We start from the raw sequence: 72,089 nt of genomic DNA, 5'->3' as shown, positions 1-72,089 counted from the left end.
TAAAGTTCACGAAACAGACATTGCATCAGACGATAAAATAATTTCATTGTAGAAACTCCAAGCAATACACCAAAATGACTTCTCTAGTGCCTCAACTATTCAGCCTTTATAGAGTATGACCCTTCTCTTCACTCACCCTTAAATACTACAATTGAAAGCAATTAATCAATTAAACATATTACCCTCATTTTTGTATTAAAGGAAACATTTCCAATGACATTCCCTATTCAACCCTTTTGGAATTAAAGTATTAAATTTTAAAATTAAAATGGACTCCATTTTCCATAATTTCTTTTTTACATCTGTGTCATGAATTTGTTGCACTTGCCCTAAAACTGTGGCTTTTAAGCCTTGTATATTCCCATTTGGACACTCTTTAAAATATAATGTCACAGGATTTTCTTCCCTGCCTTTCCTTATATCTCTTACATGTTCTTTTAATCTCTCCCTAAAATTTCTCTTACTTTCTCCTATATATACTTTGCCGCAGGGACATCTCAAACCATATACTATTCCTGCACTATCACAGGAATATCTCAATATTTAGCTCGTATCCCCTTGGTAAAACCTTGGGATGAACTTTAAGCCTCTAAGTAACACTGCAATGTCTGTCCTAGACAAAGTTAAACTAGACGAATTTACAATATAATCATTCTGACTTACACAATTTATTTTAATGCCACTTGCCTTTTTTAAATGTCCGTACATTGGGGATAAATTCCCCATAACTGTCATATCCATACTCCTGGTTTCTTGACCTCTTCCTGTTATTTCTACCTAGTTCACAAAAAGTTCTTGACAAATAACCAGGATTTGCTGCCTCTGGTAGTCCTGGAAAATGATTTTCCTCTTCACTATCTCCATTTACAAATGAGGACTCACTCCTTGCTGAAGAAACCTAACTGTTGGTATTCCTGCTTCCTGCTGGAACCTTACTCATTGAAGTCATCTTGTTTGGAAGAGATTATGAACGCCTGACTTTTTTCATAATCTCTAATGTCTCTCTGCAATTTATCTTTTTTTCTTTCAATCAACTCTTTCTCATATCCTATCAATTTGTCATTTACCCCCGCTATGAAATTCTCAAGGGTGGCATTGTTAGATTTTTGTACAATGCTCTGACAAATTTCTTTCATCTCCATTACCAGTCTCCATCTCTTAAGGTCGTCTCTCTCTATAAGTATATTCATCCACTCAAGACTACATTTGTGAGCAGTCGCAACCCATCTCACATAAAATGTTTTGTCTTCTTCTTCCTCTAAACTGAAGGAAGAAGACGGACTCTTTACTGCAGGTGTTATATTAAGCTCTACACACTTTTGCAAGCTTAATGAATTGAAGAAAACTGAGGTCTCTTTGTAAATAAGTTTCTCCACCTTATCGTAAAACTTCTGCAATTCAGGGGTAGCTGACGCTTCTCTATACCTCCGCGCTATAGAAAACAGATTGCTGTTATGTTGACTCCTGCCTTCTCCCCATAAGAGTAAGGAAGATGATGCCACCTCATTGGGATTTGAAACTGTAGCACCATGGGATTCCTGATTTTTATTCTGGCTCCCTGGCATCACATTGTCTGGATCTGATACCAAAAAGCTGTCCATTGTCTTCTGTGATAACTCTCGCAAAGTTTCTCTAAAAATTCTTGGCAGAGACTTAAAGGAATCACTGGCCATATCAATAACTTCACCACCACAACTAGAATGCAAGTTTACCACAGAAAAAAGTACACCAGTGATTTAATAAAATATAATAGTCCAATAAGATTACAGTCACCACTCCAAAGCAAGTACTTTGAAATTTGTAATACATAGAATAAAATGTCCTCTTAAAATTCACAAAACAGACATTGCATCAGACGATAAAAGAATTATTTCATTGTAAAAAAACTCCAAGCAACACACCAAAATGACTTCTCTAGCACCTCGGCTATTCAGCCTTTACAGAGTATGACCCTTCTATTCACTCTCACTCTTAAATACTACAATTGAAAGCAATTAATCAATTAAACATATTGCCCTATTTTTTTGTATTAAAGGAAATATTTCCAATGACACCCCCTATTCAACCCTTGTGGAATTAAAGAATTAAATTTTAAAATTAAAATGGACCTTATTTTCCATAATTTCATTTTTACATCTAATTCATGAATTTGTTGCACTTGCCCTAAAACTGTGGCTTTTAAGCCTTGTATATTCCCATTCTGGCACTCTTTAAAATATAATGCCACAGGATTTTCTTCCATGCTTTTCCTTATATCTCTTACACGTTTTTTTAATCTCTCCCTAAAACTTCTCTTACTTTCTCCTATATACACTTTGCCGCAGGGACATCTCAACCCATATACTATTCCTGCACTATCATAGGAAAATGTGCTATTACAAAAAAACTTTTTTTCATTTATTCTCTCAAAACTTCGTGTGATATATTAGCAACAACTGTACTTTCCAAAAGGGAAAGTGCCTTGTATTTGTACTTCTGTACTCATATTATTCATGGGTAACTGAAACCTTCCATGCACTACAAAATCTTTAATGCTTTTGCCTGTCAAATAAGAAAACACAGGAAACTCATTTGCTTTTAAGATATTTACTCATTTCCAAAATACCCCAATGATATCTGACTAGATTTACCAAAGTTTCTGAAAAAACAGTTTATTTTGTCACAAAAAATAATTTCCCTCTTTCTTGATCTTGTGTACTACATATTATTTATAACTTTTTTACTCCTATTTTCCCCCTTCACCTTTACCTTACTTTCTTTTACCACTATTTCACCATATCCCCTTATTTGTGGACTTTAAGAGGACATTTTATTGTATGTAATAGGAATTTCAAAGTACATGCTTTGGAGTGGAGACTGTAATTTTATTGGACTATTATATTTTATTAAATCTTGAAAAGGTAATCACTTGTGTACTTTTTTGTGGTAAACACATATTCCACCATTTTTTCTTTGTGAATTGCTTATCCAAACTCTCATTCCAATCCTTTCTAACCTCCTCTGATTGACTCTTATAGTTGCCATGCAATATTTTGTATATGCTACTAATTATTTTTTTTTAACAGCAGCTTCTGTTCTAGATTCTACTAAAAACCCTACCAGTGCTGGTCTTTTAGTTATCCCCCCTTTCTTTCTGTTTGCCTATACTCTGATATCAGTCCTTGAGAGGGATAACAATCTCTAACCTGCAGTCCAAATAAATTCTTGGCATCTTCCCATTCTGTTACCTTTCCTTCTCTAGTTATTTGCTTCCAATACCTTGGTTCCTTTGCCAGTTTTATCCAATAAATTCCAACCGCCTCTTGCTTATTGTCTGTATCCCTAGTTGCAGTCACCCCTATCAGCAGAATCTCCTTTCTCCATTCCCATGTTGGCTTAGTTCTTACAATACTTTGTTACTTTATGAATATAATATTCTGTATGATTATTGCTGTTCTCCTTAAAGGTCTACATCCAAAATCTCAGTCTCTCCTTGTTTCTTGAGCTTTCCCTCTGTTTTATTATCATCCCTTTCCACTTTGAATTATAGGTTTCTGCTTGTACTATGTACAGGAGCCTTAACTGTGTAGTTCTGAAATACTCCTTCAAATCAGGCAATCCCAACCCACCTTGTTCTTTTGGAAGAATCAGCTTATCCCACTTGTCTTTTGCCACCCCATCCCAGTTATCTTTCAGCTCTTTGTTAATTGCTATCCGCAATGCCTCATCTGATTGTTAAAAAATATGCCTGATCTGTGTATAAGACTAAAGGGACTAAAAACAGTTTAGCTGTTTGAATTTTACTATCCGTATCCTTATAACAAAGTGTCAGAAAAATATGTATTAATGTGTGTGTATACTTAATGCTAATTAGAAGCTAAATGAGTTAACACGTTTTTCATTCTATTTTATATGCACTGTTTTATATATAAATTGAGTTTCATATGAGACTGAAAAGATGCTTTTTGAAACTGCAGTGTGCTTTCTGAAACTTGCAAGAAGCCCTCTGACCTAATAATTGCTAGCACAGCAATATTCATGTTTATGCCTTTTTGAAATGTACTTGAGAAGCAGGTGCTTATCTGCTAGGTCAGGAGTGGATGAATGAACAATGCTATATCCTGTAAATGTAATGATTCTAAACAATCAGCTCTGTTCAAAGTATGAGAACATGTACAGCTGCAGCAGCTTAGAGATAACGTAGACAAAGGATTATTAGAGAAATGAACTGCTAGCTTTGTGCTTGAATTAGCCATAGTACCTTGAATGGTAACATAACATGTATCTAACCGGTGGTAACCAAGGCCACGTTGTTTTCTTAGGAAGTTTCTCACAAAAATTGATAAATAAAATATGGTCAATAAGTGATGATGAAAAGACTTGTAATTTGCTACGTCAGCTTGGTAGGCAATGTCTTATTAGAAAGTGTATAAAAATGAAAGTATTTCCTGTTTCTAGTTAGACAAACTCTGTAATAGCACGTTTTTGTCTCCTTGCTGCAAGATTAAAGTGCCTTAACCTGAACCTACCGTGTTTTGATCATTTTTAAAGTATATTTTTCCTTTGACAGTTTGGTCCTTCGGACCAGAAAGTACCTCTCACTCTAGGCCTAGGTCAGAATTGGGCCTGGTGGCATGTACCTGTACGGAGAAGCGGCCAAATCGGCTCTTCTGTTTTGAAAGACCTCCGACTGAATTGTCGTTCGAAAGAGGCCAGCCACTGTTTCTGATCTAGGATTGGAGGACGAGTCAATGATCCGGTGGATCAACTCACGGAGGGTCAGGTAAGGAGGAATTTACCTTTTTCTGTTTTAGATCAGGGACTAGTTGCAGAACTGTTTTTGTCAGGAAGATTTGCATGCTTAGATCAGGGACAAAAAGGTTATTGTCTTGTCATAGATCAGGGAAGCAGAATAGGTAGACAGTTATTCTAGATAAACTGTAAAAAGGTGTAAAATCATGGTACCACGTGATAAGAAGGGTTACGTAACAATTTACAGCTTAGCTAAGGCAACATGGGGAATCAGTGCACGAAAAGTTTCTGAGACCCGCCCCTAACCGAAGACCCGAAATATATGCAATTACAGCGTGACGATAATGTTAAGTACTATACGAAATGGGTTGATATATATAAATTTGATGGTAATTTAGATAAATCTTTACTTATTAAACTCATCAGACAACTTAAAACAGATGCGAAAGGTCAGCTAAAAAAGCAACGGCAATTAGGAGTCCCTCAGGCACATAGGTGGGTTGAGGAAGCAAATCGCAGAGACCAAAAGATTAAAAATTCAAAAGCAATGTTCTTAGACAAAGAAGATAATAACTTGGTAATAGCAACAGCCCCTCCTCTGCCCCCTCTGCTTCCCTTACCAGAATATGAAGCAAGTGGATAAGTTGATCCACCTCCGCTATACCCAGCTGTTCCTGCAAAATCAAAACCGTTTGTCAGGAATCCTATCGAGACTAGGTCTCGAACACATAACTTAAGAGGGGAGATTGAATTATATGAAATGAATAAAAATTCACGAGCTATGAGTGAGGAAGAGATATGTCCACTCATAGAAGTACCAAATCCACAGGCAGGACAGGCAGGACAGGATCCGACTCTCTTAGTTTATAGACCATGGACACCAGAAGATATCCGGAAAGCCACAGAGGGAGTTCCTCATCCTAAAGTTAATTTTAGAAAATTCTTAGAAGACATACAGGGCATGAGGTTAAGTTACCATTTGAATGGAGAAGAAGTAGAAAAGGTAGTTAGACAAATTGTAGGTCCAGATTGGCACATGATCAGTGGCAACTGGAATCCCCATGACACAGAGCTCAGACCACTCCCCCATAGTAATGCTGAACTGGACAACAGAGTGAAAGGTCTGACAGACCGAATCTCTGAAAAATGGAAGCCCAGGGCTGATTGGACTTGCATTAATCAGTGCATACAACAAGAAGGTGAAACTGTTGATAGATATTATGCTAGACTATTAAAATGTTTTAATAACCATTGTGGAATGCAAGTACCTGAAGATCAAACATGATTCCCCATATGAACAACAGCTAAAGAATGCGTTCTTAAAAGGCAGTATTACTCCTATTAGCAGCTTTATTACAAAGCACATGGTAGATCATCGTACAAGTAGATTACAGTCATTAATTGAATATGCAAGACATGCCGAAAGGCATTTTAATAGCAAAAAGAAAAAGAAAGCTCAAGTATTTGCAGTAGAAGATGGATCAGAAGTCTTTGTAGTACAGACTGGGAAGAAGGGTAAGAAAAATGCCCAGGGAAATAAACAATCTGATAAACAATCAGAAGATTTTGAAGAAAGAAAGAAAGAAAAGGGGTGAATGTTTAAAATGCGGGAAAAGAGACATTTGGCAAGGGATTGCAGGCTAAATAAAAAGGTAACTACGGAAGATAAGGAGGGTGAGGAATGACTATATGATAGTCAGGAATCATTGGATGAGAATAGACAGGGAAAGACAAATGCAAATGTGATAGCAAGGGTAGAGGATGTGACAGAAGGGAGAGAGGATGTACATGAATTCATAGCTGATGAAGAAAATGAAATTCTGGACTTAGCATTATTGAGCCTAGAGCTCTACTTAGCAGACACAAAACCGGAAGTTACGCTTCTGGTAGAGGGGAGGGAAGTAAAATTTTTGTGCGACTTGGGGGCTTCACGGACCCTGATACATCCTTCCAAACGTCCAGAAGATTCAGAATCACCAGATTACATATTAGTGAAAGCAGCTAATGGACAGCTGTATCGGGAGCCACTCTCCCATGACATAGCAATAACTGACCCCGTATCAGGAATGACCCAGAAAAGCAAAATTGTTGTTTCTGCGAAATGTCCAGTAAATCTTTTGGGCAGAGACTTAATGCAGATATCTGGCATAGCCGTAGTTCCAACTATGCAGGGTATAGTTGGATACTTTTGTGGTGCGACCAGAGGGTGAAATATATTATTGGTACAGCCAGGACTTAGTTACGACTGGTCCAGGGGCAGTAACCGAAGAACTGATGAACGTAGCCATTAGTAAATCCCTCTCCCTTGACAGTGATAAACAGCATTTGTTGCATTGTACTCTGTATTACTGTAACAGACCAGGACCTGATAAAGAATATGAGCAAGAGTTGTTTAAAACCATGGTAATAGGTTATGAAACTTGTACTGGGACACAGAAGGAAATAGTGTAATAAACTGTTCATTGCCCCAGGAATTTTTAGCACTTTACAAATCTAATTGATTGTCACATGTGAGTTTAACTGAAAATAGAAATTTGAAGTGGGCAGACTTAGGAGAAAAAGTCACGAGGTGGGAAAAACAGACAGAGTTGGAACTCTCTGAACAAGGAGTACAGAAGCAGAAATTGAATTGGATAACACAGACACACCCAGCTGTGCACTCACAGGCAAATGAGGACAGCTGAGTATTACTCTTACTGGAGGAAGAGGAAAAAGCCTTACAAGACATACCAGAGACTCTCTGGTCAACAGGGAAATCAGATGTTGGACTTATTCGTACAGCAGGACCAGTTACTATTACGCCAAAATCAGCATTTAGACCTCAGAAAAGACAGTATCCCTTGAGAAAGGATGCAGAGATAGGGATCAAACCTATAATAGCAGCCTTACTTAAGGAAGGAGTCTTAATAGAATCTCCTGATTCACCATGTAATACACCCTTATTTCTTGTTAGGAAAGCAAACGGGGAATGGCGTATGGTCCAAGATCTACAGGCTGTAAATGATGCAGTTATACCCATGGCACCAACGGTGCCAGATCCACACACCTTACTGAATGATTTGAAACCTCAGCAGAAGTATTTTTCTGTGGTAGATATTAGCAATGCATTTTTCTCAATACCGATACACCCAGACAGCCAACATTGGTTTGCCTTTACATTTCAGGGGAAACGGTATACATATACGAGATTACCACAGGGATATTGTGAAAGCCCAACGATATTTGCACAAGAAATGGCAAGTAACCTGGCGGGATTTATCCCACCGAAAGGTAGTCAGATTTTACTTTATGTAGACGACATTCTGCTGGCAGCCCCCACCCAGCAAGAATGTAGAGAAGATACCATAGCATTATTACAATTTTTAGCTACTCAAGGACACAAGGTGAAAAAAAACAAACTGCAACTTTGGAGAAGACAGGTTAAATACCTGGGATATGTAATATCCAAAGAAGGCAGAATATTAGACGAAGACAGGAAAACAGCAATATTACAAGCACCTAGACCAACTACCAAGAAGGAAATGATGCCCTTCCTGGGAACTACTAACTTCTGTCGGAGTTGGATACCAAATTATGCTTTGGAATCTGCTCCGCTGACTAATTTGATATTCAAAAAGCCGATGGCAGCACAGGATTCATTACAGTGGACACCAGAAGCAGAAGCAGCTTTCTGCAAACTGAAACAACTGATAGCATCTTCCTTAGTTTTAGGATTACCAAACTATCATAAGCGATTTTTCCAAACTGTAGACTGTAAGCAAGGTTATATGACATCAGTGTTAACACAATAGCATGGGGACAAACAGCGCCCCATAACTTACTATTCATCGCAGTTAGACCCAGTGGCGCGATCCTTGCCCCACTGTGTACAAGCAGTAGTTGCAGCTGCAATGGCAGTGCAGGCTTCAGCCTCAGTAGTGTTGTTCCACCCTCTCACATTGAGAGTGCCTCATGCAGTCGCAATTATTTTACTGCAAGAAAAAGTAGCATATCTTTCTCCTGCTAGACATCTTTCCTGTATGACTATACTGTTGAGCCAACCTCATATGACAATTGAACGATGCACAACTTTGAACCCGTCAACCTTGCTCCCAACCCCTGCAGATGGCAAACCACACTGCTGCCTGCAGGAGATTGAGCAAAAGATACTACCTAGAAAAGATCTTATGGATGTTCCCTTGGATGTTGCCGAGGTGACATACTATGTGGACGGCTCATGCAGGAAGAGCCCCACAGGACAGAATCTAGTAGGGTATGCAGTAGTTTCTGATACCAAGATTTTAGAAGCAAAGTCTTTACCACACAACTTATCTGCACAAGCAGCAGAATTGCTTGCCTTGATGAGGGCATGCACCTTAGCCAAAGATAAGAGAGTAAATATTTTTACTGACAGTCAGTATGCTCTTTCTACTGTACATGTTTTTGCGCAGCAGTGGAAAAATAGAGGAATGATAACATCAACCGGTAAACCATTTAACCATGCGCAATTTATTTTAGACTTACTAGACTCTATTCAGTTACCTCAGAAAGTAGCTATTTGTAAATGTGTAGCTCATACCAAACAACAGGATAGAATTTCAAAAGGTAATGTGAGGGCTGATACAGCTGCAAAACAGGCAGCTTCAGCTTCAGAAGTTTTTCTTTTGAGCGAGGAATTACAACCTTCTGAGATTTTAGATTTAGAAATGTTAAAAACAATGCAGACAGTTACTACAAATATAGAGAAGCAAAAGTGGATAAAACAAGGAGCAATCCTTGAGAAGGGACTGTACATCTCCAAAGAGAAGAAACCAATATTACCATCTAACTTGTTTAGATATGTTAGCTTTGTTGAGCCATGGGCAGAGCCATGTCTCAACAGGGGGGAAGGTACAGTTAGTGAATCGAGTGTTTACGACGTATGGATTTACTAATTACACAAAACATTTTTGTGCAGCATGCCATGTTTGTAACAAGCATCATGCACAAGAGGCATTGAAACCTAAGCAAGGGAGTTTCCCTACACCACCGTATCTGTTTCATACTATTTGTATGGATTTTATAAAACTGAACAAATGTGAAAATAAGAAGTATTGCCTTGTCATTATAGATATGTTTTCAAAATAGGTGGAAGCTTTTCCAACTAAAAATCCAGATGCAGCTACTGTTGCAAAGGTCCTTGTTAAAGAAATTATACCTAGATTTGGCATACCAGAAAAGATTTATAGTGACAATGGTACACATTTTGTAAACCAAACAATACAACAACTTAGTCGCTATTTCGGGATATCGTTGAAAAACCACTGTGCATACCACCCCCAATCTGCAGGATTAGTAGAGAGGTATAATGGGGTGTTGAAGAGTAAGCTTAGGAAATTGATTAGTGAGACACAGAAGAATTGGGTGCACTGTTTACCTCTGGCACTGTTGAGCATGAGAACTGTTCCAAATGCAAAAGGATTAACTCCTTTTGAAGTTTTGTTTGGGAGGGCATATTATACACCTCAATGGAAACCTCTCATGTCTGCAGAGCAAGAGGCTGACAGTTCACTTGCAGGGTATATGAGGCGATTTTTGAATAACAAACTTGCAGTTAAATTCTGTTTCAGATAAAGAGCAACCGAAATCAGAAGCAGCAGTAGCCCCAGGCACCTGGGTCTGGGTGAAGAATGTGAAGAAGAAGAATTGGAGCTCTCCGAAGTGGGAAGGGCCATACCAGGTACTACTGTCGACACCCACTGCAGTGAAGATCGCGGAGCGAGCATCCTGGATTCATCTGACACACTGTAAACTGGTTAAGAACTTTGAGCTGGACAAAAACCTTGTTACTGTTGTACAACGAGATCAAAATGGCCAGGTATAGAGTGAATAGAGACATTGAACAACCTCAGAAAACTTGTATGATTATTTTGATAGCTATGCTAATAACATTGTTCTTTTTGTTGTGGCCTTTCCTTTTTCCTGCCACAAAAGTTGAACTGATTAAATGTGATGAACCAAATATAGACTGGCACCCGAACTTTAACACTTATCAGGCAATTACACGTGTGTATGCTGAGACTTTTAATGTTTCGAACTGCTGGATCTGCACAGCCATACCAACAGCATACGGGGGGTTATTAATGACTGCTATCCCCCTAGGGGTCAATGAGACCTGGGAAAATCTGTTTTTTGACACAGTAGCTATTAAAGCATATGATAAGGTAGCACTGTATTTGCCTGTGACACAAAAGGGAATTGTATGTTTTTATAAAAATGATACCATACAAGTGGGTTGGAGCAAGTGTAATGTGACGGTGCAATATAAGTGTTATATAAAAGCAAACAATCTGGGTGGATCTTGTAGTACAGATTATAACTCATTTCTTAAATCCATGCATAAGACTCTTGATCAAGTGCAACGTAATCCTGTACTTTTTAAACATTTATCTGTAATAGATAGGAAAATGTTTCATGCAGGGCAGTCATTTCGTAACAAAGTAACTACTAAAGTAGAGGATTGTTATTTTGTGTGTGGTAAAAAGGCATATAAATGGTTACCTGAGAATTGGTCTGGCAGTTGTTTTTTGGGGTACCTGGTCCCGGCCATACGACACACTGCAGTCTTGCCTCAGGGGAAATATTCGAAATACCCGAGATGTGTCCAAGAAGACTGTTAAAAAACCTGAGCATCCAATGGGACAGATCGAGGCGGGCTGGAAAGACCATCATAGTGTGGGTACCAAACTTACGCACATGGACTTGAGTGATGCTGTCATATCGTGGGCAGGCATATTACCTGCATATGGCGCAGTTAAATCGATTTGGGAGCTGCGAAAACTGTCTAAACTTCTCAAAGTGATGAGTAATGCAACTTTCTCTGCTCTTGAACTGATAACTGATGAACTGAATGCTATGAGAACTGTAGTGCTCCAGAACCGAATGGCTCTTGACTTCACCCTAGTGGCGAGGGGTGGGACGTGCACTTTAATCAAAGAAGAATGCTGTCCGTTTATACCAGATCATCAGCACGAAATTAATGATCACCTTGAGGTAATTCAGCAAGTGTCGGCCATGACCAAACCAGGCCCAAACCCTCTGACGGACTTTTTCCAGAATTTGTTTGGGGGGGGGGGGGTTCCATCCTTATGAACGTCCTAATTGCCATTGGTGTGGGATTACTCCTAATAGGAGTTTGTGTTTGTTGTGGAATCCCCTGCATGAAGAAATTTATCAAAGAATTTATAGAGATATCCGTTTCTGAGACTATATATCAGAGTACTGAATTTGAAGAGCTGCTAGAATGCAAAACACTTTCATAAAGTTTAAACTGAATGACTTTCTTAACTGCAAATCCTGAATGGAAGAGGTTAGGAAAAGAAGCAACCTGTTTATTCTTTTTGAAAATAGAATTAAAAAGTATTAACAGGGGGGAAATGTCAGAAAAATATGTATTAATGTGTGTATGCTTAATGCTAATTAGAAGCTAAATGAGTTAACATGTTTTTCATTTTATTTTATATGTACTGTTTTATATATAAATTGAGTTTCATATGAGACTGAAAAGATGCTTTTTGAAACTGCAGTGTGCTTTCTGAAACTTGCAAGATGCCCTCTGACCTAGTAATTGCTAGCACAGCAATATTCATGTTTATGCCTTTCTGAAATGTACTTGAGAAGCAGGTACTTATCTGCTAGGTCAGGAGTGGATGAATGAACAATGCTATATCCTGTAAATGTAATGATTCTAAACAATCATCTCTGTTCGAAGTATGAGAACATGTACAGCTGCAGCAGCTTAGAGATAATGTAGACAAAGGATTGTTAGAGAAATGAACTGCTAGCTTTGTGCTTGAATTAGCCATAGTACCTTGAATGGTAACATAACATGTATCTAACCGGTGGTAACCAAGGCCACTTTGTTTTCTTAGGAAGTTTCTCACAAAAATTGATAAATCAGCAGAAATTCATGACACTAATGGTCAATAAGTGATGATGAAAAGACTTGTAATTTGCTACGTCAGCTTGGTAGGCAATGTCTTATTAGAAAGTGTATAAAAATGAAAGTATTTCCTGTTTCTAGTTAGACAAACTCTGTAATAGCACGTTTTTGTCTCCTTGCTGCAAGATTAAAGTGCCTTAACCTGAACCTACCTTGTTTTGATCATTTTTAAAGTATATTTTTCCTTTGACACAAAGCTTACAATTTTTCATTTTTTTGTAATATCTTTTGTTCAGTCTCTTCCCACACATCCTTAGCTGTCACAATGGAATCATTTTTAATACACACTCCTAAATACTTCATTTTATCATGTCCTCATAAATATGGATATTGCTGAACCAATTCATGTGTGGGTACATAATTTACCACTATTGACTTTGTTTTAGCTTCATTCATTTTATACCCTGAAAGGATTTGAAACTGTCTCAAAATATTCCACAACACTGTAATTACCTTTTCTGGTTTTATCAGGTATAAAATAATACCATCTGCAAATAGAGCCAGCTTTTCTTGGTTACCAAACTAATCATATCCTTAAATTTCTGAGTCCCTTATTTTCCTTGCCAGTGGTTCTAAATATAATGCAAGCAACAAAGGAGAAAGGACACCCCTGCCTCATTCTTCTGCTCAAGCAGAAATCATCAGAGAGGAACCCACCCACTTTAATTTTCTTCTCTGATTCCTCATATAGCCTCCTAATCAACCTTAATAATTTTATCAGGGAATACAAATGCTTCCATTGCCCTGCTCATAAAGTCCCAGCTTACTCCGTCAAATGCTTTCCTCTGCATCAAGGCTCACCAATATCAGTGGCATTTTCTTACATCCTGCTTCTCTGTGGATCATCAATGTCCTGATAATGTTGTAAAATGTCTGCCTCTCCTCCACAAAACCACATTGATCCATATCAATCAATTTTGGCATTACCTTTGCCATTCTTGTAGCCAGTATAGACATAAACACTTTATAATCATGGTTTAGTATTGAAATGGGGCTCCATGAAGCTGGATTTGATGGATCTTTACCCTCTTTAGTTTTACAGCTGCCACCATTTTCTTCGAGGATGTTGGTACTTCTCCTCTTAAAATACTGTTAAACAAAACCTTCCATATCTTTATCAATTTTTTCCCTCCTAGCTTCCAAACTTCCACAGGAATACCAATTATTTTTGGGGACTTTCCTGTAGATTGGTTATGCATCACCATTTTTATCTCATCTCCTAATATCCTGTTAGTAATTGAGCCTCATCTAACTCTAACCCTGGCATATTTAATTCTTCCATAAACATTTCCATCTCTATCTTTTCTTGATTTTAGCAAGAAAAACTCTCCAAACAAAACAATGAACCAACCAAAGGAGAGTGCATCGGTAAAAAATACAAAGAACCAAGTAAAGCTGAGTTTCCGCACAATTCCAGTCCACAAACAATGCTGAACCAGTATATACCAAAAAACGAATATGTTTTAATGTAATAGATGAGCACACATAAACTGTAAAATAAATAAAATATTTGAAAGGAGTTTAGTGCTTTCATCCCATTAACAAGACTGGGACTTCATCAGAATGATGATGATCCATTTCTCTTTATCACATTGTCTCCTAGAGACATTAGAACCAGACACAAAACTGCCAAGCATACATTTATTTATTAGAAAAAAGCCTTATAATATTCAATATTCTTTTTCATTTTTTGTTTTCTGTTAAAGCTTGTTACTAGGTCAAGCTAAGGACCTTATTCCAGTCATTCTCGTATGCAAGAATAAGGAAAAGCACACTATTTTTTCTTTTGTCATGCTTTTTTAACCATAGTTTTCTTTCTTTTTACTTAAACATGTTTTATTTTCCTTAATTCACGTGTCCAAAAAAGTATATAATGAAGTTCAAAATTTATACACATACACAGCATGTGTTCAAAGAATTGTTGAGAACATACAATATTGCATAGTTCACTATAAGTTTTACAGATAGCATATAACATAAGCTTTAGTATAAAAGAAAACATAATAAGAGAGAAAGAAAACATAAGAAAAACACGACCAAACTACATACACTGTTTACATATAGTGCCACAGAAACAAAGGTATCAATTGCAAACATTGAATAACCCATAGAATTGAGTTTCAGCTTGCTAACGTTTACAAAAACGTAGAAGACCTATACAAATGTGGTCAGGAATTTTATTTATATGTATGTTATAAGTTAATTGGTGTGTCTTATTCTACTAAAATGTGATCAAGAAGGAGACTCCAATATTTGAGATATTGGAGGGAATTTAATAAAGCCTACACAGACTTATTTGCTGTGTAGGCATAGTGGCACAGTGCTTACATGGAAGTAAGCAGATATGCGATCCAGTGAAGGGAGCAGAGGGGCATGCACGAGCATGCAAACATGGAAGTGTGTGTGGCATGCAAATCACTTAATAAGCAGGTGGAATGCATTCAAATGAGGCAGGTAGAGTGATCCAGCAAGCAGACAGGCAGTCGTGCAGACCTTGTGTTGGTATCTGTAATGTACTCAGAAAAATTCCATGTACATACAGGAAGTAAAAATGACATCTGGGTCTGTAAAACTGTTGTTACAATGGCATAAATAGTATAGAGGGCACAGATATGTGCAAAGGTAATCACTGTGTGCCCAAAGCCATATGGAAAGTAATGTAAAATATATATTTTTTAATACTCTGGATATGTTTGTGCGGCAAGCTGCAGTATGCAAACATGCCATTATGGAAAAATAATATTGTAAAAAACAGAATTGGTGAGTATGAAACAGTAATGCATTAGAGGACCCTGTGTGCAGTATGTACAATCTAGGACTGCTGGAGTTGCTAATGAGACAGGGCTTGAATCCGTGTAGTTACTAAGTACTGCGCATGGATCTGTATGCAAATGAGCTGAGGTTACTGAATAGCACAAATGGGTATCTGTGTCCAAAGATACCATCCGTGTAGGCACAGAACTGTGTTGATGTCCACAGAAGAGGTAGCTGACATCAAAAGGGAGTGTGTCCACAAACTTTTAAGCTCATTGGAGCTTAGCAGCGCCTGTTTGTGCAGAGTGCCGCTCTGCTCAGCAGTGGGTGTATCTGGTGACTGCTAAGCTTTGTTTACCTTAGGGGAGCATGTTTCAGTGGGTCTGAGCATGTTTGTGTGGCACACAGCTGCTCACTGCTAACCTTTGTTTATCTGTGTGGCATGGATTTGTATGGCGCGCCTCAGTGCTTAGCAAGGGAGGCTGTCAAAAACAAAAAATTGTCTGAGAAAGCTAATGATATATTAATTACTGGTGAGCCCTGTTTCACTTAAACTTGGGCCATTAAACCCTTAATGATGTACTTGGCAGGTGGAATGCATCATTGCTAGCCAGTCACACATAGTAAACCTACAGTAGAGCACTATAAAGTATGCATACCCCCTACAATCTGATTTTTCTCCATACTCTGCACCATTGGCATACAGACTTGGGAATTTTAACCTACATAATGCTAGGGGCTGCTGCAGATCTGCTACATATTTATTTATTTATTTAACATTTATTTTACCAGGATAAAAATCTGACTGGACAGCAGGTATCCATTTTCAGGAGAGTGCTAGGGAGAAAAGTTCCAAGAAGTTACAGTGTGAATACACAGGTTTTTACAGTACAGTAGGTGTATGTAAGGTATTCAGGAATAAGTACATATTCACAATATTTACAAACAATGTACAATGCACATGGGTGACAGTGTACAGTGAGCATCAGAAGTAGGTAAATATTTATAATATTTACAGAGTATTCAATGAGCATAGGTGACAGTGTAAAGTGAGCATCAGAGGCAAGCTGCCTACAGTGGGGTGAGGATTCAGGTGGGGTCTTTGCAGTTGCAAAGAGGGTTAACATAAAGGTACGATTTAAGGAGGTCTTTAAATATGATTGTTCGATTTTGTAGCCTGAGGTCAGGAGGGAGGGTGTTTTATACTTTTGCGATATCGTAAGAGAATAGGGTTTCTCCAGAGTTGTTCTTACATGGATTGACTTTGATCAGAGATTTGTTACTGGATCATAGTGTCCTGCTGGAATTGTGGAAATTTAACATGCCTGCTAGGGCAGGGGTTCTGTCAGGCTGGTAAAGAATTTGATGAGCTATGATGAGTTGGTGGTAGCGTAGTAAATTTGGAATTTCTAACCAGTGTAGTTTAAGTAGGGATCGACAGTGATGGGAGTGGGATCTAGCACTGGCTAAGAACCTATCTATTTTATTGTAGCATATGGAGAGTTTGGTCAGGTCGGTTTTATTAATGTTGGTCAGAACTGGAGAGGCATAAAGTAATGATGATAGGAGATAAGTTCTGGCTATGGTAGTTCTAGACTCAGGGGTTAGGAACTGTTTACTATGATAGAGACATCTTAGCTTTTTGTGTACTTTAGAGATAGTTTGGGATATGTGTTTGTTGAATTTAAATTGTTGATCAATTGTAATGCCTAGGAGTTTGGCCTCAGTTACTGGGGTGATGAGGGTGTTATTGGCAGAGAGAATGGTGAAGGTGGGGTCATTGTGCTTGGTTAGATTAAATAGTATTAACTGTGTTTTTTTGGGGGTTAGTATCAGTTGGTTATTGTTTAGCCAGTTTTTTATTTCAGTAGAGGATTCTACGGCTTTACTTTTTAGAAGATGGATGTTGGATGCTGAGCAGATTAGGGTTGTGTTGTCTGCATAGTGAACAATATCAGCTTTAGTGGTTACTAAGTGGAGATTGTTTGTGAATATGTTAAAGAGAAGGGGACCTAGGATTGAGCCTTGGGAGACACCACATGTAATGGGGTGTGGGGGATAGGGAGTTGACCCATTTGACAGATTGTAAGTGGTTGCTTAGCTAACTATTGAACCAGTGCAAGAGTGGGATTGTCAAGGTTGAGTTCAGAGAGGCAGGTAAGGAGTTTATTGTAGGAAACTGTGTTGAATGCCTTGGATAAGTCTAGGAAGGTGGTAGAGACCAGATTCCCTTGGTTCCTGTGTGAGTTAATGGTATTGCAGAAGTTAAGTAGAGCAGTGGGGGTGCTATGGGATGGTTTAAAACCATGTTGGGTTTTAGATAGTAGGTTGTTGGTTAGTAGGTGGGTAAGGAGTTGGTGGTGGTTACACTTCAAGAATCTTAGATAGGGACAATAGGATTGCAATGGCACGGTAGTTGGAGAGGTCAGGTAAGGGGCCACTCGTGGGGGGGGGTGATATATGAGGTTTTCCACAAGGAAGGAATGGTGCATTGAGAAATAGATCTATTAATGAGTAGGGAGATGGGATAGACAATGGCCTTAGATGCGATTTGGAGATATTCGGCTGGTAGGTTGTCGGCAGCAAGAGTGGTTGGTTTGAGTTTTGCTAAGAGTTTTTGAATGGTAGATGTTTGTACTGGTTTGAGTGAGAAGGGACTGGAGTTTGTTTGGCATTTTGGGGTTTGTGGTTGGGTAGTGGGTGATAAATCATTCATGAATTTCATTATGGAAGAGGTAAAATAGTTATTGAAGTTTGTGGCTATGTCAGGGTCTGGACCTTCAATGTTTGGTGGTGGTGTAGTGTTTTTTCCAGGTTGGAGGATGTTGTTCACTGCAGCCCAGAATTTCTGTGGGTTGTTACTTTATTTTCTTTGTAAGGTAATATAGTGGTTTTGTTTGTCCATCTTGACCTGCTTTTTTGCTTTGTTTCTAAGTTCAAAGAAAATCTGTCTAGTTTTGGGTGTTTTGTATTGTCGCCAGGTTTTCCATGCTTTGTCCCTGTCCTTAAGTAAGTTCTTAGTGGTTTTCTCTAGCCAGGGGGCAGGATTATTGTGTACCCTAACTGTTTTTAGTGGGGCTAATTGGTTTAGAATTTTTAGGAATATGGAGTTAAAGTATTGTACTGCAGTATCTATGGGAAGGGTTTTTAGGGGAGCCCAGTTGCATGATTTTTATTAAGGTTTTCTCCTGGTGGTTTATAGATGCTAAGTAGGTTGAGTTGGTTGTATTGGTTTAGAATATATATATATATATATATATATATATATATATATATATATATATATATATATATATACCATAGGCCTAGACTGAGAAGGAGAAGAATGTTCAGGCCCAGTTTAACCTACCAGGAGCTACATGAGCTGGAGATTGTATAGCACTACAGGGTGGACAGGGACATACAACAACAACTCAGTGAGCTCTGCAGTCCTCAACTCAGACCCAGAGCCAACAGAGGGGAACCAATCCCAGTGGAAACAAAGGTATGTGTAGCCCTTAGTATACAAGCTACAGATACTTTCCATACACCAACTGGGGACATGATGGGGATCTCACAGGCATCTGCTTCCAGGGTACTGTACCAGTTCCTGGATGCCATGCTATCACAAGCCATTGAGCACATTTATCTTCCCCACACCACTGAGGAGAGAGCCAGTAGTATGCAACACTTCTACAGTGTAGTGCACTACCCTGAGTTTCTGGGTGCCATAGATTGCACTCATGTATACATCAAGGCACCACCTGGTAAAGAGGGTAGAATCTATGTCAACTTCAATGAGTAAGGGGTATCACTCCATCAACTGCCAGGTTATGTGCAATGCCCAGGGCATTATCATGAATGTGTGTGCTGGCAGCCCTGGCAGTTATCACAGCTCCCATATTTGGCACACATCACAGCTGTACCAGATATTTGCTTGGGGGGGCATCCCACATGGCCATTTACTTGGGGATGCTGGGTACGCACTGGAGCTGTGGATGATCACACCCATCAGAAATGCACATACACCCACCGAAGAATGTCATAATGAAGCGCGCACACACACACACACAGACACACACACACACACACACACACACACACACACACACACACACACACACACACACACACACACACACAAAAGCCAGGAACATCATAAAGTGTGTGTTTGGGCCGTTGAAGCCACAGTTCCAGTGCCTGAATATATCAGGTGGAGCCTTACAGTACTCTCCAGCCACATATGCACAGATGTTCACAGTATGTGCCATGCTACACAATATGATTCTGCAGAAAAAGCTGCAGCAGGATCAGCAAAGGGAAGGGATGCACATCCCCCAACCAGTGCCTAGGTCACCACATCTGCCCCCACAGGGGGACTTGGAAGAGGAACTCCTGAGCCTGTCCCTGTAGGTATACATAGGTGTGCCCAATATGCCCTGGCCTTGGCCAAGAGACACCACATAGCATATGCACTGAAAACCTAAGGCCCTAGGGACTGACACTGTACTCTGACTCACATACATATCAGTAAATATGATGCCAGCTAGGCCACATAACCTGACCTCACCATGTATTGGCTGTGGACTGCCTGCATCAGACAGAGTCAGCCCCAAACTACAGGTCTGTCAAATGCTGCATTCACAAGGTAAGTCACTCTCCTGTACACCACTTGTAAGGGCTACTACCGTATGGTATCATATATATGGACCTTCTGCATGTATGCAAGGGAATATAGTGGGCTATATATAGTGTGATATTGGACTACTAGCAGAGATCTATAGTCGGATACTGGGCTACTTGTACAGATCTAACAGCCACTTGGGACAGCAGGTACTCTGTTCTCTGCCCCATAATAGCCAGTAGGCCACTTGGCTGGAAACTCCACGACAGTAGTCCAGGGAGATGCCAAACATTGGGGTCACAGGACAGTTGTATGACTTCTATGCCAGTAGAGCATATTCTGGTCATTCCCCCACCCCAAATACATCCGTGTTGCCATACAACTGCTGTAACAGTAAGTCTGCAATGATATAACAGCAGACCAGAAAATTCCCCTATCTTGTTGATAGTGTGAGGGAGGAAACTTCTGTGTCTGGTGGCTGGTGTGGCTCAGTGGGCCAGGGACAGTAGCATGTGTGATGGTGCTGATGGTTCAAATCGGGCAGTATCCAATATCTTTTGCATGTGAGGTACCCATATGGAGGTAGTCCCACACACACTGTCATAACCCCTCAATCTGCAAGAAAGCTGGACAAAGCCAGAATGAGTTGGGGCACAAACGGCCATACCTACAGAAAACATTATAAATGTTCTGAGTAACCTAGCAGGTGGCTAGTTTAACAGCAGGCTGCAACAGGTCAGATTAGCTGCAGAATGTAAAGGCCTTCAGTTTAATGTGTCAGTAGGTACAACAAGTCAGCAACCGATGTAAAATATCACACCAGGAAACCACAAATGTATGTGGAACACAGCGCAGATATGGGGCGAAATGCTGGACATTCTGAAAAAACATATACAGGGAGAGGTATGCAGACTGTCACTGTGTGTCTTGTTTCACCATGTACCCCAGTCACATCATACCTCTCAAACTCTTACATCAGGAAATCTGGCCAAATAAAGTGAATAAAAGCGGGACCAAGGCCCACAACTTGGGACAGGTTTTAAATTGCTCCCACAAATGTAGAATGTGGATAGAATATCAGGTCCTGCATTTGCATGAATCTCCTGCTGTGCATGGATTCTGAAACTCAGATATCTGTCAGTATTAATTTACTTCAATCTTGACTGATTTGCCACTAATTTGCCAGAAAAGAACAAAGGTTATGTGAAACAGGCCAAACATATAGATTCATAGGTTGGTACTGGGCTATCTGCCTGAAGGCAAATATTAGTCCAGCCATGTTGTGCGGTATTCACCGCCCCTTTAGTAGTTCCCTAGACCCTTGTACTAGCAGCTAGTACCCTTGGCCCCTATCTAGTAGTGCTGTTGGTGTGATCCCCGGTGTGAACTTTCTGTTACTCATCCACTCATCAAGGTTCCTCTTGAAGAGTGATAGTGAGGGGCTCTGTCTTATGTAGATTGGGACCCGATATGCGGCAAGAGTCTGGACAGTCTGTGTACCTCTCTACAGTTCTGAAGTTTGAGTCACATATCAAGGTCAGCAAACATCTGGGAGATGCCTTGGACAATATCAGGCAACTGCAGTACTGTGGTAACAGGTGCAGCAGCCAATGGCCTGCAGCACACAATAATCCTGGGCTGGTGTAAAGGTAGCTCTGGCTTACAGTCACCTTGTAAGTACTGACAATCACACTGGGCATGCTCCTACACATAGCTAACTTGAGCCTGCTTGTTGCCTCTACCTCCCAAAGACCTGCTATGTGGAAATATGTCTGTACAGACATACAGCTACATATACATATCTGTCTCTCCCTATCCCCCTCATGCTTGATTTGTGTCTCTATCAGTATGTTGCATATATACATATATGATAAGATGTATATATAGCTATATAAAGTACAGTGATACATAGACTCCCCACATACTTCTACAGAACACATTTACATTACTGACATATACAACTACATTTAAGGAGACAACTCTGTTATGCACATTGGTATAGATATGGGAGGGGATGTATGAATGCTCCCACGTACCCCTGAATGCTGGGGTTATCTGCACATACACAACACAACAGCTGTTTGATAGTACCAGACAAGGGCTGCAACAGTACATAATCCACTCACCTACAGACCCCTGTGCCTGCAGGCTGTCACCCTGCAGACAGACATAGGTACGCAGGTGGTGTAATGTACAATGGGTGCAACGCAGTCCTTGGACAGGCCATATTGTCCCTGGCCACATGTCTGCCTATTAAACTTCAAACAGCCACATATGGCCAGACTAGTAAGTGTACACACATAACAGGGATATTACCAGGTATCCCACCCCTAGGACACTAGATACAGTAACAGTACCAAGCAGTATCACTCTGCAGGCCACACATGCTGTCTAACACAAGGCCACTTTGCATACTCCACAAGTACTGTGCCTGCATCAACATATACAGCAGACATAATCTGTGGCACGTGTAATAGGCATTATGGACTGTAGTGTGCAATACTAGTTAGGTTTAAGTTCTAATCTCACATCCTTCATCTATGTGTCTGTGTGTGTCTATCAATATATCCCCTCTCAGCACTATGGACTATTTCATATGGGCTGTGTCCATGCAATGGTGTGCATTTTATGGCCCTGTGAATGGCTGCTGGCCTGTAAATTCCCTCCTCTACAAGGCATGTGAATGTTATCCACCTTAAAACACTGGCTGACTATCTAACAACAGATAAACTCTGTGGCACATGTGATAAGTACTGCAAGCTGTAGTGTGTAATACTAAATAGGTAGGAGTACTAATCTCACTTCATCTAACTGTGTGTGTATGTGTGTATGTGTGTGTGTGTGTGTGTGTGTGTGTGTGTGTGTGTGTGTGTGTGTGTGTGTGTGTGTGTGAATATATTCCCATGCAGCACTTCAGACAAGCCCCTATGGGATATCTCTGTGCAATAGTTATACATTGTATGCCCACTGACCAGCTGCTGGCCTCAACATTGGCTTCCGTTATAAGGCCTGCTGATGTCATCCACCTTAAGAGCACTGGCTGACAGTGTATTATCAGATAAACTCTGTGGCACATGTGATAAGTACTGTGAGCACCAGTGTATAATATTAGATAGGTAGGGATTCTAATCTCACATTATCCAAGTGTGTGTGTGTGTGTGTGTGTGTGTGTGTGTGTGTGTGTGTGTGTGTGAATATATCCCCATACAGCACTTCAGACAAGCCCCTATGGGCTGTCTGAGTGCAATGGTTATGTATTTTATGCCCACTGGCTAGCTGCTGGCCTCAGCATTGGCCTCTGTTACAAGGCCTGCTGATGTCATCCACATTAAGATCACTGGCTGACAGCATAATAACAGATAAACAACATGGCACATGCAATAGGTGCTGTGAGCTATAGTATGTAATACTAGATAGGTAGGGGTTTTACTCTCAGAACATCCACCTTGTGTGTGTGCATGTGTGCATGTGTGCATGCGTGTGTGTGTGTGTGTGTGTGTGTGTGTGTGTGTGTGTGTGTGTGTGTGTGTGTGTGTGCGTGTGTGTGTTGGTAAATATGTCCCCTGGCAGCACTAGAGATATGCCCATGTGGCCTACTCTGTGCATTGGTTATGCATTTTATGGGCCTGTGACTAGCTGCTGGCCCTAAATTGCCCTCTTCTACATAAGTACAATTGACATCCACCACCATCTACAGTTGTACTTGCAAACTACCTAGGTGACATATATCAAGGGTAGTAGAGTGTATCACAGGGTACAAAAGCATGATGACACTGACTGTCTCCATTTTTCCTGGCACACGATTCTACACATATGCACCTAGGGAGCCATACACATATACTGGCATACCTTGCTGATGTCATATCTCTGCTGTGCTGCCTTGCCATCCTGTGGTGCTGTATTGCCTCCATGTGTCCATAGTTGCACCGTTCTGATTTCTAGGACAAAAACATACACATCTCCATGACACACTTGTCATTCTGTAACACTACCGCCAGTGTACCATCAGGCAACAAAGATACACTACGTTTGATGTGTAGTCCTGACACATGCCAGCATACAATACCTGTTGAGGCCCACAACTGCCATGGAATAACACTACTGCACTACACACAGACATGTAAAGTTATATAGCCACCCTGTGCATCAGACACATATGCAGGTCCCTACATCAATTGCATGGATGGCAGGGATGTAGCACCGTTATTATGACATGCAGAGGGCATGGTGTGGGGGTGCCAAAGGCCTAGGCTGTGCCAAACAGTTGACAGCATGTCTGTGAGTCAGGAAGGGGTGCTGGTTACATGGGCCATGGAGAGGTGCTGTGTGTGTCTGTAGATGACCTGCACGTGACAGTGGTGTTGGAGTGTGTGCATGTACAATGTCAAGCTCAGTGCTAGACCTACATATGTGTATGGTGGACAGCTGTCGACTGTACGTGGTAGAGTGGACATATCACCATCTCCAGTCATGAGCACAGGACCTGGCTTCACCTGGAGTAGCACGAGCAGTACCATGCCCAAGGTCAGAATTGTTGCTAGTACCAGTGCTAGTACCTGATAGTGACTGCTGTCTGCTGGGCCTGTGTCCCCCACGGGACCACCCAGGACCACATGCCCATGGCCTGCCATGTTGTGGTGTGGACAGCACACCTCCCTCTGTAGTGCTGGAGGTACTGCCACTATGGAAACATAAGTGTGCATGGCCACGTGGACTCCCAGCAGATGATGTTGCTGGCCTACATCCACTTGTCTGACACCCAACCACATGTTCCAGCACAGACAATGTGTGCTCAAAGACCGACACTGTCTCAGCCTGTCTGTCCACTACATCAGTGAAATGTTCCATGACATCACCAATGCAGTGGAGGCAGTCACATATGTCAGACTATGCTGCATCTATAACTCTATGCATCTGTCTCGTGTTGCGTTCACCTCATGCCTGTGCCTCCATGACAGCTTGAAACATGCGGTGAGTGACCTGTGATGTGACACCGGCAACAGGAGGTGGATGGGCAGCAGTTCTCCTTCGAGCAACCCTGTCAATCTGCCTGTGTAGGACCTCATCAGCTCTCTGGATATGGCAAGTGTCTACACTGACTGACACTATAGTTCTCACACTGTCCTGCATTATGTCACCACCCTCTGACTGTACAATATCTGTGGCCTCTGGTGACTGGGTATGTGTGGGCATACTGACTGTGTGTGGGGACAATGGGGGCAGAAGAGAGATGTCAACCACTGGGACAGATTCAGCCACTGACAACTCCACCTGTGCCTCACTATGGCCACCGTCATCAGAGTCCGATGAGACACTGCATCAGGTTGTGAGGGGAACAGACTCCAACCCCTAAGTTCACCTGTGAGAAGCAAGACAAAAGCAGTACATTACCACCTGCACTATTATGTATGGTAATTTGCACAGATTCATACAGATGTTGATCCACAACTGCATTACATGTCCCACATCTTCTCATCTCTGATCCCATGCACACCACACACTAACAACAACATACACAGAAAACCCAGGCCCTGAATAACATGCACATCACCTACATCTGGGAAATGTTGCCAGTTCAATACACCTGTAAGGTATGCAATATGACAGTGTATGTGACAGAACTACACATAAAACCCAGTACACCTATCTTGACAATGATATGCCAGTTGTAGTAGCAGTGCCTCAGGTATGTACCTTCTCCCTATTGTGTTTGAATGGGCACCTTGGAGTAATTGCCTCATGTATAGTAGGCTGCATAGTTGCTCATAACTATAAGTGCAAACATGTTAATGTTTGTAAAGATACACAGCTGTCATTCCCAAGGCTAAGCAATTTAGTTAACTGCTTCGCAATAGAACATACCATTATTCTACTCTGGCTAAGCACAACAGTTGTGCAAAAGGCAATATGGCAGCCCTTAACATTCATAGGGTACATCTGATCTGGAAAACAACAGCATCACAATTACCAGGTACAGGACCACGAGCTCCAGCCGCACCTGAGGTATCTGTGAAAAGGTGAGGGAGATGTATCATCAGCAACATCAATTGTTGCAGTGTTACACATGTAATATGTGGATATATCCACATGTACAGTAGTTAATGTGATACTGGCTATATTGCTGACATTCTGAGTATGTGTGCACAACTGTGGGTAAAAGCCAACCCCCCATGCATATAGACCTGACACCCACGTACTGGTCTGTGGAGCCTGACACAATGACTGCTAATGTATTATACTGGTGAACACAGTAAGCTTACCTGGCTGCTCCTGTGATGTGGATGCTGTTGCACCCACCTCCAGAATGTATGGTGTGATGGTTGGCCGGGAGCTGTGGGTTGATCCTAGGTTCGCCAGGAATTTCTCTGTGGCTGAGAATGGTTGTTCTGTTGCAGGCCCTCCACTAGTGGCAGCAAGATCCTTGGCAACAGCAGCTGCCCTTTGACATGCGTCATTGACCATATCTGTGGCCCGGTGTAGAACCTGCTCATAGGTCCTGTCTTGTTGGCCAATATCATTAACAGCCCTCTCAAGGTTGGCCACAATGCTGCCTCTCTTCATGATTGTAATGACCCCTTGAAAGTAGGATGTGATGGTTGAGTCTAAGGGCATCCAGTATAGCATCATTTTCTGCAGATGAAAATGGAGGATGTCTCTGTCGGTACATCATTCCTGCAAGACAAGAAGGGAACACATTACAGGACCAGATACATGGATGTTCACTATGTACAGACCCTACACAACTTTAATGGCCTGCACTATCCACTGCTCCCTCACATGTCATAACTCAAAGTTTGGCAACACAGTACATCTGTGGCTATCACCAAGATAGTAGCAATACTGCGTAATGTCCCTGTGTGCTGTAACAGATTCTGCTGTATGTGTCTACAGCCATCACTGCAGTGTACTGTGGTGTGTCCTCTATGGGCAAATCCCCACTAATATGTGATACGGCCACTGTCGGAGGAATAGCAGTGTGCTATTCCAACAACTATATGAGGACAGTCCAGCCATACCAGTGTGCCACAATGACAGACAGCAATGCAAAACTGCTGTCCTATATGTTCCCTGTAGGCATAATACCTCTCAACTATGCAGATGTTTGGAGAATATCACCATGTTTGCCTCATAGCTGTGGTCCTTCTTGCATGAACTTGTGCATGTCTGACAAATGGTTGTCCACTGATTGATGGTTGCTGTCAGAAAACTGACACAGAATCTGTCACCCATCAGACCCCTCAGACAACATTTATGCTACAGTAATATCCATTACTCTATTCACATTCTTACTTTGTATGGCCAATATGTATACTCTGCCACTGAGTTTGGGCCTTTGTCTACTTATTAAATATGGCTTTGTCCTGATTTCTTACTGTAGGAGGTTGTGAGGTATGTTAGGCATAGCTCTCAACCAGACAGAGTACATAAGGGACATTCAGGGACACCTTTACAATGTTAGTACTATTTATGTGTGACATTGGCAGACTGAGCGGAGATGAATTACAGTACATAGTTTGATGTTAAAGGAGTGCACACCCTTACTTACTGTCACTATGTTTTACATGTAATCCACTATCTTTACTACAACTGCCGACCATTGTAGGAGGGATGGATAGACACAGAGCAGAGATGTGATTCAAAGCAGGGACAACTGAAAGGCATGCCTGCAGGTATTGGACAGCACAGTATCACTGATATGTTATTATCATAGATGGCCTGCATCTGTCACCCCTGGGCTAAACAAGCCTACTGTTTTAATCCCTATTTCCATACCTCCATCCTTCCATCTGCATCCCTTTTTATGGGGAAAAGTAGTACATACCTGGTAGAGTGATGTATTCCTATTATTGAAGCACTCCTCTGCAAATGCTTTTCACATACACTGTCTGTATGAGTAAAACCACATACAGACCTGTTTCCCCATAAGCAGTTACTTGCCTTCTGTAGGTAATACGCATTAACAGATAATAGTCTGTGCACCAATCTGTGGCTCAGAACAGCTGAATTGCACTATCTTTAGCTAATGAAATGGCACCACAGTGCAAGATATAAGTTCTTCATGTAGGCCTTGGTCCCTTTCTTAGTTTATGAGATGGACATTACTGAGGTGTGGAGACTATAGAATCAAAGAGGGTAAGTACAAATACTTTCCACTACAGAGATGTATGAAGTTTGTCCACAGTTTTGCCTCATATGGTTGGTCAGTGTCACATAACAGTTTGGTCATCTGACAGGTCACTGGCAAACACCGTGGATTGAGGTCAGAAGGGGAGAGAGACATGTGAGTGTCACACTTCATAACTATCAGAATATGCATGGTAATGCAGTAGCTGCTATTCTAGCAACTTACTATCTTTGTAGGGGTAAAGTGTGAAACATGTCCATATCTCTGGGCCTTTGCCAGTCCCTTATGTATGGTTGTGTCTAGATCCCTTGTTATAGGTGGTTGGGAGGTGTGGTTGGTCTGTAGCAGCTACCTTAACATACAGTCATGTATGCTTCAGGCTGTAGCTGCTGCTGCTGCAGCCTAGTACACAGTGGGGGGGGGAGTGTGTACACTTTGGAGGCCTGCAAGCTGTACATGTAACTGTGGCAGCTGTGGCAGCCCTGTTGTTACAGCAGAGCCATGGTAAGGGTACCCATAACAGTCCAGTTGAGGCATGTGCTTATGGTACATCTGTTATGCAACAATGCCAATAGTAGAGTAGTAGGCGAGATATAGTTAGGCTATACTAATATGTGCAGTGTGTCCCTACCTGCAGGCCTGCGACTTGCAAAACTGGGGAGCTGATAATTCAGTAGCAGTAACCTATGGGGATTAAAATTGCATGACTTAGTCATTACTTGCTGTGTTTGCAACAATGTATTTGAAGTGCAACACACTGGATTCGAACACAGGACTGTGTGTGTGGCAGAATGTTCTGTATGCAAGGCATTTAACAGACTGAGCTACTGATTTGGTGCTGCATCAGGTGTATTTGCCAGATATATGTGCTGACATTCAGGCTGTGACACACGTTGTCGGCATCCATCAGTATGTACATGGCTTTCAAAGGCAGTTGTTCTGCAGCAGGGTCCCATTTGGACATATGTACTCTGCCACTGACACCTTAGCAGGTGTGTTTGAAGAGGTTTCAGGTAAAAGGGAACATTTACCTGCTATCCCAGGCCTCATGTACTACCATTATTATTTATTTGGGTGTTTGCTGCTGTATTTCTGCATTAGAGTCACAGGTAAACTTCCATTTGTCACATTAGGTTTGATTTCAGTCTGTCAGTGGCAATCAGTATGTATTGCTAGAAGCACCTGCTTTAATTAAGATCTGTGTGGCCTAGTGGGTTAGTGCAGTAGACTGTAGTTAACAGGGGAGATTATTTTATAAATGTACCTAACACTGTGAGAAACTCATAGGACCATTAAGGCACTTTAAAGTTCATTTAAGTGGTTTTGCGTGATGTGGTGCATCATGCTGCATCTCAGTGCTCCACTTAGCTCTGCACAAACCCGTGCTAAAAATTTAAAAAGAAAAGAAAAAGGAGGTGATAGAACAGTGGTGAAATGGGGGCAAGCAGGGGGAAAAACATAGTGAAAGGCAGGTAGGGATGTGCAGGACGGGTCTAGGGAAGGACCATAGTTTTCCATTTCTTGTACAGCAACAGCTGTGCAGTTTGACAGATGTTGTGGATGAATTTGGACTCTCAAACCCAGAGAAAGGGGTGAGAATAACATAAATGTGTTCTCAAGCCAGTTGGACCAAATTAGTTGTGTCTAGTGGACGTGTGCTAAATGGAGAGCTATGTATAGAGCGATATTTTTTTCTGGGACAGATGCCCATTGTTTTTTTTTTTAATAAGGAGAGACTGGAATGTTGGGGAAGAGATATAGGTATGTGTGGGAAGGTAATTTGGGTAGGTGAGGATGCAATTGCCAACAGAGAAGACAGACAAGACAGCAGACAGGGGTGGTGTGTGACACATGAGGGGTGTAAACACCTTGGATGGGGAGGGTGTTGTGGAATCCAAAGTGCATGTGCCTCCAGATGGCAGCAGTGTGACTGAGGTCCCCACCCATGGGCAGTCCACACTGCTCCTTCACTGCCCTGAAGGTAGCTGTGGTGGAGACTGGGCACCAGGGCCACCCAGCCACACCAGGTTGCCGAGTCCGCCTTCAGTCTGGTGCAGGTGATGTTCATAGCTCCTGTGAACAATCCTGCCCAACATGGGCAGTAGTTGATTCTGGGTGACAACTGCCCATCTGCCAGCGCTCCCAGGGTGGGGATGGGCCCATCCCTTGAGGCAGTTCTACCTGAAGGTGGTGCAGGCCAACAGAGGGGGCACCTCCAGCTTGGGTCCCAGATGTGCTGGGATCCAGTGCCACAGCCGCCTGAGGTAAGGTAGGCAGATCAGCAGGTACCAATCTACCCTGATATGCTGTGATTATGGAGGTGAAGCAATACATTTAGGTTAGTTATGAACAAAACCATTGTTAGTAATAACAGCATGCCAGAATGTTGGAAATAATCCCATTACAATTTAATGCATATTATGTGAAATACAACAATGAATAACAGAACAGTCAGTATAGTAACAGCATGCCAGTAACAGTTACAGCATATGGCCAAGAGAATAATTAATTCAACAAGATATGTTAACATACAGCCATTGTAATACATAATAATAAAACATATGCCCCAAAATAAAGTTTATGGAACAGCATATGTTAATAGTAAACCATAACCAATGCATAACAATAATAAATATTTGAAGATAAGGGGTGGGGGAGAGAGAGAGAAATACAGTCCATTAATACCATTATAGGCTATATAGTTGACAACATACGTTCATAGGTGTGTACTAGGCTAATGGCCCTGGAGCCTTTACAAGCCTAGCCCATAGGATTACCCTGGAATCATGCCACCCAACCTCAGTTCCCAGTGCCTTTGTCAAGTAGAGCCACTGGAGTGATCCCTGGGGTGATTTTTTCTATTTCTCATCCACTCATCAAGATTTTTGTTGAAGAAGACCAGTGAGACAATTCGCTTGACATGTATGGGAAGTCTATTCCATAGCATGGGTAGTCTCTGGGTTATGAACCTGTCCCTCCAGTTTGTTCTGTTGATTGTGGTAATGAGGTTGAGGTCTCTGGAGTGTGTAGTGCGGAGGGATTGGAATTTCTTTAGATGTAGCATTTTTAACAGATCTGGGTCAGACATGGCTTTGTAAGTCAAGCAGAGATCACCTCTAAGTAGGCGATATGAGACAGAGAATAGTTGGAATTTTTTTAGTATGTCCATATAGGACAAGTGTTTAAGGCCTAGGATCTTCTTTGTGAGGTACTTATGTGGCCTCTCCAGTTATTGTAGGTGTCTAGTGATGTACATGCCAAATGGGGCATTGTACTCAATGACTGGCCTAATGAGGGAAGAGTAGAGGGAGACAATGACCTCTTTCTTCCTGGATGCAAAACCCTTAGTAATGAGATGTGCCACAAAGAAGGGCTTTCTGACCACAGTGGCAATGTGGTGGTCAAAAGAGAGGTTGCTGTCAACCTGTGTTCCCAGATCTCTTATGATGTCTTCTGTGTTCAGTGGACTACCATCAGTGTGGTAATTCATGGGAACTGGGATATTCCCAAAGGGGATGGTGACACATTTTTTGGCACTGAACTTGAGGCCATGGTTCTGACACCAGTCGTTGGTCTCAGTGAGGTCTCTCTGTAGGATGTCAACATCATGTGGGGAATTAATTATGGCTCCCAACTTGCAATTGTCTGTGAACTTTGTCAGCCAGAATCCCTTTGTGGCTGGCTTGGACTTCAGAGAATTAGATACCAAACAGGAGAGGACCCAGGATCGAACCCTGAGGACTCCACTCATGACTGGTAGGCAGTCTGACTTGGAGTCAGCTACTTTCACACTGTGGGTTCTATCTGTGAACCAGTTTGCACCCTGCCTAGTGATATACGGTTGATGCCTAGCTTAGTGAGTTTTTCTATGATTCCTGAGTGTGGAATGGTATCAAAGGCTTTGGCCAGATCGAGGTAGGCTGTATGAACCATCTTGCCTTCATCCACAGCTCTGGTGACTGACTCAAAGAAATCGACCAGTTTGAGCAGGCATGATCTGCCCTTTACAAAACCAAACTGTGTGGGATCCAGAGTTTGGAGAGTCCCTATATAATTGGTTATTAGGTGCATGATGATGCGTTCCATAGCTTTGCATATCAGACTTTTCAGGCTAATGGGGCAATAGTTCTCAGGGTCTGTAGTTGCTCCTCCTTTGTGGAGATGGATGACTGTAGCAGTACACCATTCGGTAGGGACAAAGCCTGAGGTGAGGCTGTGATTGAACAGGGCACACAGGTGAGGTGCTAGTTCACTCTGTAGCTCATGTCAAACACAGCCATGGATATTGTCAGGTCCCATAGAAGCTGTATTATTGGCCTTGGACAGTGCTGCTTTAACCTGTGTAGCAGTAATACTGGGTGCCTGGCAATCAACTGGTATTGTGATTGGTCCTGTGGTGGGGATGAGAAGGGTAAAGTTGGCACTGAATCTGTCGGCCAGTATATTAGCAATATCTGTTGGCTCGGTATAGGAAGTACCATTGTGCAGCAACTTCAAGCAAATCTGGGTATTGCCGTGGAGATTCTTTACATAACAATAGAAGACCTGGGGGTTGTCTATACTATCTGCTACAATTCTGTTTTCATAGCTAGCTTTAGAGGATTTGATGCGGGATCTCAACTTTTTGTTGAGGCTGATAAGGGAGTTTTCCCGGTCTTGAGACTTCACCTTATTTCACATGAGTTTCCTCCTTCTGTTGTAGAGTTTGTTTATGGCAGGGGACCACCAGATTGGCTTCCTTTTTTTGGAGCAGAGCATCTTGGTGTTATTGGGCATGACGAGATCCATGCATATGTGTATGTGTACGTACAGGGCATTAGTGTATGATTCGGCGGTCATGCAGCTGTTCTCCAATTGCATGGGTGCCGTGAAGTTAGCCACCTGTTTTTAGGAGCCCAGAGTTAGCTTTGGAGAAGTTTTTCATGGTGGTTACCTTTGTGGGGGTGAGGGGTAGGAGCGATGTGGATTTCCAAGGTGATTAGTTTGTGGTCGGATCTAACCAGAGAGGAGTTGACTATTGGTGTAGAGCAATGGTCACCGCTTTTAGTAATGACCAGGTCAGGGATGTTGCTACCTCTAGTGGAGGTAAGAATGAGCTGGTCCAGGGCACTGGAATTAATGAATTCCAGGAAACGTTGGGCAAGTGTATTGGTACATGAGTAGTTTTCCCAGTTAATGGAGAGGTAGTTGAAGTCGCCCAGTATGATAGTGTTAGGTTGGACCCTAATATTCTACAGGGTGCTTAGGAACGTGGAGTGTGAGTCTTGGGTCATGGTTGGGGACCTATATCATGCTACAACCTGAATTGTTGTTTTACCCAATGTTAACTGCACCTGAAGTATCTCTGATGCATTATGTTGGGCTACCAGTCTGGAGGTGTGTGCATCCTTTATGAATATAGAAACACCACTGCCTTTGGAGCTTCAGTCCAAGTTCTGGGGCCAAGAGGTATGGAATGAATTATAGCCTGGTAGTGCAGGGGTGCTATCTGCTGCCTTGAACCAGGTCTCTGTTACAGCACAAATGTCATTGTTCTCCATTTTAAGGAGTGCTTCGAGCGAGTGCATTTTGAGATTTAGACTTCTAGCGTTGAGCAGCATGACCCTCAGACTGCATTTGTTTGTAGCTGTTACAATGGTAATTCGGTCTTTGGAACATCACCTAAAAAAGGCACTATGGGGTGGCAAGACCCTTGGCTAGTATCAAGAAGCCCAGGGGTGACAGATGCAGGCCATCTCTGGCAAAGCTTTGAGGTCTGTCACTCATGTCCTCCCAAGCAGACAGATACTGGATCCCTTTGGAATGACACCAGAAACTTAGCCAATTGTTGAAATCAATCATTTTCTGCTTGTACTGTGGTATCATTCTGAGTGATGGTAAGAGGCTGCTCGGGGCTAGGGTCATACCCACCTGGGCTACATAATCTGAGGGCTCCTCCATGTATCTTTTCATGTAGTCCAGGGAGGTACATCTCGGGTCATTTACACCCACATGAACAATGACAGAGTCATACTTGTACCTGTTGTTTAGGGACCTGAGTGTGTGCGTTACGTGGTGGATCCTGGCACCTGACAGGCAGTTGACTGTTACTTACTCCTTATTCAACTTAGTGAGTGGGACATCAGTGTGTCTCACTATCGAATCACCTATGACTAAAGTGTGTTGGACATGCTATTAAAGCCTTAGGGACTTTGCTTGAGTGGCACACTGTTTAGGAGAGTAATGTGTCTCATGATTAGTGTTGTGTTGTGGTGTTTGAGTGCATTTCTGTCTTGGAGGTCTCTGCTTTTTGGGTAGATTTTTATGGAGAGCCTCCACAAAGGTGAGTGTGTGGTTTGTGTTTTCATGTGAAGGCAGTGCTGGTGTATGTTCTGGAGGGCTATGTGTTCCATATGGTGTGGTGCAAGTGTTGACCTTCTCCTCTTGACCAGCTATTCCAGTCTTGGCTGGAGAGTGCATGGCTTCCAATTTGGATATATAAGTGCATCTCTCGCAAGTCTGAGTGTTGGGATGTAAGAGGAGAGGGTTGCCAGTGTACATGAGGCAGTTGCTACATTGCCTCAGGATGCCCAAACTCAACTGACCTTTAGACATGCCTGGAGGGCTGGGCATTAATCATAAGTACTGGAGCTGTTTCCTTGTACAACGTTTAGTGTTGGTAGCACTTTTGTGTGCTACAATAATTGCTACAAGAAGTCTGGTAAAGTGCTAGACTAATAAGCTAGAAAAAGTGCAGGAGAGCAGAGAACTAGCAGGTCTAAGGGAAAATTGAAGATCACCACTCAGAAGCTTACAAACAGTCCTGGATGCAACAAATCTGTTTCTGGTCTACACTAGTTTCAGGAAAGGCAGGAAACAGTTTTTTTTTTTTTGAGTAGAAAGTGAAGAGACAGACAATATCAATATTCTGAAGCTAAAGGGGTGGGGCTTTGCTAAGTTCTCACTATTAACAGTAGAATGAGCTGGTGTAATGTGACCGGGGGGAAGTGTCCAGTACCAACTTTATACCAGAGGCAGGCAACTCAAAGCCACTAAGACAAAAAGACCACCACAAGAACTGGGAGAGTGGGTTGGAAAAAAAAAACAGTTGTACAGATTACAAAGATATTAAATCAAAAGTGCAGATGATAAATGAGAATAAACTCATATTTTCTCAATATCACAGCTGACATTAGGTCAGTCTCTCTGCAGCAGCTTTAGCAACAGGTATATCTGATTTAAAACACTGGCTATTAAAGGCAGAGTAAACAGAAACCAGACAAATTATCCAGTCGACAATAACAGTTGCAGGAATGCTCCTAGGTAGATTAAACCAGTCTTGTTTAATTTCTGCCACAAAGAAAACAGACAGGCCTCTAGACTAAACATTTCTCTGTTGCTCAAGCTCCTGCAGAGAGACTGATCTACTGCCAGTTGTGAAACTGAGAAAAGATAAGAATTTATTCTCATTTATCATCTGCACTTTTGATTTCATATCTCTGTTTTTTACTCTCCTTTTTGTTGTGTGATAGAGCTGAATATCTGTTAGTGTTGACCCCCAGTCTGCAGGGAAATCTTTTGTGTAGAGGCCTGTCTGTTTTCTTTGTGGCAGAAATTAAACAAGACTGGTTTAATCTAGCTAGGAGCATTCCTGCAACTGTTATTGTTGACTGGATAATTGGTCTGGCTTCTGTTTACTCTGCCATTAATAGCCAGTGTTTTAAATCAGATATACATGTTGGTCAAGCTGCTGCAGGGAGACTGACCTACTGCCAGCTGTGATATTGAGAAAAGATAAGAGCTTATTCTCATTTATCATCTGCTCTTTTGATTTAAAATCTCTGTAATCTGTACAACTGTTTTTTACTCTCCTTTTGTTGTGTGATAGAGCTGAATATCTGTTAGTATGCTATGTACTCTACAGGTCTGTCCTTTATGTGTGAAAGTGCCATATTGCTGCTGTAGCACATACATACCTCTTAAGCTATCTCATGGGACAGTATGAGCCAAGCAGTAACAACTGCAGGTACACAACTACACAGAAAACTTGCACATCAGGTGCACCTATATAACTACCAAGGTGTACCATGGGCTGATGTAGTGTTACTTTGCTATTCACATAATCATGTCGCTGATGCAGCCATGACAGAGGGACTACACAACAGTAATTATATTTTGTGACAGCGTGACTGTGAGAGACATGTATGTGCACAGTACAGGCAGTAATCAACTGTCATGCCTTGCTTGGCAGGCATGGGGATAGAACCTAATAGCAGTGACTGCAGAGGACATCTGCATCAAATGTATTAACTGACTGCAGCAACCTTTAACACACACTCCAGGCATGCAGCCATACCAAAGCTTACACATTTTATTTATTTTCTTTTCTTTTATTATAATTGCACTTATTTCCTGTATTTTATGCTGTATTTTTACATTCCTGGTAATGATTGTAACAGTATATGACATGTAAACACATAATAATGTACTCATAATATGGGATACCTCACCCATTTACCTTTAGTTCCCGTGGAGAGAATATCTGCAAAACATTACATGACTAGTACTGTAATATTTAGATCTACATAGCACTGGATTCAAACCCTGATTTGTGTGTGGCAAAAATATACTTCACAGCATTTAGCAAACTGAGCTACTGAGTCACTGCTGATTACAGACTAACTGATATTTGCCTAGAGCTTATCTGGCACCAGAATATGACCTGCTGATAGTGGTACAATTTTAGACTTGATTGAAGTGACAGTTGAATACAGATGCATGACATTCAAGCATGACAGAGATACTAGGTAAAGTACTATGCCCAAGGTCAGAATTGTTGCTAGTACCAGTGCTAGTACCTGATAGTGACTGCTGTCTGCTGGGCCTGTGTCCCCCACGGGACCACCCAGGACCACATGCCCATGGCCTGCCATGTTGTGGTGTGGACAGCACACCTCCCTCTGTAGTGCTGGAGGTACTGCCACTATGGGAACATGAGTGTGCATGGCCACGTGGACTCCCAGCAGATGGTTTTGCTGGCCTACATCCACTTGTCCGACACCCAACCACATGTTCCAGCACAGACAATGTGTGCTCAAAGACCGACACTGTCTCAGCCTGTCTGTCCACTACATCAGTGAAATGTTCCATGGCATCACCAATGCAGTGGAGGCAGTCACAGATGTCAGACTATGCTGCATCTATAACTCTATGCATCTGTCTCGTGTTGTGTTCACTTCATGCCTGTGCCTCCATGACATCCTGAAACATGCGGTGAGTGACCTGTGATGTGACACCAGCATCAGGAGGTGGATGGGCAGCAGTTCTCCTTCGAGCACCCCTTTCAATCTGCCTGTGTTGGACCTCATCAGCTCTCTGGCTATGGCAGGTGTCTACACTGACTGACACTATAGTTCTCACACTGTCCTGCACTATGTCACCACCCTCTGACTGTCCAATATCTGTGGCCTCTGGTGACTGGGTATGTGTGGGCATACTGACTGTGTGTGGGGACAATGGGGGAAGAAGAGAGATGTCAACCTCTAGGACAGATTCAGCCACTGACAACTCCACCTGTGCCTCACTATGGGCACCATCATCATCAGAGTCTGATGAGACACTGCATCAGGTTGTGAGGGGAACAGACTCCAACCCCTAAGTTCACCTGTGAGAAGCAAAACAAAAGCAGTACATTACCACCTGCACTGTTATGTATGGTAATTCACACAGATTCATACAGATGTTGATCCACAACTGCATTACATGTCCCACATCTTCTCATCTCTGATCCCATGCACAACACACACTAACAACAACATACACAGAAAACCCAGGCCCTGAATAACATGCACATCACCTACATCTGGGTAATGTTGCCAGTTCAATACACCTGTGAGGTATGCAATATGACAGTGTATGTGACAGAACTACACATAAAACCCAGTACACCTATCTTGACAATGATATGCCAGTTGTAGTAGCATTGCCTCAGGTATGTACCTTCTCCCTATTGTGTTTGAATGGGCATCTTGAAGTAATTGCCTCATGTATAGTAGGCTGCATAGTTGCTCATAACTATAAGTGCAAACATGTTAATGTTTGTAAAGATACACACCTGTCATTCCCAAGGCTAAGCAATGTAGTTAACTGCTCTGCAATAGAACATACCATTATTCTACTCTGGCTAAGCACAACAGTTATGCAAAAGGCAAAATGGCAGCCCTTAACATTCATAGGGTATATCTGATCTGGAAAACAACAGTATCACAATTACCAGGTACAGGACCACGAGCTCTAGCCACACCTGAGGTATCTGTGAAAAGGTGGGGGAGAGGTATCATCAGCAACATCAATTGTTGCAGTGTTACACATGTAATATGTGGATATATCCACATGTACAGTAGTTAATGTGATACTGGCTATATTGCTGACATTCTGAGTATGTGTGCACAACTGCGGCTAAAAGCCAAACCCACATGCATATAGACCTGACACCCATGTACTGGTCTGTAGATCCTGACACAATGACTGCTAATGTATTATACTGGTGAACACAGTAAGCTTACCTGGCTGCTCCTCTGATGGGGATGCTGTTGCACCCACCTCCAGAATGTATGGTGTGATGGTTGGCCGGGAGCTGTGGGTTGATCCTAGGTTCGCCAGGAATTTCTCTGTGGCTGAGAATGGTTGTTCTGTTGCAGGCCCTCCACTAGTGGCAGCATGATCCTTGGCAACAGCAGCTGCCCTTTGACATGCATCATTGACCATATCTGTGGCCCGGTGTCGAACCTGCTCATAGGTCCTGTCTTGTTGGCCAATATCATTAACAGCCCTCACAAGGATGGCCACAATGCTGCCTGCTCTTCATGATTGTGATGACCCCTTGAAAGTAGGATGTGATGGTTGAGTCTAAGGGCATCCAGTATAGCATCATTTTCTGCAGATGAAACTGGAGGATGTCTCTGTCAGTACATCATTCCTGCAAGACAAGAGGGGAACACATTACAGGACCAGATACATGGATGTTCACTATGTACAGACCCTACACAACTTTAATGGGCTGCACTATCCACTGCTCCCTCACATGTCATAACCCAAAGTTTGGCAACACACTACATCTGTGGCTATCACCAAGATAGTAGCAATACTGCATAATGTCCCTGTGTGCTGTGACAAATTCTGCTGTATGTCTCTACAGCCATCACTGCAGTGTACTGTGGTGTGTCCCCTATGGGCAAATCTCCACTAATATGTGATACGGCCACTGTCGGAGAAATAGCAGTGTGCTATTCCAACAACTATATGAGGACAGTCCAGCCATACCAGTGCGCCACAATGACAGACAGCAATGTAAACCTGCTGTCATATATGTTCCCTGTAGGCATCATACCTCTCAACTATGCAGATGTTTGGGGAATATCACCATGTTTGCCTTATAGCTGTGGTCCTTCTTGCATGAACTTGTGCATGTCTGACAAATGGTTGTCCGTTGATTGATGGTTGCTGTCAGAAAACTGACACAGAATCTGTCACCCATCAGACCCCTCAGACAACATTTATGCTACAGTAATATCCATTACTCTATTCACATTCTTACTTTGTATGGCCAATATATATACTCTGTCACTGAGTTTGGGCCTTTGTCTCCTTATTAAATATGGATTTGTCCTGATTTCTTATTGTAGGAGGTTGTAAGGTATGTTAGGCATAGCTCTCAACCAGACAAAGTACATAAGGGACATTCAGGGGCACTTTTACAATGTTAGTACTGTTTATGTGTGACATTGGCAGACTGAGAGGAGGTGAATTACAGTACATAGTTTGATGTTAAAGGAGTGTACACCCTTACTTACTGTCACTATGTTTTACATGTAATCCACTATCTTTACTACAACAGCCGACTGTTGTAGGAGGGATGGATAGACACAGATCAGAGATGTGATTCAAAGCAGGGACAATTGAAAGACATGCCTGCAGGTATTGGATAGCACAGTATCACTGACATGTTATTATCATAGATCTAATACAAGCCTACTGTTTTAATCCCTATTTCCATGCCTCCATCCTTCCATCTGCATCCCTTTTTATGGGGAAAAGTAGTACATACCTGGTAGAGTGATGTATTCCTATTATTGAAGTACTCCTCTGCAAATGCTTTGCACATACACTGTCTGTATGAGTAAGACCACATGCAGACCTTTTTCCCCAAAAGCAGTTACTTGCCTTCTGTAGGTAATACGCATTAACAGATAATAGTCTGTGCACCAATCTGTGGCTCAGAACAGCTGAATTGCACTATCTTTAGCTAATGAAATGGCACCACAGTGCAAGATATAAGTTCTTCATGTAGGCCTTGGCCCCTTTCTTAGTTTTTGAGATAGACATTACTGAGGTGTGGAGACTATAGAACTAAAGAGGGTAAGTACAAATACTGTTCACTATAGAGATGTATGAAGTATGCCCACAGTTTTGCCTCATATGGTTGGTCAGTGTCACATGACAATTTGGTCATCTGACAGGTCACTGGCAAACATTGTGGATTGAGGTCAGAAGGGGAGAGAGACATGTGAGTGTCACATTTCATAACTGTCAGAATATGCATGGTAATGCAGTAGCTGCTATTCTGGCAACTTACTATCTTTGTAGGGGTAAAGTGTGAAACATGTCCCTATCTCTGGGCCTTTGCCCCTCCCCTATGTATGGTTGTGGCTAGATCCCTTGTTATAGGTGGTTGGGAGGTATGGTTGGTCTGTAGCAGCTACCTTAACATACAGTCATGTATGCTTCAGGCTGTAGCTGCTGCTGCAGCCTAGTACACAGTGGGGGGAGGGTGTACACTTTGGAGGCCTGCAAGCTGTACATGTAACTGTGGCAGCTGTGGCAGCCCTGCTGTTACAGCAGAGCCAGGGTAAGGGTACCCATAACAGTCCAGTTGAGGCATGTGCTTATGGTACATCTGTTATGCAACAATGCCAATAGTAGAGTAATAGGCGAGATATAGTTAGGCTATACTAATATGTGCAGTGTGTCCCTACCTGCAGGCCTGTGACTTGCAAAACTGGGGAGCTGATAATTCAGTAGCAGTAACCTATGGGGATTAAAATTGCATGACTTAGTCATTACTTGCTGTGTTCGCAACAATGTATTTGAAGTGCAACACACTGGATTTGAACACAGGACTGTGTGTGGCAAAATGTTCTGTATGCAAGGCATTTAACAGACTGAGCTACTGATTTGGTGCTGTATCAGGTGCATTTGCCAGATATATGTGCTGACATTCAGGCTGTGACACACGTTGTCTGCATCCATCAGTATGTACATGGCTTTCAAAGGCAGTTGTTCTGCAGCAGGGTCCTATTTGGACATATGTACTCTGCCACTGACACCTTTGCAGGAGTGTTTGAAGAGGTTTCAGGTAAAAGGGAACATTTACCTGCTATCCCAGGCCTCATGTACTACCATTATTATTTATTTGGGTGTTTATTGCTGTATTTCTGCATTAGAGTCACAGGTAAACTTCCATTTGTCACATTAGGTTTGATTTCAGTCTGTCAGTGGCAATCAGTATGTATTGCTGGAAGCACCTGCTTTAGTTAAGATCTGTGTGGCCTAGTGGGTTAGTGCAGTAGACTGTAGTTAGCAGGGGAGATTATTTTATAAATGTACCTAACATTACCATTAAGGCTCTTTAAAGTTCATTTAAGTGGTTTTGCGTGATGTGGTGCATCATGCTGCATCTCAGTGCTCCACTTAGCTCTCCACAAACCCGTGCTAAAAATTTAAAAAGAAAAGAAAAAGGAGGTGATAGAACAGTGGTGAAATGGGGGCAAGCAGGGGGAAAAACATAGTGAAAGGCAGGTAGGGATGTGCAGGACAGGTGTAGGGAAGGACCATAGCTTTCCATTTCTTGTACAGCAACAGCTGTACAGTTTGACAGATGTTGTGGATGAATTTGGACTCTAAAACCCAGAGAGAGGGGTGAGAATAACATAAATGTGTTCTCAAGCCAGTTGGACCAAATTAGTTGTGTCTAGTGGACATGTGTGCGTAATGGAGAGCTATGTATAGAGTGATATTTTTTTCTGGGACAGATGCCCATTGTTTTTTTTTAATAAGGAGAGACTGAAATGTTGGGGAAGAGATATAGGTATGTGTGAGAAGGTAATTTGGGTAGGTGAGGATGCAATTGTCAACAGAGAAGACAGACAAGACAGCAAACAGGGGTGGTGTGTGACACATGAGGGGGTAACTACCTTGGATGGGGAGGGTGTTGTGGAATCCAAAGTGCATGTGCCTCCAGATGGCAGCAGTGTGACTGATGTCCTCACCCATGGGCAGTCCACACTGCTCCTTCACTGCCCTGAAGGTAGCTGTGCTGGAGACTGGCCACCAGGGCCAACCAGCCACACCAGGTTGCCGAGTCTGCCTTCAGTCTGGTGCAGGTGATGTTCATAGCTCCTGTGAACAATCCTGCCCAACATGGGCAGTAGTCGATTCTGGGTGACAACCGCCCATCTGCCACCGCTCCCAGTTTGGGGATGGGCCCATCCCTTGAGGCAGTTCTACCTGAAGGTGGTACAGGCCAACAGAGTGGGCACCTCCAGCTTGGGTCCCAGATGTGCTGGGATCCAGTGCCACAGCCACATGAGGTAAGGTAGGCAGATCAGCAGGTACCAGCCTACCCTGATGTGCTGTGATTATGGAGGTGAAGCAATACATTTAGGTTAGTTATGAACAAAACCATTGTTAGTAATAACAGCATGCCAGGATGTTGGAAATAATCCCATTACAATTTAATGCATATTATGTGAAATAGAACAATGAATAACAGAACAGTCAGTATAGTAACAGCATGCCAGTAACAGTTACAGCATATGTTAACCAAACAGCAAAAATAAACGAACCACAATAAAAAGACGTAATCCGGCACAATGAAGGTTGTCCAAATATCTCCAAGGAACATGCGAAATCAGCCAAAGTAATAAATTTATTTATTGTGAACTAACAAAACCAAGAATAAAACGCAAATTCAATTGTCCATTTAGCGCTTTCGTCTCCTGCCACCGGAGACTTCATCAGAATTCTGATGAAGTCTCCGGTGGCAGGAGACGAAAGCGCTAAATGGACAATTGAATTTGCGTTTTATTCTTGGTTTTGTTAGTTCACAATAAATAAATTTATTACTTTGGCTGATTTCGCATGTTCCTTGGAGATATTTGGACAACCTTCATTGTGCCGGATTACGTCTTTTTAGTTACAGCATATGGCCAAGAGAATAATTAATTCAACAAGATATGTTAACATGCAACCATTGTAATACATAATAATAAAACATATGCCCCAAAATAAAGTTTATGGAACAGCATATGTTAATAGTAAACCATAACCAATGCATAACAATAATAAATATTTGAAGATAAGGGGTGGGGGAAGAGAGAGAGAAATACAGTACATTAATACCATTATAGGCTATATAGTTGACAACATAGGTTCGTAGGTGTGTACTAGGCTAATGGCCCTGGAGCCTTTACAAGCCTAGCCCATAAGATTACCCTAGCATCATGCCACCCAACCTCAGTTCCCAGTGCCTTTGTCAAGTAGAGCCACTGGAGTGATCCCCGGGGTGATTTTTCTATTTCCCATCCACTCATCAAGATTTTTATTGAAGAGGACCAGTGAGGCACTCTGCTTGACATGTATGGGAAGTCTATTCCATAGCATGGGTAGTCTCTGGGTTATGAACCTGTCCCTCCGGTTTGTTCTGTTGATTGTGGTAATGAGGTTGAGGTCTCTGGAGCGTGTAGTGTGGAGGGATTGGAATTTCTTTAGATGTAGCATTTTTAACAGATCTGGGTCAGACATGGCTTTGTAAGTCAAGCAGAGATCACCTCTAAGTAGGCGATATGAGACAGAAAATAGTTGGAATTTTTTGAGTATGTCCATATAGGACAAGTGTTTAAGGCCTAGAATCTTCTTTGTGAGGTACTTTTGTGGCCTCTCCAGTGATTGTAGGTGTCAAGTGAGGTACATGCCAAATGGGGCATTGTACTCGATGACTGGCCTAATGAGGGAAGAGTAGAGGGAGACAATGACCTCTTTCTTCCTGGATGCAAAACTCTTAGTAATGAGATGTGCCACAAATAAGGACTTTCTGACCACAGTGGCAATGTGGTGGTCAAAAGAGAGGTTGCTGTCAACCTGTGTTCCCAGATCTCTTATGATGTCTTCTGTGTTCAGTGGACTACCATCAGTGTGGTAATTCATGGGAACTGGGTTATTCCCAAAGGGGATGATGACACATTTTTTTGGCACTGTGCTTGAGGCCATGGTTCTGACACCAGTCGTTGGTCTCAGTGAGGCCTCTCTGTAGGATGTCATCATCATGTGGGGAATTAATTATGGCTCCCAACTTGCAATCATCTGTGAACTTTGTCAGCCAGAATCCCTTTGTGGTTGGCTTGGACTTCAGAGAAGTAGATACCAAACAGGAGAGGACCTAGGATTGAACCCTGAGGACTCCACTCATGACTGGTTGGCAGTCTGACTTGGAGTCGGCTACTTTCACACTGTGGGTTCTATCTGTGAGCCAGTTTGCAACCCGCCTAGTGATATAGGGTTGATGCCTAGCTTAGTGAGTTTGTCTATGATTCCTGAGTGGGGAATGGCATCAAAGGCCTTGGCCAGATCAAGGTAGGCTGTATGAACCATCTTGCCTTCATCCACAGCTCTGGTGACTGAATCAAAGAAGTTGACCAGTTTGAGCAGGCATGATCTGATCTTTACAAAACCAAACTGTGTTGGATCCAGATTTTGGAGAGTCCCTATATCCTTGTTTATTAGGTCCATGATGATGCGTTCCATAGCTTTGCATGTTAGACTTTTCAGGCTAATGGGACAATAGTTCCCAGGGTCTGTAGTTGCTCCTCCTTTGTGGAGATGGATGACTGTAGCAGTACACCATTCGGTAGGGACAAAGGCTGAGGTGAGGCTGTGATTGAACAGGGCACACAGGTGAGGTGCTAGTTCACTCTGTAGCTCATGTCAAACACAGCCATGGATATTGTCAGGTCCCACAGAAGCTGTATTCTTGGCCTTGGACAGTCCTGTGTAGCAGTAATACTGGGTGCCTGGCAATCAACTGGTATTGTGATTGGTCCTGTGGTGGGGATGAGAAGGGTAAAGTTGGCACTGAATCTGTCGGCCAGTATATTAGCAATATCTTTTGGCTCGGTATAGGAAGTACCATTGTGCAACAACTTCAAGTAAATCTGGGTATTGCCATGGAGATTCTTTACATAACAATAGAAGACCTTGGGGTTGTCTATACTATCTGCTGCAATTCTGTTTTCATAGCTAGCTTTAGAGGATTTGATGCGGGATCTCAACTTTTTGTTGAGGCTGATAAGGGAGTTTTCCCAGTCTTGAGACTTCACCTTATTTCACATGAGTTTCCTCCTTCTGTTGTAGAGTTTGTTTATGGCAGGGGACCACCAGATTGGCTTCCTTTTTTTGGAGCAGAGCATCTTGGTGTTATTGGGCATGACGAGATCCATGCATATGTGTATGTGTTCGTACAGGGCATTAGTGTATGATTCGGCGGTCATGCAGCTGTTCTCGAATTGCATGGGTGCTGTAAAGTTAGTCACCTCTGTTTTTAGGAGCCCAGAGTTAGCTTTGGAGAAGTTTTTCATGGTGGTTACCTTTGTGGGGGTGAGGGGTAGGAGCGATGTGGATTTCCAAGGTGATTAGTTTGTGGTCGGATCTAACCAGAGAGGAGTTGACTACTGGTGTAGAGCAACGGTCGCCGATTTTAGTAATGACCAGGTCAAGGATGTTGCTACCTCTAGTGGAGGTAAGAATGAACTGGTCCAGGGCATTGGAATTAATGAATTCCAGGAAACGTTGGGCAAGTGTATTGGTACATGAGTAGTTTTCCCAGTTAATGGAGAGGTAGCTGAAGTCACCCAGTATGATAGTGTTAGGTTGGACCCTAATATTCTCCACGGTGCTTAGGAACGTGGAGTGTGAGTCTTGGGTCATGGTTGGGGACCTATATCATGCTACAACCTGAATTGTTGTTTTACCAATGTTAACTGCACCTGAAGTATCTCTGATGCATTATGTTGGGCTACCAGTCTGGAGGTGCGTGCATCCTTTATGAATATAGAAACACCACCACCTTTGAAGCTTCGGTCCAAGTTCTGGGGCCGAGAGGTATGGAATGAATTATAGCCTGGTAGTGCAGGGGTGCTATCTGCTGCCTTGAACCAGGTCTCTGTTACAGCACAAATGTCAGTGTTCTCCATTTTAAGGAGTGCTTCGAGTGAGTGCATTTTGAGATTTAGACTTCTAGCGTTGAGCAGCATGACCCTCAGACTGCATTTGTTTGTAGCTGTTACAGTGGTAATTTGGTCTTTGGAACATCACCTAAAAAAGGCACTATGGGGTGGCAAGACCTTTGGCCAGTATCAAGAATCCCAGGGGTGACAGATGCAGGCCATCTCTGGCAAAGCATTGAGGTCTATCACTCATGTCCTCCCAGGCAGACAGATACTGGATCCCTTTGGAATGACACCAGAAACTTACCCAATTGTTGTAATCAATCATTTTCTACTTGTACTGTAGTATCATTCTGAGTGATGGTAAGAGGCTGCTCGGGGCTAGGGACATACCCACCTGGGCTACATAATTTGAGGGCTCCTCCATGTATCTCTTCATGTAGTCCAGGGAGGTACATCTCGGGTTATTTACACCCACATGTACAATGACAGAGTCATATTTGTACCTGTTGTTTAGGGACCTGAGTGTGTGCGTTATGTGGCGGATCCTGGCACCTGACAGGCAGTTGACTGTTACTTACTCCTTATTTAACTTAGTGAGTGGGACATCAGTGTGCCTTACTATCGAATCACCTATGACTAAAGTGTGTTGGGCATGCTATTAAAGCCTTAGGGACTTTGGTTGAGTGGCACACTGTTTAGGAGAGTAATGTGTCTCATGATTAGTGTTGTGTTGTGGTGTTTGAGTGCATTTCTGTCTTGGAGGTCTCTGCTGTTTGGGTAGATTTTTATGGAGAGCCTCCGAAAAGGTGGGTGTGTGGTTTGTGTTTTCATGTGAATGCAGTGCTGGTGTGTGTTCTGGAGGGCTATGTGTTCCATGTGGTGTGGTGCAAGTGTTGACCTTCTCCTCTTGACCAGCTATTCCGGTTTTGGCTGGAGAGTGCGTGGCTTCCAATTTAGATATATAAGTGCATCTCTTGCAAGTCTTAGTGTTGGGATGTAAGAGGAGGGGGTTGTCAGTGTACATGAGGCAGTTGCTACATTTCCTCAGGATGCCCAAGCTCACCAGGTGAATAGGAGAAATCACAGAGAACTGACCTTTAGACATGCCTGGAGGGCTGGGCATTAATCATAAGTACTGGAGTTGTTTTCTTGTACAACGTTTAGTGCTGGTAGCACTTTTGTGTGCTACAATAATTGCTACAAGAAGTCTGGTAAAGTGCTAGACTAATAAGCTAGAAAAAGTACAGGAGAGCAAAGAACTAGCAGATCTAAGGGAAAAATTGAAGATCACCACTCAGAAGCTTACAAACAGTCCTGGATACAGCAAATCTGTATCTGGTCTACACTAGTTCCAGGAAAGGCAGGAAACAGTTTTTTTTTTTTTTTTTGTAGAAAGTGAAGATGCAGACGATATCAATATTCTGAAGCTAAAGGGGTGGGGCTTTGCTAAGTTCTCACTATTAAAAGTAGAAAGAGCTGGTGTAACGTGACTGGGGGGAAGTGTCTAGTACCAACTTTATACCAGAGGCAGGCAACTCAAAGCCACTAAGACAAAAAGACCACCACAAGAACTGAGAGAGTGGGTGGGAAGAAAACAGTTTTACAGATTACAAAGATATTAAATCAAAAATGCAGATGATAAATGAGAATAAACTCTTATCTTTTCTCAATATCACAGCTGGCATTAGTTCAGTCTCTCTGCAGCAGCTTTAGCAACAGGTATATCTGATTTAAAACACTGGCTATTAAAGGCAGAGTAAACAGATACCAGACCAATTATCCAGTCAACAATAACAGTTGCAGGAATGCTCCTAGGTAGATTAAACCAGTCATGTTTAATTTCTGCCACAAAGAAAACAGACAGGCCTCTAGACAAAACATTTGCCACTTGATAAAGCCCGGTAATACCGGGCGAAAGCGCTTGTGGTGATTTTTGGTGGAATAAAGTTGTTTGTGGATTTTATTTTTGGCAGTGCATTGTACTCTTTTGCATCAAGTAGCAAGTTGCATTCTGACAGCACTTTATTGAATATTTTTTCGAGCATCTACTGACTCTGGGCTGGTTGTGGTCAGCCGCATTTTACATTTTCTTCGTGCTTTGAGGTGCAGTTTTTTACTGGTTATTTTCAAATTTGTACTCACAGCTCACAAACTGCTACCCCCCTCCCCAGCCAAGCTACGGCCATTCTCGTAATTCACGGTTCGCTCTTTTAGTGTCGATGAAGAGACATTCGCTGTAATTTATTGTTTTATTAATTTATTGTTTTGAACATTTTTCCAGTAAATAATGAAACAAAATACATGCACCAATAATGACAAAACAGCCCAATTCAGAACATTTCCATCATAAAAGTCTACTCAAACTTCTACAGTCCATCAGTATCAGTATATATACACAGTCTCTGAACTAGTAAAAGTCATCTACATAATTCCACATTAAAGAAATCTGTAACTAATGAAGAGGTTGCTGCTAGCAAACAACTTTATATTTTATGGTTTCGTCTACAAATAAAGTGTCTGTTGCCCTTGAGGAATAAATTGCCTATGTTGCATTAAAAAAATGATACGCTAGTAATATTGCAATAGGGTATGGATGGCAAACTGATAACAGGTTCATAGTTACTACTAGATATCTTTGCCAAAAAGGACTACAGCATCCACCCCCCTTTACAACACAGTACAGTATCAGCAATGCATCAACTTACTGTGGGAGAAGTACCCACAGCCTTCTGCATCAAAAGTAAGTACACTACCTGTTGTGCTATTAACAGTATAAGCAGACTCAGTATAAGCAGCACTAAACTTTAGTTCCCCTGCAGCTGTAAAATGTACTCAACACCCAGCTGTATCTCTGAACTTTGCAGCACAAGATATCTGGAAAAAGCCAACATTTATTGGGGGGGGGGGGGGCAAAAGCCCAAAAAAAGAGGGACACATTTTAAACATTGCTTGTATAATTTTGGAAAGTTGCTAGAATAAAATGCTGTGTTACCACCATACATGTCTTGAACCCAGAACCATATGCACTATAGTCAGTGCAACATACCACTATGCTAAATCAGCAGTTTGAAAAATAGGAAGCCTGAAACTTAATGGCTATCATTTAGATAGCTCTCAACCTCTTAGAACAAAAAACCTGGACAAACAAAGCCAATAATGAGGGAATAAAAATTCAGATCTCACTTCACGCCTTAGCACAAAAAACCTGGACAAACAACAAAAGCAATAATGGGGGAAATACAACTTCAGTTCTCACATCTCACCATAGCTCACAACTTTTAGAAAAACAAATCTGAACAAAGTTCAGAAATGGTGGTGGTTAGGGACTTTAGGCTCTTCTTACCCTGAAGCAAAGGTACAGGGTTTGAGCCTGAACACTTATAGCCAAGCAGGTGTATTATGTGGGGGGCATATACACACATGCACAGATATATATCAACACCAGAATTGAACATTGGGTTATAGTATCGACACAAGAATTGAACATTGGGTTATAGCAGTCCAGCTTCTTGAATGGCAGTAAGTCATAAGCTTGTCACCTGAACCTATGAAGTTTGAGGGTTGAAAACACTAGACAGAAATTGTGTACTGTATTTATTAAAATCTATGTTATTATTTACAAAGGTACAAGGCAAGCTATTACCAAGGAAATATAGGGCAAAGTATGAATGTGGACAAACTAACCAATGAAGAATAGATAACTATTCACATATCTAATGGACATTAAATGCCAAGAGTGAACCTTAGTTATGTTGGATAAGCAACGTCATGCCCCTAAAGTGATGCATGAGCATAGCCATTCTTAAACCATAACTGACAATCTGTCATGTACCCCACAATGAATCCCATGCTTATGTGACATCCCCAGAAGTAAGCACCAATTGTCACTCTCCAAAATCAGATGATCTCGCTGAAGATGCTCTGAAGAACCAAGTAGAAGACTCCAAGCAATACATAAGTCCAAAGACACTATTCACACTGCCTTAGGAGAAAACCCTGTGGAGATAAAGTTCACAGGGGGAGAAAAAATACTCTGAATTAAAAAGAAATGATATTGTGGTAATTAGACGTCAAAATGTATTTATTTTTTGAAATGGAAGTTTACATCATCAAGAAAGTAAAACAATTGCAAAATGGAATGAAACTTGATACATTATCACAATTATTGTAAAGAGCATTACTGAATTTTTGAACATTAGTCTTATAACTACAGTATGTTGGATTACAGTTAATAGTAACTGTAGCATTGCTGTATTATTAAAACTGATATATACCAGCTAAATAACATTAGCTCTGTGACAGAGAAAATTCAAAGCCCTAACTTCTACCTAGAATTATAGGGCCTTGAGACCTGTAAGAGCCAAAGAAGGAGGTCAGGAGCCATCAGCACATGCTATCTTGTCCATCCGTGTGGAGAGAAGTGCAACCCATTATATGACTGATTCCTGATAGATGAAGGGTTTTGGGCATGCAGCACAACATGCCAAAATAGCAGCACCCATTCAGTTGTCTGGAAGCCAGGGTTAAATGTGCAAAGTATGTGCACATCATCAGGCAATATTGTTGGATGTCAGCTAATGTAAGGCTGCCATGAGACATGTATACATGCGTTAGGAAAATAAAATATTCACCCTACATGGCTGCCTGAATTACAGCCTGGCCATTGTTCAGTTCTTACCCCTTACAGGGAAATGACGGGGCAAGCAACTGGAAGAGGCTTGAATAGCTGACAGATGTAAGAAAAAAGGAACATTAAAAAATAAATAAGCAAGTAGCATCCAAGTGCAGTTACTTTTACAAGCAGCAATACACACACCCACACACACAAACACACCTTACCTGATAATCCGTTCATCCGATTGCCTTCACACACCTTACCTGATAATCCATTCACCCGATTGCCTTCACCACAACGATAACCCATTTACGATCACCACAACATTAATCCATTTGCGATTGCCTTGCCCTTCCACTCACTACAACCAGCAATAATTATCCATGCGGCTGCCTCCACCATAATGCACTTTTCCCGCTCGCAGCCAGCCAGCAGGACATTATGTGATCTGACGATGTGAGCTCAATTCCAACTGGCTGACTGACAGCATACTTAAAGGAGCCAATGCTGTTTATAAAAAGAAAAATATGTAATTTTTTTAAAATTAAAATGCTACCCCGTCTTCTAAAGAAGTTGTACTGAAATCAGTACAGTGCATATGCCTCCCGACGTCCCTGATAGTATCTGTCCTTTATGATCAGATATATTTTTTATGTAATGTTTTTTATATATTTTTTTATTCATATATTTTAAGGTATGATTTATTTATAGTAATATATATGAGAGTTTAATATGTTAGTAGTAATTTAGTTTTTATAAAGTACTGTTTTACTTAATATTTTTATGTCTTAAGTACTTGTGCATGAATTAACAGTGTTTGTACCTTTAAACCAAACTGTGTATTAATCATGTGACTTTGAATGAGTGTATTTAAAGGTGTGGTTATGAAGTGGTAAATTACATCTGATGAAGTAGTGAATCTACGAAAGCGCTTATGTCCTGCTTTTTTTATGTGAATTACAGACGGATTTATCTTCAAGTCCTGCTCTCATCACTGGGGCTACTTGTTTTTTGCTTGTTTTATACATACTTGTGGAAGGACCCAGGTGCCTACTCTGGTTGGTGATTGTTTTGTTCTATCTTTTTCAATCTATTGACTAGTAGCAACGCATAGATTTTAATATCAAGATTAATCAGGGTTATTGGTTTATAGTTCAAAGGATTTTTTTTGTCTGAGTTATTTGTCAAGATAAAAGTTGTTTTTGATTTGTTTAAATATAGATAAGTAATACAATGATCCCTCATGTAATTAAAGACCTTTAATAGGATTTTTGATATTATTTGATGAAATGGTTTGTAAAATTTGGATGTAAGGCTATCAGGTCCCGGGTACTTACCATTTTTAGTTTGTTTATTATCAGTAGAAATTCTTATTCTGTAAACAAGCTATCCAGTGATGCCTGCTGTTCATGACTTGATTGTAGGAAAAGTAATGTCATTTAGAAATTTATCACTTTCTGATTTTGTAGATGATAATTCATGCGGACCATAAATCTGAGTGTAGATTTTTTCAAATGTGTTAATTATACTTGTCATGTTATATAGGTTGCACAAGTAAAATAATTCTGTGATTGTTGGGACTTTTTGTTTGAGAAGTATTTATTATTCTTGTTAATATTTTAGATGGTGTTTGTACCCACTCAGCATATTTAGCTAGTGCCCTCATTTCCATTAGTGAGTATCTCTGTGCATGCAGTTGATGATGTTCCTTTTGTAAACTACACAAAAGTAAATCGAGTTCAGGAGAACTTCTTTTATGAGTTTGTTTTTCTCTCTCATTTATTTTATCAATTCTTGTTTTGCTTTTTCCTTTGAATCCTTTTTATAAAAGCTGGCCTTCTGAATCAAAATTCCTCTAATTCTAGTTTTGCTGGATGTTTGTTTTATGCAAGTTTCATAAAGCTCTTCTAAGTATGCTTTTTATTTCCTGTTGTACTGTTGTACATCTTTTTTTTAAGTAAGTTTGGATTTAAGGACCAGTTTGATTTCAATAGAACGTGTTTTGTTGACCTCAGCCAATTGATCTTAATATTAAGCGTTGTTGGATCACAGCAAGAGTTCTCCTGTTCAATTCTCGGCTGGAGCGCCTTCTGTGTGGAGTCTGCATATCCTCCCTGTGGTCGAGTGTCATTTGAAAAACATGCATAGAATGGGCGTGCCTTCATTGAAGGTTGGGCGTCGAGCTGGCACCTCGGCACCCACAAAAAAATCTACTGCCAATCATTAGCAGATCGGAGTTCCGCTATGGTGACCCCTAACCAGGAAAAGCAGAAAGAAAAACAATTAATTTGTGTGAATGGTCCAAAAAGAATCTTGGTTATATGGAATATTTGACCCTAGATCCATAAAAAAAATTCTGATATTAAGAAAAAAATCTATTCTGGGCCAAGACCTGTGGCATTACAAATAGTATGTGTAGTTATTTGCTGATCTGTTATTATCTCTAAAACAATGTGGGTCAAAGTCTAAGATCAGGTGTTTTAATGCCAAGGATGCTTGTGTATTATGCACAACAGCTTTCCCAGTCCTATCTGAACTCGGTCTCTGACCAAATTCCAATCCTCCCTAGTATAAATAAGTGATCTGAAAATCTAAGTAGAATGTTATAGATCTCTAATATAAAATTCTGCTGGTTTACAAATGGGCTATAAATGTTTAAAAATAATAATGGTTTGGGGAACACAGAATTTAGAATTGTAAAGTAACACCAACTTCCTTTAGTATCAGATTCACTCTTGCTTATCTGACCTATACATTATCTTTTAATTATAATTGCCACCCCTTTACTGTTTGTATCTTTGCCTGATGCTATTGTCTTTATCCATTTTTTTTATCCTTTTCTTTCTCCCTGTTTTCTGTCAGAATGTGCGTTTCCTGAATAAATAATGTCTGCTTGAGATTTAAATGCCAAGTGCATAAAAAGTTTTCTCTTCTGTTTGTCCTGGAACCCCTTAACATTCCACGAGTCTATAGACCACATAGCTTGAAAATTACTAAAAATATAATGTTGACTGGTTTATTTAAGTGAATAAATTGTAAATTTGCATACAATTTTTGCCATAGCTATGTTTCAATCATTGTATGCATAGCACCAAACCTTTTCAGAACTAAGCCCGTGCCTATCCACTGTACTACCTTACCTGAAAGAGAATAGAAATTTTAATTCAGAGAAAACTTTCCCTAACATTACATGACTAAACCCATAAAACATAGTAACTCTGAATAAGATGATAGTATTATACCAGTTAGAGAAAAACATTTTAAAACTAGCAGAAATGAAACTAAGATTTGTGAATCCTAACACCCTATCAATATTCCATGCTCCCAAAAGTTTTGGATAATGCCTAATATCTATGAGTCTTCCTTCAAAGAAATGTGCTTGTTTGACCCATTGTCTAAAATTTATATTAACAATATTTGTTTATTTAAAATGTAGTAATCCGATTGATAGGAGCGTAGTAAGAAAACATCATTTGGTTCAATTACTTGTGTCCATCTGCTTACAACAATATGTGAGTAAACAAAATCATTTATTAACTAGGCAGTAGAAAAACTTACCCCTTCATTCTTTTAGAGAACCTGTCTGAATTTGTACCTGATCTTTTCAATAGGAACAAGATATCATAGGATTTATGCATATAGAATGGAAGTGACTACATTTAGAAAGTAGATCATCAACCAATTTACATTATAACTTCCAAACAACAAGGCCAACCATGTACTTATAAAAATAAAGTTTGCTATACTTAAATAAAATAGCATGTTGATTAACAAATGGTTGGAACTTACAGTAGCACACCACAGAACCAAGGTCATATATATTTATCCATATTTAGACAATTGCCTTGAGGCCTACTGATTCAACGCTTTTGTTCTGTTAACTTTTTAATGAGAAAAAAGGGGCTGACCCTCATTTATTTAAAAGTTGGTAATTCAACAAACAAGTAGGATAGAACCAATATATTTGGATATCGTAAATTGGAAATAAGTACTAACATTTGGATTACTCATAAAAATAGAACTTTAACTTAAATTCAAATGTTCTCTTTTTGCATACCAGAGAAATAGTAGGACTGCAATTATGTCATATTTTAAGTACTTGTATTTGTATTTCTGGGCTTGACATAGAAACATCATATAGTTATTTTCTTCATCTTGACCCTCATCTAAGATTTGCATCTGGGACCTTTTTTATTTCTACCACACGAACATTGAAAAGTAGCCATTCAGACATCACAAACTTCAGGATTACAACAGTCTGCCATGCAAAACCGAACAGAAGACTCAGTATAAGAGTCTACAAGATAAGCCCATTTGCGCAGCTCATAATAATGTTAATGAGTCATTACTATACTGTCATTTAGTCCCGTTTTCTGTTTTTCCTATTTTAAAAGTACTTACATGTTTGGAAAAATAGTACAACTATTGAAAACTCCTCTATTCTTGTTTGCAGATTGAGGGATGTCCTAGAATAACCGGTTGATTATTTCCTGCATCCATTCATTTGGAGATCTGCTTGTGGGGACTAGATAGAAGCCAGAGTGTTGATTGGCTAATGACAGGAAGTTTTTATCCAGTTTTTAACGTCACTGAAAAGTTTCCTGTAGAAAGAACACTGAGATAGAAAGGGGTATTATATTTATTGTTATATTACTTTCCTAAGTGCCAAAGTTTGCTTAATATAGGCAGTTTCAGACAATCATTAAATGAAGATCAGTGACATTAAAAGCTTGCAATAAAGCTGATTTTGCTTCTTTAGTTGATGATATAAGGTATTTACTGTCTCTGTGTTAAATGAACAGGAACAAAAGCTGGAACACCACTGGATTTTTGTTACATGATACTCTTATTTTTCTTCCATTCTGGAGAAAATTGTCAGGCAAGCCTGGGAAATTGTCTGTGAGGACAATTCTATTGGCTAGTTGTTTCCTAAACATATAGTATTTTCTTACAGCAGGTATAGTAATTTAAAAGAGCTGTTAAACAGAAAAGGCTTAAAATTAAATGGTTTGGATAAAACAGGTAAAAAAGTTGGGACTTACTGCTGTGGAAAATATTCTATATGTAATCGTGTTAAAAATTTAGATGGGAAAAAGATCAATGGCAAGTTGTATAGGGCTAGAGAATATTATAATTGTGACAGCTGTGGAGTTGTGTATATAATAGGTTGTGACTGTGACCCAATCTTGTGGTATATTGGTCAAACCACCAGGAAGGCCAAAGTATGAATCATGGAGAATTTGGAGGATGTGAGAAGACAGAACCCAGAGAGTCCTGTTGCCATACACTTTTGGTCCAAACATCAAGGTTTAGACAAAAGTTTATTTTTTAGTATTCTAGCACATCTGGTGGTTAGTGACGGGAATTTTAAAAAACAGCTAAAACAGACTAGAGAGTAGAATGATTATTAATTTTCATACGTTATGTCCTCGGGGTATGAATTTAAAAAATAATTTGAACATTTAAAATCACTGTAATCTCATAAAAAGGGTATATCACAGTTAAGGCTATTAATAGTCATACAAAATTGGAAATATAATATGATAATGTAAGAATTTTTGAAGATGTATTATAGTGAATATGAGTAGGAAAAATGAATGTACATATAGTTAAGGTTTGAGTCATATTATTGGTTGTGAGACAAAAGAGATGCATAATAGGGAATTAATCACTTTGTATATGTGAATTTGTTAGGAAGAGGTGCTTCATATTTATATTTTCAAACAACTATAGTAAATCAGCTGATGTTGAATAAAGAAAGAATAATGCACTTTGCTCTTATAACTACCCCACGGAATATCTGTGGCTTATTTAAGCACATTTCATTTAAAATTTTGTAATATATGGAGTTAATCAACTCTGTACCATAGATGTATTTAAAAAACATTAAAAACATTTAAAAAGGATTTAAAAATGATTTAAAAAAATGACAAAATGTATTTAAGTATGTTCATTATATATTTTTTACTAGCATAACATATGGACTTATGAATGTGTCTTTAAATCAAATGCATTAGACTGAAGGAAATTTTCATCAATTAGTTCAGTAGTAACATAATTGTTCAATTATCTAATGGAATGATGTTGATTAATTGAATTATTGGAAAGTTGAAATGTATATATAGGGACATACCTGTAATGTAAAAATGCTCCAGCAGAAGGCAAGAAGTCGAGGTACCAGAACACTTTACTATTAAAGAAGTTTTGTCCTGTCAGTGGTGGTCCAGCTTTTGTTCCTGTTCGTTTATGTGGTTTGGAAGTCAGTTTATACTTATGTTTGGCTGTATATCTAAAATTCATTCTCCCCTGCTACATTCCCACCAGAAACCTTCACTCAAACAGTAGACAACTGATAGGCATACACAAGCCCAGTAAAAGAGTAGGTGAGTGTCTCTACTCGTACACCATATCTAAACTATGGAACAACCTACAAAATATTACTACTAGTATAGACAACCCCAAGAAGTTTAAACTTACACTAAAAAGCTATGTCTACAATTCCTGGACCTGCCTTTGGTCAAGATGATATTTATCTTCCATATCTCTATGTCCTCTTCCCACTCCCGCTTTACCACACCCCTTCAGCATCCCTATGATTTTTTTCCTTGCTCACTCCTCTAATTCCTCAGTTTATAGTATATTGACTGCTAAAAAAATCTACCCCTTTTTAGAACTACTCAGCTTAACTCACTACCAATCTCCTGTAACATACTCCTCCTTCCTATTATGCTTTCTCTATTTCCTCACTAACCTTAAAGTCTTAATATTACTTTCTTCTCTCAAAACCTCTTGTAACATTATTTAAAATGTAAAATTGCCATATACATTCATAGCTACCAAATGTTTGCTACACAAATGTATAACATAAAATGTTGAATATGATGATGTACATACTTGATATATTAACTGCTTTTGTAAAAATACTAGTATATAAACTTTGATGATATATTGTACTACTATTATCTACACTGTATGTAGCTTTTCTCCCCGGGCCTCTGCTGAAAATGGGTTTCTGACCCAGTCGGACTTTTCTAGTCACCAAATGTCAATAAATAAATAAATAAATACATACGCTTTAGAGTCCCTACAAGTTTAACAAAGTCCAAAAAAGTCTATTATTTCCAGATTTTCTTGTTCTGCCATGTTTCACAAATATAATTATTGCTTTGTAATCCCAAATTTGTCAACTTCCAAGTTAGTTTTATTCTCTGAACATTAATGACATAAAGTAGGGCATATGCTTTAAAGTCCCCTACAAGTTTAACAAAGTCCAAAATAGTCCAATATTTCCAGATTTTCTTGTTCTTTCATGTTTCAAAAATATAATTATTGCTTTTTAATCCCACATTTATCAGTTTCCAATTTACTGGTTTTATTCCTGTTCATATCCATCTCCTAAATCCTGTCTCTGCTTCATTTCCAAAGTACTCTTGATTCTTCTAGTCAACTCTTATGTTTTTTCCTTCTCTAAAGCATTTTCCATTGAAACATTGGAAAAGGTTTCACTGAATCAGTCTCTGTGTGGTCTTTATTACCCGAAGAACAAGAAGCAGAATCTCCTGCTGTTTCACATCTCACTTTTTGTTAGAAAAGCTTTTGTATTTTCTCCTTAGCATGTACTTCATCAAAAATGATTGTGTCCCTCTAGGGAAAATATTTTAAAGATAGCTGGGTTCAGCAATTTGAGTCTCATGCCTGCTTCTCAACATTTCCTGAATAATTAAATAAATTAATTCCTCTTCTGCCAGATGTATAATGAGTAATCATTCTCCACAAACACTCTGCTGTCTCCCACTTTTAGTACTTTGTCCTTCTGCAACAGTTTTGTCAGAACTGACTCATTCTATTTGTAAGATTGCATCTTTACTATTAAAGGTCTAGGTTGCTTTCTCATAGCCAGGTTTGGAGCATACACACAATGTGCCCTTTCAATTAAAAAATCCTGTTGTGGAATACCAGTCCAGTTGTTTATTTGTTCTTTCATAAAGTTAATACAGTCTGTTCCTTCCAGCTTCTCTGGTACTGCAGAAAATCTCACCTTTTTCCTACATGCTCTGTCCTCTAATTCTATTATTTTTGAAACATTTCTTCTTGTGCATAGTCATATTCAGCCAGCCTTTTCTTCATTTCAGCCTCTGAATTTTGCAGTTTTATAACCTTATCTGAGTATCTGTTTAAAGCTTCTTCCTTTTTTTCCCAACATTTTGTTGTTTAAGTTAATATACTCCACCATTGTTAATCAGGTCTGTGTGCAGTTGTTTTATACTTTCCTCTAGGTTACTGGAAGTCATGTCTGGAGCTTGCACTGCTTTTTGCTGAACAACTGCAGTACTTTTCCCAGTCAGTGTTTTTTATCACCTTTTGTAGCTGATTTTCCTTCAGGTCCCATGTATTTAATTTTTCCTTTCATCCAGACAGTGCAATTACTAGCCAGTTATTGAAATTTACCCAGAAGTTTAGGTCCACTGGATTTTTCTGCTAAGTTTCTGTTTTCACATTGGGAGAGCTAGAATTGAACTGTTACTCAATGCGCAGCTATCTTGGAAGTCATTGAGCAGAGTTATCTTAATGCTTAATGAGTGGTCCCTCAGTACAACAGTAACAGCTTTGATTTTCCATTGCTGGGGTCAATGTTACTGTAACCTTTTTGCTTTCTACCTGAAGAACAAATACAGCAGTTACTTTGCCCTGCTCCCTCCCTTCACAGGGATAGTCACTGAGAGACACTGTGGTCCACTACTGGCCCACAGGTCTTTTTTATGCATTTTCCTTGTTGCCTGTAATGAAATAAATCATTCAGAAAGCAAAAAGGTGCAAGGATAAAGTGATCCTCATTGCTCCCTTCTGGGCCCAACAAGCATTGTTCTCATTCCTGTGGCCTGTGCTAGTACATCATCTGTGGATATTGGATCAGTATCCAAATATTTTTACTCCCCCCCCCCCCCCAGCTGGAGTGCCTCCTCCAGACTAGAAATCCATCAAACTAACTGCATGGTTCCTCCAGTTCTAACGTTAGTCAGAGATGTCAGGCTTCCATCATCACATCTGATTATCTCAGCCTCCCAAAAGCAAACCACAAAGAAGGTTTATCATAGCAAATGGAAAAGATTCTCCATATAGGCTATGTCAAAAGGAATATTTTCTTTTTTTGCTCCCATACCTTCCATACTAGATTTTCTATCTGAACTTTCTCATAGTGGTTCCTGTTTTTCTCCTATCAAAGTGCAAATGGCTGCAATTTCAAATTTCCACAGAATGATACCTCCATAGCATCTTTAAAGGTGTCTAAAGCCTTTTTGAGGGGATTGTTTCTTCTACGATCACCAATCAGAGACCCAGTACCTCCACGGGATATTACTATTTTGCTTCAAGCATTAACTCAACCTCCCTTTGAACCAGCAGCTACAGCAGATTTGAAGTTCCTATCTTAGAAGATATTTTTTCTTATGGCTGTTAGATCTGCCAGATGAATTTCAGAGTTACAGTCCCTTTCTTTCAACCCCCCTTACCTGGTTTTCCAGAATGACAGTGTCCCCTTAGGGACTAATGTGTCTTTCATTCTTAAGGTGGCATCTGAAGCAAGTTTAAACCAAACCATTAACCCACCAGAGTTTTTTCCCAGTGTTTTTAGTAAAGGTGAATATACTCTACATATGTTGGTTGTTCATCACCAAAACAAATTTTATGTCCATAGAATGAAACACCTCACATAAGCTGACCAATTGTTTATTGCATATTCTAGACCTAAATTGGGCAAAGCATTCTCTAAGGTTACTGCTTCAAGATGGTTATCAGATTGTATTTCCTTTGTATACATTAAAACTGGCTTATCCTGTAATCAGTGCCTAAAGCTCATTCTACAAGAGTAATAGCTACTTCAACAGCCTTCATAAAAAGACTTCCCATTGATGATATTTGTGCTGCTGCAATTAGGTTAACAGTTCACAACTTTGTGTCTCATTATAAATTGGATGCACAATCTAGATCATGTTTCTCCTTTGGTTCCACCATTCTCAAGAAAGTCCTTCCTTGATTCCACCCAGGTAAAAACTGCTTGGGAATCTGTCCCAAAGGTTAAATTAGATGAAAATAGACAACATTAAATACAAAGGTTATGAATTTACCACAACAATAGATCTGTGTTGTCTGATTTTCATCCCATTCCACCTCTCTCTCTCCTTTCCCCTTCCAGATTCCCATCTATTGGCTGCTGGTTACCAAATGCATGTCACATGGATCCTGTCTGTGATCTGTCCTGTCAGATTGTGATCCTCTCCTAAAAGCTTCATGTTAAGTTAGTGATCAACCTTTGAGAAAGGTTATTATTCCTCTCAATTTCTAACTGTTGGGGGCAAACTTAGTCTAAAGTACTAAGGTAGAGTACAGAGAATTCTGGGTAGGGGAGTAGTCAGAGCCCTGGATCTGTGAAGCTTCATAGACGGTGCCAAGGTTGGATCCAATCAGGTTCAATAACCCATCTGGTGAACTGGATGAAAATCAGACAACACTGATCTGTCATTATGGTAAGTACATAATTTTTGTTTTGTGAGATTTCCAACAAGGTTGTACAAGATGTTTTTATAGCCTTTAGGACATTGTCAGGTGGCAAATATGGGATTATGATTATTTAGGGAGTCTGGAAGTGAGCCTATAGGTGAAATTTTTTTCAAGAGCATCGTGTTAGACATTTTAATAGATATGGTAGGGGAATTAATCAATTGATTAAAGTTATATAGATTGTTGGTATTAGAGATTTCATTTTGAGTAGTCAAATCATTGTTAAAAATCACAGAGTATGATAGTTTCTTGGGTGACATTATTCTGGGTCTTTGAAAGTATATCTTCAGTTATGGAGGTATTGATATTTGGTGGTATGTAGACTGCAATTACACACACTGACTTCTTTGCATTAAGCTTTAGTAAGGTAAACAGATTTTCAGCTTTGTCAGATCTCGACACTGCATGAGGTTAGACATATAGCTCTAAGGTTGTCTATGTATAGAAATGCTTCTCATTTCAGTGTATAAATGCCTACTATTCCTCCCAGAGGACCAAAGACTAAGAGCCAGATTTCCTCTTTTCTGGCATCAGCTTTTGCCTCTGCCACCTTGTATTCTCACAGTTTTGCTAAGGAGTATGTAGCCACCTAGTTTTAGATTAAGCCACATAAGGACCAGACTTTGACGTCAGAGACAGCTTTCCCACCAAAGAGAAATAGAGGCTGTCCTCTTCTGACTCCTCAGTTTAAAAATTAAATGAGGAAGATTTAATCTATTTAAGTCAGATTTACTCTCATCATAGTTACATTGCTGAGAAAAAGGAGATAATCTTTTTGATTTCCCCCAAAGAGTGCCTCATTCGTGAGGTGCTTAATTTAATGAGGGATCACCTCATATGGGAAGATCAAGAAGGTCTCTGTCTCCCACAAAAAGGTACTTGGCCCTTCTGAGTCTTGAGGAACCAAAGCCCAAAAGTGTAAAACTTCAAGTATGCCTTTAAATCAGCCTCATTAGACCTGGATTTAGAGCTCCAAAGCCACAAGAAACATTACATATTACAGGGTTGACAAATTCTTTAAGTACCTATACAGAAATATGGCAGATCAAGCAGTAGTGTATTTGGATACCAGTGCTTCGTACATTACCTCATGACAGAGAGAGCAGGGCCCTGGACAGATTTATCAGAAAGGTGAAAGGTGTATGGTCCGTGAACCCTAGCCCTCAGAGCAATTAACTGTCATAATTGCATCATAAAATACTAATGAGATATTCTCAGATTGAATAATTGGCTTCTGAGGTAAAGTTAAACTCATTAAAGATAGAATTAAAATGCTACCATGCAATTAAATGTGGATATGATGCCATAACAACCTAGGTAATGATGTATTTGCCACCCAAGCTATTTACCTAGTGCTTAAAATGAGTGTTTGACCTTTCCGGAACTCAAAGATTCCATATCTGGTTGAATGTGTTATCTAGGAAACCTGCAGGGAAGTGGTACAGAGAGCCATGGAATACACTATCCATTGACTGTCTGACCTGGCATTCTCCCTAAATATCCCCAAATCAAGCTTCATACTTGGAAGAATGAAAGTATTCATTGGAGCCTTTCTGGACACTGAACAGTACATACAAAGCTTTTCTTTCTGCTAGACAGTTTTGCAACTGCACCAGCTCTCTGGGACCTCAGCCAGAAAAAGTTATGGTCAACTTTAATACTCCTGAAAGCTCTGGGCTACATGTCAGTTTCCATCCTCATGATTCTTTTGACTAGGATGCAAATCTAAAAAATCCTGTAAAATCTGACAAACATGGAAACAATACATGCACTTATTAAGCAAGGTTCTGCCTCTTATTCCGTCAATGAGGAATTCAAATGTTGGTCCCACTACGTAAAGAAGAACAAGGAGAGTAAAGTTTGTAGTTCTAGAGAGCACACAAACACTAAGTACAGATGCCTTAGATCAAGAATGGTTGTGGTCCTATATGGGCCTACTCAAGTTGTGAGGTAAAAGACGGGTCTATATTAGAACATCGAAGTATTACTACTTTGAATGTTCTAATATCGAACCCTTTGCATTGAATGCTGAAAATAGCAAAGCTGCAGAATATCAAATACTTTCCTAGGGAAAGTATTTGGTGGGCCGTTTCTGCAGCTTTGCTATTTCCTCGACTTTGGAGCGAAGGTTATGGACCGGGTTAAGGTAAGTGTGTGAACGAAGGTGAGTGTGCGATAGGGACCTTGGGGTTAGGGAGCGGGAAAGGTGAGTGTGCGATAGGGACTTTAGGGTTAGGGAGCGGGTAAGGTGAGTGTGCGATAGGGACTTTAGGGTTAGGGAGCTGGTAAGGTGAGTGTGCGGTAGTTACAGGCCTTAGGGCTAGGGCTGGGTTAAGGTAAGTGGATAGCTAGTAGTGTATGTATGGTTTAGTGTAGGGTTTTGTGAAGTGTATGTGTGTGGATTATGTATTTTGGTGTGCTTGTGTTGTGTGTATGTTTGTTGGAATAGCAAATTTTTTCCCTGGGAAAAAATTCACTGTTCTGAGTGTTCGATATTCTGGTGTTTCGAGTGAAATGGTTTGATATTAGAACATTCGATGTAGTAATACTTCGATGTTCTGATATGAACCCCAAAAGACATATCAGGATAGAGCAAATTATGGGCCTTGTCCTGTACATAGGGATTTTCATGACAGAGTGGCAGCGAATAAGCCTGAAGATGACTAAGGGCAACACTCCAGTTATGTGGTATATAGAAACAATGGTGTATCTGCTTAGACTAGCTATGCAGGCTAGCATTGACAGTCTGCATTCAACATCTTGTCTGGATCTTCACCTTCAGGCCACGTAACATCCCCTTGTTCCTGAACACTGTGGCAGATCAGCTAAGCTGGTCAAATATGTGTAGCCTTACATGGTGATTGAATCCTTCTGTCTTCCAGGACATAATCTGTAAGTTTGAAAAGCTAGAGGCAGGCTTTCTTTGTCTCAGAGGAAAACTACCTGATGGGATGTTTTGCTGCAGGTACCCATAGGCAGCCTGACCAGTAAATGCTTTATCCCTCAAAATGAGAATTTTTTTCTGTTTTCCTAGTCATTCCCTTAAAGCCCAAGATGTTCCAAAAAGCCAAACTGGATGGGGCAAAACTTGTGTTGGTAGCGTCCTACAGGCAAGGCAGTCATGGTACTCCCTTCTATTCAACAATTTCATACAATTTCATACAAATTCCATACAATTTCATCTGGCCTTTGCCTTGCTAACTCAGTAGGAAAGATCACTGGTACATTCCAACCTAAAGAGATTGAATGTAGTAGCATGTATGATCTTAGCCTAATCCCTTTTATAGAAACTTCTTTGAGGAGGTACTGCCCATTATGCAGGAGATAAGAAGGTCCATTACTGTTTTCCCCGTTTTTGTGTCTGATACAATTTTACAACCTTTCCACTGCTCCCCACTGTTTGTACACTAATTACATTTCCCCCTGCTCCACTGTAAAAGCTAAAGTTTCTGAAATTCTAACATACCTGGGGTTATTGACTTGTAGCCCAGTCACAGGACTAAATCAACTGTGATTTGCTACAGGGTCAGAAGTCACAGCTCGATTATTAGCTTCATTTGATTGGATCTCTCTGTGGTTCATCTGCTATAATCTGAAAAAAACTAAGCCCATCCAGGATAATTTATTCAAGACTCTGATACATATATAATGACCTGAACTGTAAGAAATGAACATTTTCTCAGAAAGGGAAGGTAAAAGAAAGCTACTCTGAGCTGCACTCAGTGTACAGCCACTATTGGACTCACTCTATAGTGAGTTGTCTTTGGAAGAGCTTTTTTCCCATAGGAGACCTGCATAATCTATACAGCCTTAGAAATCCAAGTCAGGCTCAAATAATTTGTGCCAATGGCAAATAAACACACCTTGAGCTGCAGTATACCCCTGACCAGGTAACTAGACATTTCCACATGGTTTAGCAGTAGCCCCACAAAAACAAAAAAAACAAACTGATCTGTAAGAAATTATAGTCAAGCCTGCTCCACCCCAATCATTCCTGTTGAAACAATGGATCAGCACTTCCCCACAACTTCTGTAGCCAGCCTGATTGAGATGGGTATCTTGAGACATGTAATTGTTTCATGCTGTTTGACCACCACTCAAACAGCATAATGCAGTGTGTGAGAAATAAATGTACATAATGTTCTTGGAGGTAAAAATCTCACACCGAGTAAACTCAGACACCAAAATCATCAGCAGTGCACGACACATCACACCAAGGCCATCAAAATACACATAATCCATCATATGCTGAGGTTTTAAAGATTAGCTTGCCTAAACCACAAAGGTCTCCAAAACACAATGCAGGCACAAAGCACATCAGCATATTAAATCTACTTCCTCATATAGTACAAGGAGTGCCAAAGTCACAGATGCTGAGCCCATAAGGCAGGCATCGACCTAACCAAACATTCTTGTTAATGGTGACTCCATTGTAAGACATACAGTCATGCCTCTTACTAGGCTGAGCAAGGAAAGAGTGACAGTTAGCTGCTTGTCCGGCGCCTGGATCCATCAGATCACACATGAACTCAAATCCTTGAACAACAAGTGCCAGTATGATTACATCATAATTCATGACTAGGTCAATAAGTTGAGGTGTAGCTCGCTGGACTATAAGAACAGACACATGATGGAGCTCTCAGACTATATGTCCCAGCCAGGTATGAGCCTAGCATTCAGCAGTATTCTAACTTCTCCAAGGATGATGCCACAGTATAAACAAAAATACTAGACTTCAATAATTGGCTTAGTTTTTGATGTCTTTCAAAGGGAGTCCAATATTTGCCAGCCTGGAAGTAAAAGATCGACAGACCACACTGCACCAGGGATGGCCTACATCTGTCTCCGTTAGGGTTTTAATTATTGGCAAAAACAGTACCCACATCATAGTACCTTGTTTTAGGCTATGCCAACCTAATAAACCTACCAACATGATGCAGCAAGCAAAGGAAAATATGAAGGTGTTACTGATCAATGCCAGAAGCCTACACAAGAAGCTTAGGAGGGGAAAAAGGTGGAGATGTCTCAGTCTTCATCCAGAAGAGACGGACATGAAGGCTGGTAAAGCAGCATAATGCACTAGTACTTTTTTATATACAAATAATCATTAGAAAGGTTCTGTACCATACATTAGCTAGCTATAGAACTTCCTCTATGACACAGGAAAGTCACTGCACCTCTATACATGAATTCTAATCTCTCAGTATTAAAACTCAATACCATTTTCCTAGGTGATCTAAACTATCCAACTACAGACTGGGAAACCTACACCACCACTAGTGCACATGCATAGAGATTCTTGGACTTTGTCAATACAATTGCCCTGGAACAATTAGTCAGAGTATCCGCTAGGGGGGATACAACACCTTGGATCTTGTCCTTAGTAATAGGGGATCTTGCATCATCCCTTGTATATATATTCATCACCTGTTAGGTCTGACTATACAGCTGCATCCTTCAAAATAAAATTGAACCAGAAACCCCTTCCACCCAATTTACCTTGAGAAATTTCTCTAAGTCTAATCCCCACCAAACCCATTTAATTCTGCTGAATAAATTAAAATGTACACAACCCACTATACCAATGGTGGAACCATAATGTTAACAAGTTTTACAATAAAAGGATGAGAAGTTTGACCAAAGGTTAGAAGAGGAATTCCCAGAAATATAGAACCCTCTTCACCGAAATAAAACAGCAACTCAAGAGTTTAATAATATCCTCCAAAGCCAAGTTTGAGGCTAAAGTGGCCACATGAGAAAAGACAATCACAAGGCCATTTTAAATTATGTTTGTAATCACAGAAGCACAACACAGCAATGCACTGAGCTGATTGTGAATGATGTTACCTACACTGAGGCTGAAGATATAGCAATCCTACTGGCTGATAAATTAATCTCAAACTTCACGCCAGTCTCTTCTCTGTCTATCCCACAAAATATACCTGAAACCAGTTTGCCTCCAGCTATTACACAAAAAGCAAGTCCTATGCGTGCTATCAAAAGCAACACATACTGAATTGTTAGGGCCTGACAATATCTCTAGATGCATCTTAAATAGCATGAAGCACAATTTAGCCACCCTCTAAACAACACTGTTCAATCTCAGCCTCCATTCAAGTTTTGAACAAAATAAACAGAGAAGAGGTACTGACATTCCCCTGCATGAGGGAGGATTTCCCACAGACCCATGCAGATATAGACACGTATGTCTGACCAGCCTCATATGCAAAGCCATGGAAAGCCTTATCATGGAAGTTATCAGCAAGGACATACAGAACCTTCAAACACCGGACCAGTCTCTGTTTGGATTTGTCAGGGGCAGGTCATGCTTACTCAATCTGGTGGAATTTTTTGAAAAGGTCACCAAAGCAATGGATGAATGTAAAATGGTACAGACTGCATACATAAACCTGACCAAGGCTTTTGGCACAAACTCCCACTCAGGAATAGTACAAAAGCTAAATAAACTGGGAATATATCCCTATGTTATCAACATGATTGACAATTGGCTCACAGATAGAATACAGGAGATCAAAATAGAGGAACTACCTCCACAAAGAGACTAGTACTGATGGACCTACTGCACATCAGCAAGTCAAAGGAGATCAAAAATATTTGGCCAGGTGATCTAAACCTCTTCTGCAACATCAACAGAATGGTTTGGAGGCACAGGTATATCTCACAGAGGGTAGCACTGCTTTGAAATAGACAATCCATCTATGTAAAACAAAGCTTGTCCCTGTCCATATTTAAGTGCAACTTGGATCTGTAGATTGGAAACAGAAAATTTACCCCAAGATTGCCCCCTGTAGAACTAATGGATGGAGACAGTTTCTAAATGCTTTATTCCATGCATGTGCCCCCTCAAATTATCTACAGTATGATCCCATTTATTCTTCTTAGGGGTAATACATAATTTTTGACCATGGGATAGGTATGGGCCATCCAACACCAAAACAGGTTGATTCAAACAACAAAAGAGCAATTACCTAGGCTTATGATGGCCCACAAGGACAGCTAGCCTAATACTTTACTATGAACCTGTGAACATAAGTGCCTTACATTAATTCTGAACTCCAGGGCCACTACTGATGATATAGACAACACCGCTCTGATGTGGTGCAAAAACAGGTAGAAACTTGGCCTTACTCCTTATACACATTAGCCATGATTGCCTTGGAAATTGCAACTCAGCATAATCTCTTACTTCAGTCGATCTCATCAGGGAAAAACCCTGTAGCAGACACTTTGAACAGCTCTAGAACAGACCCACACAAATGTTATACCCAGATGTCTTCTAGGAGATTATCCACCTGATGGGAACTTCCCAAGTTTGCCTCCATTTCTACCAAATAACTAAGAAATTCTGTGCCCCAACACCTTTCATAAAGGCCTGGGAAAAATGCTTTTTTTTCCCCATAGAAAAGAATACATGCTTATACCTTCCACCTTTCTGCTAATAACCAGAGTTCTTCTAAAGATACTGAAGGATTCCCTAAAGATATTTCTGGTAACTTCCTTTTGGCCTAGATAGCATTGGTTCTCCCTTCTTATGAAACAAGCCAAGGTAAATTATCACAAACTACCTCACAGAATTGATCTACTCACACAGGGCAAGGGTCATTGATCTATCCCAACCTATAGAACTTATATCTGACTGGGTGATAGATTTTTGATCTCATCCAGGCGTATCTTTTATGAAGATGTGCAACAAGTATTAAAGGAGGTGAGAAAACCTTCTTCTAGAAAATCATATTTTACAAAGAGGAAATTTTCTAAGTGATACCACAGGAAATACCAGGACCCATCTTTAGTGGAGGTCTCATGTTTTCCAGTAGCTGTATGAATTAATCAAATCAGGCCAGTCTTACACTTCTCTCAAAGTGAATCTGTCAGCCATTTCTGCTTGTCTGCTATCAGGTTCCCCCACTTCCCTGCTCCAAGTAAAGGAGTGTCTGAATGAGGTGTTCAAGAAAACACATAGGTCCATCATGGGGTCTTAACTTTGTTCTGGAAGAGTCACCCCTTCCACCTTTTGGACAAACTATTCAGGCTGACTTGAAATTCTTAGTGTGGAAGAATGTTTTGCTCAGTGCTCTGACTTCATCTACAAGAGTACCTGAGATGCAAATTCTTATGTCAGTCCAAACCTTCTTCATCTTCTACAAGGATAGGGTAGCCTTTAGAAGACGGCCTTCTTTAGTCCCAAAGTAATTTTCTAATTTACAAGAAATCAATGTATCCGTCTTCCTATGTTCTTTTTGAACTCAAAAGCAGGGATGAAGGGATTCTTCAAATATTGGATATCCACAGGCAACTCTGACAAGACTAAGGACTTCTGAAATTCTTATCAGCTCTTTATGTCCTTTTAGGGGAAAAAGTTACTTCCAATTTCTATGAAGACAGTTTTGTTATTCTCATCATGAAGAAACTCCCCCTTAGAGAGTCAAGGGTCTTTCCACCAGAGCTGTGGACACTTCTGGGGCCTTGGAAAGGTAGAGCTTTTCTAAAAGCAGCAACCTGCTCATTTGTACACACTTTTACTAAACATTGCAAGGCTGATTCTTTTCTATGGCTAAAGCTGCTTTTGCTAGATAGGTTTTCTTAGTCCCCTGGATTCTGGTCCTGCTTCCTCCACACTTCATATCTAAGCTTTGTCCATCGTCCCATATAACTAGACTGTACTGCAATTGTGATCTAATGATGAACATTGTGCAGTTGTTTAGTAAACGTACCATAACAGTAGCTGTTCGAATAGTTCACTGTTAAAACAGCAACACACTACAAGCATCCCCTGTATATTTATTTATCCTGTTTCTAATACATATCATTCTTCTCCCTTTCTCTTCTTTGGCAGGGGTGGGGTTCCCCTCACCTTTTTTGCTATGACATAAGTGCACAGATATAGCCTCCTTTAGATGGGGGCAAGAAAACTCTGAAATTTTGCACCCATACATTGCCTTTTATACTAGCAGTCTCGTTCCAATGGATGTTACAAACATGATGAATGTGCTGGCCAGACATCACGTCCTTGAAAGGATATGTCCCATATAGTTAGAAGCTACTGCAACAGTGATCTATGTGAATATCTAATGTTGTGGTAAGTTTACTTACACAACTGTACTTTTTCACTCAATTTAATTCTACTGCTTTTATATAAAATTAACTTGTTTGATAATGGGCCAGTATTACAAATCCTAAATATCGACTGGCTGATGTAAACATGAGAAAAATGAGTATTCCTAGAAAGAGTGTTTAGGCTATTTTAAATAGTAATAACTGATGTTCATCATATTGATCACTGCTGCATTAGCCGTAGCTATATGGGTTATATCCTGCTAAGGATATAACAGCTGGCTAACTTCCAAAAGTTTAGGGCACCTTCCAGGTGCTCAAACTGTCAGGCAGCTTGAACTGCGCTGACTAAAAGAAAAGGTTGGGCACAAAACCCTTTAGAAGTTTACTTCTGCCAAAGAATATGCTCCACTGAGGCTTTCAGGTATTGTTGGCTGTCTTGCACTTTCCTTTCTGGGGAAATAAGTTCCCTTGGGGGAAAAAATCTTCCATTTTCTTAGTTTTGTTGAAGCTTTATTACTTTCCTCTGTAAGAATATTATTTTAAAGCTAGGAGTGATTTGTTTTGACACTCTCAAAAGTGTACATAATTTTAAATCTGTGAAGAAATTGCATTTCTTTTACTTTTGTACTGTTTTAAAGTGTTTTTACTGCCAAAAAGGACACTTTTGTAGACTAGTAGTGTTTACTGGCAATTGCTGCTTGTACAGGGAAAGAAGCACCATTTTCGGCTAGACCATGGAACACACCACTGGTCCAATGGACAGTCCTTCTTCCAGCCAAAAAAAAGAAAAAAATTAAGGAAACAGCCTTTTCCACCACAGCAGGTGATGCATGTGAGTGGCTCTGCTGTGGCCCTTTGTTGGTACTTCAGGCTATTCATATTTTACCCTCCCAGTCTCTCAGCCATAGCACCTACAGTCACTATGGAGTGGGGATTTGCGGTGTCCTCTGCAGCTATTGGGGTCCCCTAAGTGGACAAGGGAGAGCCACTCTTGTCTGTGTCTATTCTAGGGGGAGCAGCAGTTCCCATTAGTAACAGTCTTAGCTCCATTTTTCCTGTCAAAAAGAAACAGAAAACCAAATGTGTCTAATTTTCCTTAAATTTCTTTGGATAGGACTAGTTTACTGTGCCTGGTTTAGGGTTTAATTCAAGCTACTGAACCTTCGTGTAAATTTGTTTCTGGTAAAAGATCATCCTTTCCTGAAGAGATTCATGATTTTGAATCAGAACAGGAAGATATGTGGATACGTTTTTTTTTTCATCAGATTTCTGATTCAGACTCAGATGAGAGCTCAGTTTCTGATTCTGCCTGAGCAGGTTCTCTTTCCCTGAGACTATATTGCTAGAATGTCCTAGTGTTTTCAGTGGGAGAACACTGAGGTTTCTCAGTCATTCAGAAAATACTA

Source organism: Protopterus annectens, chromosome 10.part0 (genome assembly GCF_019279795.1).
Source record: "Protopterus annectens isolate FY-2018-M chromosome 10.part0, PAN1.0, whole genome shotgun sequence".
Classification (NCBI taxonomy): Eukaryota; Metazoa; Chordata; order Ceratodontiformes; family Protopteridae; genus Protopterus; species Protopterus annectens.
This window is presented reverse-complemented; position numbering follows the sequence as displayed.